This window comes from Alnus glutinosa, chromosome 4 (assembly GCF_958979055.1).
Source record: "Alnus glutinosa chromosome 4, dhAlnGlut1.1, whole genome shotgun sequence".
Lineage (NCBI taxonomy): Eukaryota > Viridiplantae > Streptophyta > Magnoliopsida > Fagales > Betulaceae > Alnus > Alnus glutinosa.
Genome location: NC_084889.1, coordinates 5098253 through 5157436, shown reverse-complemented (window position 1 = coordinate 5157436; position 59184 = coordinate 5098253). Strand labels below are relative to the sequence as shown.

At 33.0% G+C, this 59184-nt stretch overlaps 3 protein-coding genes and 1 long non-coding RNA gene across 7 annotated transcripts; 1 reads left to right on the top strand and 3 right to left on the bottom strand.

Moving 5' to 3' along the window:
• Positions 1-2115: 2115 nt before the first annotated feature.
• LOC133865332 (bidirectional sugar transporter SWEET1-like) lies at positions 2116-5643 on the bottom strand. 4 transcript variants are annotated; one of them, XM_062301721.1, is made up of 6 exons: positions 5408-5643; positions 5253-5289; positions 4287-4382; positions 3009-3237; positions 2611-2730; positions 2116-2496 (listed from the first exon to the last, which is right to left on the bottom strand). In XM_062301721.1, the coding sequence occupies exons 1-6, from the start codon at positions 5442-5444 to the stop codon at positions 2317-2319; spliced, it is 699 nt and encodes a 232-aa protein (XP_062157705.1). In that variant the 5' UTR covers positions 5445-5643; the 3' UTR covers positions 2116-2316. The 4 variants fall into 4 exon arrangements, with proteins under 4 accessions (XP_062157705.1, XP_062157704.1, XP_062157706.1 ...); XM_062301720.1 differs by having other exon boundaries at positions 3009-3288; positions 5408-5607; XM_062301722.1 differs by lacking the exon at positions 4287-4382 and having other exon boundaries at positions 3009-3288; positions 5408-5641.
• Positions 5644-19184: 13541 nt separating this feature from the next.
• LOC133866054 (bidirectional sugar transporter SWEET1-like) lies at positions 19185-19967 on the bottom strand. Its single transcript, XM_062302620.1, is given in 4 exon segments — positions 19185-19435; positions 19438-19476; positions 19590-19709; positions 19857-19967. Coding segments are annotated over 4 exon segments (414 nt in total). The 3' UTR covers positions 19185-19291.
• A 355-nt stretch (positions 19968-20322) lies between these two features.
• LOC133867248 (uncharacterized) lies at positions 20323-22400 on the bottom strand. Its single transcript, XR_009900012.1, has 3 exons — positions 22380-22400; positions 21423-21518; positions 20323-20451 (listed from the first exon to the last, which is right to left on the bottom strand). It is a non-coding gene; the product is annotated as an uncharacterized LOC133867248 (long non-coding RNA).
• A 15232-nt stretch (positions 22401-37632) lies between these two features.
• LOC133866495 (bidirectional sugar transporter SWEET1) lies at positions 37633-40043 on the top strand. Its single transcript, XM_062303035.1, has 6 exons — positions 37633-37849; positions 37935-37971; positions 38310-38405; positions 38970-39249; positions 39353-39472; positions 39576-40043. The coding sequence occupies exons 1-6, from the start codon at positions 37816-37818 to the stop codon at positions 39759-39761; spliced, it is 753 nt and encodes a 250-aa protein (XP_062159019.1). The 5' UTR covers positions 37633-37815; the 3' UTR covers positions 39762-40043.
• The last annotated feature ends 19141 nt before the right edge of the window (positions 40044-59184 follow it).

The following is a 59184-nucleotide window of genomic DNA, read 5'->3' as shown; positions in this document are numbered from 1 at the left end:
GACTCATGCTTTCATATATAAAGAAAATATATATTAAATTTCATTACTCAAAAAGAAATTAACAAAATACAAATAAAATTAACAATATAAACATGATATGATTAAGACATAATGAAAACGTATTAATTGTTGTAGACATATTAATCACCAATCAAAAGATTAGTTTTTCTGTTAGAGTCTACAAATAAATTAGAAATATCAAGATGAGTGATACCTTTTCACGTTTCCTCATACAAATGAAAGAATAAAAACAACAACTATCATATGAGTAATGCTACATGCATATCATCCTCTTGTCCTCCTTTTATCCTCCCAAAATTGATCTGGCTCTTAAAATTACCATTAAATTTATAATAGATCATTATTAGATTTTAATCATTATTAGGAAAGCATTGGATGTGGCTCTTAAAATTACTATTAGATCAAAATCTAATAATGATCTATCATAAATTCAATGGTGATTTTAAAGAGCCATATCAATTTTGGGAGGATAAAAGGAGGACAAGAGGATGATATGTAGCATTACTCATTGCAAAGATAAAAGAAATGGAAGGGAACTCTGAAGCGAAGGTATTAATAAATTATAATTATTTAATGCATTTATAAAATATCATGAATACAAAATTCAACATGCCAAGGTAAACAACAAATGATATTTAATTCACACACATATATGTTTAAATATATAGAAACATCTCTTCCTAACAATTTTGGAATGAAAGCAGGTATATGATACAAATTGAAGTATAAGATACAACAGATTCAACAAGATTCATTATCTTCGACAAAGACGTTGAACAACTTATAGGCAAAACTGCAAATGAACTTGCAGATTTGCAAGATGAGGTAACAAATCTTGAATTTTTTAGAGTACCGTAACGAAATAAAGTCAACAATTCAATAAAAAAAAATATATATCATGTTCTAACCTTTTTTTAACAATATGCTATATTTATATAGAATTTGAAAGACAAAATCGTGCCAAAAGAAATCACAGCAATCATTTCCAGAGAATATGTCTTACAATTGAAACTTAATGAATATAATTTGAAAAAATGTTGGAAAAATTATACTGTTTATAGAATCTTTGAAGCGCAAGTTGCAGAAGAAGCTAACATTCAAATTATAAGGTAACAATGCATTATATGTTGAATCCTTAAAATCTACACCATATTTGCCTACATAATTATATGCAACTTCTAATGAAACTCGATCTCTTATTACAGGAAACTCCTACTGTAAAGCTTAGGGGTCTGGCTCCAAACAAAAAAAGGAATACGACGTTGTTAGCCAAACAATAGAAAACGAACAAATGTTCAGTCAAGATTCTTCCTTGCATTCTTCCCTACCTACAGAAGACACAGAGTCAAATGATGATGAAATACCTCTCAAGGTTCTTTACAAACGATTCAAAGCTACTAAAAAGAATGCATTGAAGAATACAAAGCCTCACAAACAAATTATCATTGATTGATTTGGTCCAACATTAATGTTTTAAAATGAACTCTTATTTATCTTTTTATTTGTAATTTGTAATCTACAATATTTATAATATTTGACAATATAATATTTGGCAATATAATATTTGGCCTAATATTTTGTAGTTTATAAATTGTTAATTATTCATTATTTGATAACGGTGAGTTTGCGATTTTCAGACTTTCATTCTTATTCCTATATTTTTGTTAATTGTGAACACTATTTTGTTCTTTGTTTTTGTGAATTCTTATATTATGTGTAAAAGGTCTTTTGAATTATCATCTATAAAAATTGAATAATGTGATTACTTATTAAAAAAATTAAAAAATTGAATACATGTGATTTATTTTGATTCCTTACGTAATTTCAATCTTATTCCTAAATTTTAATTTTATTTCTTAAATTAAATGTAACATCCTAATTTATTATGCAATTTTAATTAGTAACAATCCGCGCATCACGCGGGTTATAAGCTAGTTTTTAAATAATATAACATCATATACACGGTTAGATACATCAATTTTAAAATCTTTAAATGAAGAGGATCGTGATCCTTGTCCAACTTTGGGCGCCTCCCGCATTTTAAAATAGTAAACTTGAAATTCATACCGTGCTTGGAGCATTTAAGCATGCATCTTCCGCTAGAATAGAATCAATAAGATTCACTGAAATATCCCACTTTTTGTTCGTAATCAATCTACCATCTTATATGGCGTTGTCATCACAGGAGCAAAGCTACAACTTACAGAAGGGGAATTGGATACGAATGGTTCACGAATTACAGGATTATTAATTGAAAATGATGCGGGGGTGGTCCAATGATACAAACAGGAGATTTTAGTCGTGCCCTTGCAGAGCTGACCCATTTGCGGTGGATTTCTTCTCTTGGTGATGAGGTATAGGAAGGCCCATCTCCACAGATTCTTCAGGAGTTGGTTTCTTGTTGTCACGGACCCGGTAGATGAAGTACAACATCAGTTGCATGGCCCCCAGACCGCAGCCGAAGCCATTGGACACCTGCAACAGCACAACACAAATACATTCCCATCAAATTAATTAGGAAACCAGCCACTTGCGCGCTTTGGAACAGATATTGGAACTTTAGTCATCAATTTCATCTCATACACTTACAGAAACAAAAGGGTCACGACCGAGTAGACCATAGATAAACCATGAAGTGCCGCACAAGAACACAGACAGCGACAGGAAAAATGGCATGAATTCCACACTCTTAGTTCTAATCACGATCATCTGCATGTACATTAATTTGGAACCCAATTAGATATATCATTTATCATCTCAATAAAGGCAAAGCCAATTTCTCAATTAAATACCCTGCTTAGATATATAATCGTGATATAGAAAATGGCCCTTATAAAAGCAATGGCCCAAAAGCATCAAACTTGCCTTGGCTTACGTAAATTAAATATGTTGTGTCCAATTGAATGTACTTTGACCTTATGCTTACGTAAAATATTTTAGGCTTATCAAAGAATTAACAAGTAAACTAAAAGCATGAAATAACTTACCATAATTGACAGAGGGGAGGCAAACATGATGACGGAGAATATGGTAGCAAGAAAGCCACAGAAGAGTTTCCTGGTGTTGCCACGCAGGGCAAAGAGGGACACTAAGGCCACGGCTGATGACATAGTGAGCACAATCGTCAGGATCCCCAAAATCTTAGCCTTCTCTTTCTTGGGGGCATATAGGATGAAGATCACCACGTATATGAACTCGATTGCGGCACCGGTGAGACTGATTGTTGATAATAAAAAATTGTGAGGGGATACAAATGGAAGGCCATACCTGTTATTGTAACATTTTTTTCAAGTGAAAATTCAGTGATTAGACAACAAAAATTAATTACTACAGTTTGAACTAAACTATAAATGTTATGAAGTTCCAAAAGGGGAAAAAAAATAAAATTAGTGGGATATTTTCACTTCTTCTTTTGGGTATAAATTTTAGTACTGTTTTAATTTGTTCTAGTCGGGTCTATTATTGGAGAGTCCACCCCTTTTTCTTTTATAAGATCAGAAACTTTTTCTTTCTTTTGGGATCAGGAGGAGTGGTAAGGATCTCCATATAACCTTTTCCTTAAATTAATTAAAAAAAAAAAAAAAAGGGCTGTTAGGGCACTTTTTGGTTGTGGCCATATGAACTTATTAGATGGTTGAAACATGATGGTTTTACATCTTTTTTAAAATCAAACATTTGATCTGTAAGATCCACAAGTAGGTTCAATGACTAATTTAAAAAAGAGATGCAAAAAGATCATTAGGGGGAGTACTGAAGCTTGAAAATCTCAACTTTTGTGATTTTTGGCTACTAGGGCACTGTACGCATGCCTACATAATACTAAAACCCAAGATCCTACAAAGAAACGAAGGGCAATATGAACACAATCGACAATAAGCATGATATAAATTTCAGCAGTAACAACAATCCCAACGTCAAACAGAAAGATAATCATATAAAATGAATAAAGGAGCGAGTGATTAAGAGAGAGAGGATGTGACTGTGTTGTATTGCAAGAGTGATTGGCATAACCATAAGTCAGCAATGGTTGGCCCTTAAGAAATGTTAGGTTTGGGTATGGTCGAGAAAATAACGTGTTGTTTGTGGGTGGACGAGCTTCTAGCCGAGTTTAATTAATTTGGTTAAAATGTTTGTTTTCCAGATATTCCCTTTAGTTTGGAAAATTATGAAAATTATTTGTGTTCTTAGCCGATCGAGCCTTTTGAATTAGCAACATCAAACATTATTCTTCTTCTTGTTTAATATTGAAGAAAGGAGAAGGTTACCATCCGAAAAGGAGGCAACTGAGAAAGGACATCAGGTATGTAATGCCAGAAAACCCTTCTGTCGACTTGTGCCTTATGATCCTCTTAAAAGTAATCCTACGATGAGTACCACAATTTTTTCACAATTCGTTTAATAACAATAATAATAATAATAATAATAATAATATAACAATTTATTGTTCTAAATTGTATGTCAGAATGAGCAGATTTTTTTTTTTTTTTTGGGAACAAAGATTGTGCAGATAATTAAAAATATAGTGTCAAGTTAGTATTGTGAAATAGATATAAGATAAAAATATGTTTTTTAACATTGGTTAATTAATAATAGAGTAATATTATTTATAAGAGCATCTAATTTTAGCTACTCAAAATACATATATATATATATATTTTTTCAATTTTAGCTGCTAAATTTTCAATACAAATTCTAACTGATTATATGTTACACTCATTACTTTCTTTAAATATTATTTTTCAATGTATTTTTTCTTATGAAAGTTGAGGAAGAGGAAGAGGGAGAGAGAGCTATAGAGAGAGAGAGAGAGGAGAAAAAAGATTAAAAAAATGACTAAAGTGTGCTACAATGAACTTTCACGGTAACAAAATGGATAAAAATACTCTATTTATATGCTGAAAGAGTAAAATGGTTTATAATAGCTCAATGTAATTATTATGAGCCATTTGAAAGGCTTGCTAGAGATTTTTTAAGTAGATTAATTGTTATACGATTGTTATACAATTTAAATGAAATAATTTAACAATGTAAATCAACCCTTGATTATTCTTTCGTACAAATCTTTATTAATGAAAAGGTTAATTTTCATTATTACCTCATCCAACTAAATGACAATTTGCATAGCAATATACTAAATATAATAACTTGGAGGCTCCTGTGATATGGACATATCAATGCCCTTTTGGGGGAGAAATGATAGACGGTCAAAAGTCGAAAATATTGATACATACGTTGGGGCCAAGAAGAGGAGCATAGCAGCAACGTTTCCTTGTAGCCAAAGATAAAGAAACAGATGAACCATTAGTCCAAAAGCCAAGAGAAAGAACTTCAACAGATAAAATGAAGGCAAAAGAAGAAACCATTTTGGAAGAAACTGAAAACCCACCAAAGATTCCGAAGAAGAAATGCGTGTTAATATCCATTGTACGTCTTCAGTCTATTTTCTACAAAATGTTGAAACAAGACAGAGATATAGTACAGCGGCCGCGGGATCGGATATATATATGTCTTCCTTAGTTTTGGGTAGACGTTTGTGGGCAAAGAGATAGAGAGAGCAGAAGCAGATATGAAGGCGGCGCAAGTTTCTTTGCAAATGGCAATGGGATGTGCAAAGTACAGAAGCGAGTGGGTTTATACAGAGAAAGAAACACTAGAAGCTAGCAGATGCTGTCGCCGGTATCAAAATAATAAGGTTAGTGCGCACGTTTGCCTTCTGTGATTTGTCTCTTGCTGTAATGGTCGAATTTCCTTGTGTAATGCGCACATTTGCCTCTTTTTCTAATCAGTAGGATTTGTTTAATTTTTTTTTCTGTCCTTTTGACTCAGCATCCTGAGATGCTTCTATACCATGAGACACTGATATTAAGGTACGTAGTAGCAGTTGATCAGGGAGACTGTTAATTTGGGTTTATTTAATAAGGATTATGATTATTTTAAGATTAGTTTTTATGAATTAGAATTAGTACTAATTTTATGATCACCATGACAACGTCCCACGGTGATCACTGAGTACAGTACTCTGCTAAGGTTTTCTTCTACACTTTTCACTAGGAAAAAAGCATTTTACGTTCAGACAGTGCTTAGAGCATTAAAGCGTTAAAATCACCAAGAAAACCATAAAAGATTCACGGAAATATCCTACTTTTTGTTCGTGTACAATCTACCATCTTACAGCAACAAAAGGGTCACGACCGAGTAGACCAAAGATAAGCCAGGAAGTGCCGCACAAGAACATGTACCCAAACAGCGACAGGAAGAATAATGGCATGAACTCGACGCTCTTAGTTCTAATCACGGTCCTCTGCAATATTCTGCATGCACATTTTTAATAATTGAACGCATTATTTGATCCTCATAAATAGGATTGATAATGTTTGACACAATCCGCAAACTCAATACGAACTTAACATGAAGTTAAAGAGTTTGACCCGTTTAATTAAATGATTCGGTTTAGAATTGACTTATATAGTCTTATACATTATATATACTTCAACATGGGACATAATGGCAGGTAATTTTGACATTATACGTGAATTTAACACGAGCCCAATACAAAATTAAAGAATTAAAGTCGAGGGGTTTGAACCAATATTTAATTATATGTGTCGAGTTATGATTAACCTATATAATTTTATACACATATCTTGACCCGACCTAATTAACTCAACACACTAACCCGTACAAATTATTGTCACCCCTACCCATATAACCCCCTCATCACAACCATATACGGAACACATCCTTTTACAAACAATTTTTCTATAAAGATTTTCTTTAATCCCCATAAATAACCCCTCGTCTCAACCATACACGTCCTTATTTTCCCTCATAATAATGGGTTAATATCATACTCCACACCAACAGGTGAAATAAAGGAGAATTATTCTATAGTATAAATAAAGTTTTATAGCATTTAACTGTATATACAATGTCACATTATTTATAAAATTTAAATGATGTAACAGTATATTCACGTATATATTGTTAAATGATGTGATATTCTATCTGGACAATGAAATGATTTATTTCAATTTCAAATGAAATAGAAATAATCATATTATATGCTACACATGGGGCGAAGGGAGGGGTTAGTGAGGCCATGAGTTTTCAAAAATATGAAGAATCCTCTATTTTTCCTTTTAAAATTTAAAAATACCACTTATGACATTTTTAAAAAAGAATAATACTAAAAACTACATTTTTATCTTATAACTATCATATAATGCTGATGTGTCAGTCCCGACCAACCCTTGGATCAGTCATTGTAACAAAAATTCAATGATTAGTTAGGACTGTTACATTGAAATACTTATGAAATTAAAATGTGGTATATTTACTCTTTCAATTAAAATACTAAAAATATACTTTCGGCTTCCCAATATTTTGAAAGAAAAAAAATACCATGATCCTCAAAAAAAAATTGAAAAACCCTTGGATACTCCAAATATATATATATCACAACTATACCATAATGTTGACATTGCAATCCAACGAATCCTTAAATTTTTTTTTTAACAATGATTTATCCAAAGGTTGGTTGCGATTATCATTTCAACAGTATGAAATAGTTATAAAATAAAAATGTGGTATATATATAAGATTACTTTTTTCTAAAACATAAAAATTTGACCTCTTCAAGTTTAAAAAAATGTATATAGGCATAGCATTATCAGTGTTTCCGTTAAATAACACTGCTATATATTATCATTGTCTCATGGTTGTAAGAAACGTCTTGAGCGTTCAACTTATTTTGTTAGCAGCGAACATCTACTTCAAGTAGGGCGGGGATTTATAAACCATAACTATCCACGTAAGCGGATGCGAATACGAATATAGAAGCGGTTAGCAAAACCATTAACTGTACATGCAAATGTAGATAACAGTTTTAAGATAAGTGACGTGGTTAATAACTGTATTTGCATACCCTTGTATATAATATATATAAACCAATTCACCAAAACGACAATGCCTAGCTATCCTAGGATGTTTGTATTTTTTTTGTTATTTTTAAGCTAATTGTTATCAGGTTTTTGAGGGGTTTTCCTCATCTGGATTCTGTCTTATTTCAAGATTTGGTGGAAAATAGACTGAAGACAATGGATATTAACGCGCATTTATTGTTTGCAATCTTTGGTGGGTTTTCCATTTCTCCGAAAATGGTTTCTTCCTCTCTTCTTCTTCTTCTTCTTCTTTTGACTTTATTTTATCTGGTTGAGTTCTTTCTCTTGGCTTTTGGACTAATGGTTCCTCTATTTCTTTTATCTTTGGCTACAAGGAAACGCTATATATTGCTATGTTCCACTTCTTTGCCCTAATGTATGGATAACTGAGAATCACCTCTCTCTCTCTCTCATGGAATTCCTGTAAGTCTTATAAATTTTCCTTAAAGGGTAACGTTTAAAATCAAATTTTTATCTCACAACAATATTATAATATAACGTGTCAATCCCAGCCAATCTTTAAATCAGAATTTAAAAAAATGAAAAAGTTGTTGGGACTGACGCATGCATCGTAGGATAACAAAAAAAAAGGCAAATTCTTACCCCAATACAATCAACAAAATTATGCAGCAAAATATGTAGAGTAAAATTAGTCAATCAACCACAAAGAATACTCATCACACATCAATACAAAGATTTGTTGACCAAGCGGAAATTAATAACATATCAAAGCTAAACCACTCTAAGACAAGTCAAATCAATTAAGAAACCAATTCACTAAGAAAGATTCGTAGTAGAGGCAAAGTGCACTTACAATCTTTGTAATGACTTAGATATCTATGTGCAGAGAAGTACCCCCACTTGCCTCATGTTGTAGCTACTCCAATCCTCACTAGGCAATCCTTCTTCTTGGTCTTCTTACCGACCTACCGGTAGACTTCAATTGGTTGATGACGATGAGAGTGTGTTTAAATGACAAACTCCAAGAGAATATGACATCGGACGCTCTCAACAAAAGTTCTCTTGGCACACAACGAAAAATAGTTAAGCACTCTCTCTTATGGCTTGAGCAACGTGAGCAATCTTCTAATCGTGCTTAATTAGCTAGACATCCTTAAAAAGAGAAAGGATGAAAAACCCTAACACTGCATGTGAAAAACCTTCAAAATCATGTAGGTCTTCGAATGGCGTCAGGGCGTGTAAGTGGTCCCGTCAGGATGCCTATAGGGTTTTAAGTGTCTTGGCATCAAATTTTTAAAGTCAAAACGTTTAGCTAACAGTTTTGTTGACGGTACTCTCAATGGGTTTTTTAGAACTTATCACGTCAGGACATGTTGACAACACATTGTAAGTCTTCTTACTGGAGTTACGTGGTTCTCTCAGTGGTTTCTTTGGGCCACTCACGTCAGAACGGCTAGCTGACGATGCTGTCGGTGGCTCATCTAGACCAATCTCGTTTGGACGGGTTTACTGACGCCAGTATAAAACTCATGACAAAAATAACTCCAAAGTATCCACCATAGTATCTAAATGTTTAATGACTAACAAAACTTGTTATTATCACCGAATCCGCTAGTAATAAAAATCTTACAAACTCTCCATTTGGATAATGGGTTAAAAAACCATAAACCAAAACAAAATTACAACTAAACCAAAAATACTGTTACAATCCCAACCCAAGCCTATCAAATCACTGACTAGACTTAAATTGAAATGAAAACTTGTATCTTTTGCCTGTCTTCCAAATCACAAACAAACACATCAACCACACGTACGTGGAACTGGAATTTTCGAATAAATGTCAAAGATACCACATTGTCTTTTTCTTTTCCTGAAGTTTTGTCATGGACTCGTGGCTTTATGAGTTCTTTAGGGTTTAATCAATCAATCAATCAATCAAACCCAAAGCACATATATTTGAGAGAGCAATGGATATTGTGAGAACACATTGAGAGGCATCACTTTATGGAGTATCCAAACTACTATAGACAAAGTGCCTCAGAAATTAATATGCGTAAGATAAACTCTAATATATAAAGACAGCTACTTGTATACGACTCTTCAGATTACTTGTATCTGATGCTCATTATTTTGATGCCAAGAAATTAAGCAATACGTTTCACCAAATCCAGTTACGGAATTTATTGGAGATATGAGTTGGGAAAGGATCAAATGTCGACATCGATCTCCCTGAAATGCAAATATTCCATTCCACAATTGTTTGCACCTTCCACTCTTTTCTCTGTATGTTATGGTCATCATTTTCATATATATGCAAGAGGTGAGATAGTAGGACTATAGAAGGGTCTAAGAATGGGAACTTTCTAGCTTTGAAAAGGGGGAAAAATTACTATTTGAGAGACTTGGGCCTACCTACAAAACTTACTTTCGGTGATCGATCTCTCAGTTGCCATCAACAAGGATTGCAATCTTGTCGGTGTTTCTAAACTTGAAAACTAATTAACCAATTAACCTACTCTTTGGAGTAGTTGAGATCTTTCTAGGCTCTTCAAGTTGATATGAGGCAAATCTAGTCTCCCACTTCTTCTTTAATTTTCTTCTTCTTCTTCTTCTTCACATTGGTTTTAGAGTACGTAATGTGGGCCTTCATATATATATATGAACGATCCAGGTTGGGGTGGTTGAAGCATCCCTTTGACCACGGGATAGTTCGATCATCCCTCATGACAACTTTTGTGGCTTGCATGCCTCTACTCTCTTCGATCTACGTACATGCTGTCATGATTTGAGTCTGTTCATTTTAAATGAATGGTTCAAATTATAGATATTGCATATATCATATATACCTCAATCGGACAATCGACGATATATAAGGGTCCCAGATGGATGATTTACAGGGGAAGGGAGGGTAGGGTTACCCACTCTGTATTGCCCAACGGTTGGACCAAAGAAAGAATGATATTGATTTCATCCAAAAAAAAAAAAGAATGATATTGATTGACATATAATTTAGGATTCAATCTTGCTCCCACCAGAGATAGAGGTTAAAGGGGAAAAAAGGTGTACACCTATTTTGTAACCCAACCATTGAAAAAAAAAAAAAAATACTGGTATGTCCGTAAGCTTATAGGAAGAGGTGATTTGGCTTGGGTGTCAACAAAATCACAAAGATGTATGTAAAGCTTCTCTTACTGTAAATTAACTTTCTTTTTTTAAAAAAAAAAAAAAAAAAAATCAAATCGGAAACACATGGGTAGAATTGTCATGAGAAATCGAGTCTAACTTTAAGCAATCTTAAAATACTTGTAGGCCACTTTAAAATTAAAGGAAAATAGTTTGTGCTTTTCTCCATTTTGTCTTTTAAACCTCAGTTTTCAATTTGGTCTATTTAATATTTGATTTTATGTAAATCTCTTCCTATATTTGTGTACTAAATATGGGTACCGGGGGATGGAATCAGTCGAAATTAAAAAATAAATTAATTAAATGAGTTAACTCTAATGTCATCGTTTAAAATTTCCTTTTTACATTTATGTGATCTATTGTTATTATTATTATTATTATTATTTAAATTTATATATGTGATCTATTATTAGCATAGTAGAAGCTAGCTAGATGAGCTCTTTTTTTTAAAATATATATATATATATTTTATAAAAATTTCCATTCATGTAAAAGGACTTAATGGCCAACCCCCCACCCCCCCCCCCCCCCCCCCCCCCCCAAAAAAAAAAAAAAAAAAGAAAAAGAAAAAGAAAAAAAGATAGGAATATTATTTTTAATTTTTTTTTCTATTCAATATGGGAAAAGAGAGGAGTTTCAATGGGAAAAATTTGGGGGGGGGGGGGGGGGGGGACATAAAATTAGGAAGAAATTAACCAGGAAAAAAAAAAGAAGAAGAAGACAAAAAGAAAGAAAGAAAACCTGCTTTTGAAATCACATATTGACCCATCTCATCCATTTTGCAGGCCTCTGGATTCAAAGCAAAGTGACAACTATAAGCTCATCAGTTGCCATCAACTTGGTGACCTTTTGCAAACATAAATATATATGTAAGAACATCATTTTCCCTCAAATGTTCTTGCCAAAAAAAAAAATAATAATAATAAAAAGAAGAAGGATAAGAAGAGAGGAAGAAATAATAAATAAATTTTGACTACCTTCGTTTCAATCTTGAATGCATGCAGAGAGTTACCTTGGTCATAGGACACTTGAAAATGGACCAAATTAAAAGAATCAAGGACAAATAGAGCCTCATTTATGAATGTACAAATTGGTTTTCGCCGTCGTCCCTATCCCATACTGAATTATAAATGCTCGGCATTCTATATGTGGCCTAACCTTTGCCTGCATATGCATAGCACAAAATGGTGCACTTTCAGCCAGTAGCATCTCACCAAGAGTCCTCCCCTCGAGGGCAACGTTGCCTTGAAAACCTTTAATTATAGCACCACCGGCCCTCAATTATTCTTTGATTTTGATGTCTTTCTAATGTAACTCGATCGATCTTGATCGATGTTATGTAGAATGGTCCACATGAAAAAATATTAAATACACTTGCCCTTCAATTCTACCACCTTTTACATTTTTTTTCTTAAGGAAATAATAATTAATTAAATCATTTGCCATTAATTCATCTACATTTACTTGGAGACAAATGAGTCAACACGATCGATCACGAAGCCTAGAGATGGCTGGAGTACGTGCTAATGATTAGCAATTCAAATCATCTTTAATTTGGTGCAAACATCATGGATGGGAAATTAAGAAGATCACCGGCCCGCTAGTGGGAAATTATTCATGTTTTCCAACATTTGAAAAAAGAAAAAGAAAAAAAGAGGCGTGTCAAAATGAGAATGAGAATAACAAAGCGAGAATGATTTAGTAAGTCATTAATCCTAAAGGATCTGGTATAACCCCACTCTTTTGTTTAATTTGGACTAATTATGCTGGAAGATCGATGCATCTAGGCATGGGTCCCAACAGTAACCCTACATGCAAGATGATTCAGCTGCTTCATGGCCTTGCAAAATTATCAAGTGGCATATTGTTAGGTAAAAAATTAAGGGATGCGATTTCAATTCGAAAAGTCGATTAAGCAAGCATTCTAGAAAGAAAACATGATTTTCATTCAAGTGATTATACGCTACGACACTTACTTTCGGTAGCTTCGATCCGTGATCTTCAAGTTATGAGATTCATTGAACTAAACAAATTAATTAATTAAGGTAATTAATAGACAAATTAAAGTTCAAAAGTAATTTGGCAAATCTCCTTGGATTAATCTTTTGAAGATCAGTCCTACCAATTATTCCAGATCGAATATCACTCCACGTGTTATATATCCTCTCATGCATTCTCGATCTCGATCTCGATCTCTCAACTCAATTATAGTGATCTCTACAATCGACAGTGACTTTCACTTTTAGTTTTGGAGCCATATATATTCATGTTTTGATCTAATTAACTCTTGTCCTATGTACGTGCATGTGTACAAATCTCTCTCTCTCTCTCTCTCTCCCCTCAGAGCTAGTTAGTTCCTACGTGCATGGGGTTTTCCTGTCCTATGGAGAGGATATGTGAAAATGTAGCCAAATCGTACCTAAAGTGACTAAATGTTTAATTAATTAGCAATAAGTTTTGATATAATATTAATTTGCAGGCCGGCCAGCCAACAAAGTGATGTTTCCCCCTCGATTGTCACCCACGTAGACTTTCAACTGAATCTTTTTCTTCTAAAATAATCTTACAAAATTAATTAAGTTTACATACGGAATAATATAATGCAGCGCTGTACGTACACCATGATCAAAAACACACAACAAAAATCAAGAAGTAGAGGAAGGGCTTGAACCATGACACGTCAGCCACATGCAGATCTAAAACCAATTAAGTAAATTAATGTTTCGATCATTAATTACCTTAGAAAATAAAATGTAAAAATATTTTTGTCAAACCATCTTCCTTAAACCAAGAAATACAAGTCTCACTTACATTTTTAATCGGATTAAAGGTCAACCTTCGATCTTATCTTTCGGGAAAGATGTCATCATCATATGATTTATTTTGTTTCTAATTAAAAAAAAAAAAAAAAAAAAAGATCTCATTTTCCTTTGTATGTCTAAATTGTCAAACAAATTGTTTCCTCAGCAAATTTTTCAAAGTTAATGACATTGTCAATCAAATCTAAGCCAAGTTGCCCCCATCCTTAATGTCTGTGTTTAAATTAATGTCAATATATATGGATATTTTCTAAAAAGCGAAACAAACATAAGTATAAACCCTAATCGTGTTCAAACGGAGTACTCTTTTAGGATTTATGAAAATTCTAAAAATATAAACCATGTTTAATTGGTTACACTTATGTAAAAGAAATCCAAATACTTGTGAGTATTTGAATTAATTCTCTCTCGACTGTCTTTTGTTGGAAATGGAAATATATAAATTCCCTAATCCATGCTTTTCTATTAAAAAGGCACGTTAAACATCTCAATTTTCAAATCTTACAAAACTGTTTCCCTAGCTTGAACTGACTTAAAAACTCCCTCTCAAAATGCATGGGAAATTACTTACAACAGTTACACATAAGTCAGTTTTTTCACATTCCTAATAATTCTCAAACGTGAGTTAAGTCACATTCTCAAAAATTCAGATTTTTAGACATCACATTTATAAGAATGTAAATACCAAAAAAAATGTTAGATTTTCCGAACCACATATAACCTTCCCCGCCAAACATAAACCCTGATTAGCTCACATTTGTCGTCCACCTTGTCCCTATGAACCATTTCTAGAAGTGTTCCATGTGAGTAGGTGTACGTGATAAGTCCAATTCTTGCTTGCGAAGCATGCATGCATGTAAAGCTTGTGGATCAAGGGATGTCATTCAAACTTACATGATGAGATGGGACAACTTTTTTTAGGTTTGGGATAATTAACTTTTGATCTCTAATTACGAGAAAGATGAGACGACTCTCCCCCACCACCCTACTTTTGAGCTCTAGAAGCATAGGTGGATGACCAAATTAATTATCAGAATCTTATTTATTTATTTATTATTTTTAGGAATTTTACTTTGAATTTTCCATGTTCATGATGATCATGGGATTAACAATATATTCTTATTCCTTGGCCAAGTTTACTCATATGATTGGAAACTCCCTTTTCCACAGAATTATTTAGGCTTGATACTAATTTTAATTTCATGTTTACCCATATCAAGTGCATGCGAATTAATTCTATTTCTTTCTTTTCGGGCGATATTCCATTTTAATTTGCTTTTTCTTTTCTTTTGTTTGATTCATTGTGTACGTATCTCTTCTTTATGAAATTCCCAAACTGTTAAGATCAGTGAGATCGATCACCTCTATCGTGGCTTATGAAAATTGAATAGATGGATCCGTTTTCACGTACATGAGATTTGAGTGTACGAATCTATCAATTTGAATGTAGCAATCGAAAATTGCGGAAACAACGATTGAAATTAATTAATGTAAAGAATTAATTAATTTTTTATTAATTAATTAACGATTGAAAACGCTAATGATCCGTTTTCAAGTTCTTGTTGCAAATTGTGTATGGATTAATGTAATTTTATTAGATGACTATATTTTCAAAGAAAATTCTTTGCTCGATAAAACTAGACTCTTCAAGTTTTCCAAGACACCAAATATATCTTCTTCTTCTTTTTTTTAATCCTTTTTCTTTTCAGTTTTACCAGAGTTGATAAGTTCCAAAAACCTCTATATATATATTGGTAACATTCTTTTCTAAATAAAAAAAGAAAAAACATGCTTGTTTAGTACGGAAGTGTGCCAGTAGCATGTTTCTTTCACATTCCAAGGTCCCCTATATTCCAGTTCTCATGAGCAGTAGCATGTGTCTTTCACATTCCAAGGTCCCCTATATTCCAGTTCTCATGAGCGGTAGCATGTGTCTTTCACATTCTAGGTTTCCCTGAATTCAGTATCTCAAAAAGAAAAAAAAAAAATAGGTTCCCTGAATTCCAGCTCTCGTGACTTAATTAAGGTCCCACTAGCTACCTTTTAATGTAAATAATCTGATCACATTTTAACCTAATTTTTCGGGGATTTGGCTAGCTTCATGGAATGGCCAACAAGCTCCTTAATAGAACTCATTAACCATTATTAAGGAAAACGGATCATCTCCAGTTCAAGAGAACTGAAGAGTATTCAATCTCTTATAATGCAGGGGTATTTTTATCCTAAAATGGATACTCTCGAATTCCCTTGAACGGGAGAGGATCCTAATACATTATTGAGGAGCAAATTAAGAACACCATGTCTTTGCTCTAAATGTAACTGGCAGAACTCAACAAATTAACACTTAACCACAGTACGATGTAGTTTGCTTCGAAGTGAAATAAGATGGAAGCTGTGCCCTTTTTCCTTGTCATTCAAATTCGAGTTTTATCATTTTTAAAGTTTTAGATTATTCTCAATATAACTTTATTGGCTAATTACCATTGAAGGTCACAAGAATTGCATGCGACATCTTTTGAAGAAAATTTTTGCACGGCTGGATCAGATGGGGTTCCTACAAAACGAGGAACCCCCGCATCATTTCAATAATCCTGTAATGCGTGCAGAATTCGTATCAAATTTCCCTTCTGTAAGTTGTAGCTTTGCTCCTGTGATGACAACGCCATGTGAGATGGTAGATTGTATACGAACCAACAGTACGATATTTCAGTGTATTAGTCTCATGCTTAAATGAAGATTGAACAGCCACCAATAATACCAATGTTAATTTTTTAAAGTGTATTTTCTAGAATCTACAGTTATTAATTTTCTTGTTTTAAGTGATGTAGTGAGGAACTAATGTAATTTTAAATGTGGAGGGATTCACTTGCACATGATGGATGACACATGTCATTCTCTCCTTCTTAGTCTTTCCACCCTACCATCATCTACCTTGGTCATCTAACCATCACTACCCTTATTCAACCCACTTCATCTTTCAATACAACCTTATACCTTCTCAAAAAACATTATTATCATTTCAAGCACAAATTCGTTGTTCTTCCTTGGTCACATGAAAAGTCATGCTTATCTTCTTAGTTAAATGTAAGAATACTCTAGAACCCTTCCCTAACCCTTATATATACCCTAGGCATGCTTCCAAGTCTCTCATTCCATCATATCCCACCAAAACCTTCTTCTATCTTGTGCAAGTGTTGTCCAACCCAAGTTTTTTCTATTGTTGTATTATTTTATAAATAAGAAGTACATTTTCCATTTAGTTTTAATCTTTCTTCTATTTTTGGTTGTAAGTCCTTAGGCTAGTGTAACTTTGTTGAACTACTTGAGAATCGGTTGTTCCTAATATTTGGACACCGTATTTCTCTACAGATAGAGAACTTGCCTTACACAATAGGAAGACAATTGCATAGATAAAAAAAAATGGAAGGGAACTCTGAACCGAAGGTATTAATAAATTACAATTATTTAATGTATTTATAAAATATCATGAATACAATATCAATTGTTTAATTTTTTATTAAAAAAAATTGCAGGAAATATTCTACACATGTTTATGCAAAGTTGAAAGAATAGACAACAAGTATGGCTGGTATTATATTGGTTGTATAACATGCAAGACGAAGGTTAAGTTTAAAGAAGGAAATTTTTGGTGTGAACGTTGTCAAGATAAACCGAAATTCAGTGTACCAAGGTAAACAACAAATGATATTTAATTCACACACATATATGTTTAAATATATAGAAATATCTCTTCCTAACAATTTTGGAAATGAAAGCAGGTATAGGATACAAATTGAAGTATCAGATACAACAGATTCAACAAAAGTCGATCATTATCTTCGACAAAGACGTTGAACAACTTATAGGCAAAACTGCAAAGGACCTTGCAGATTTGCAAGATGAGGTAACAAATCTTGAATTTTTTAGAGTACCATAACAAAATAAAGTCAACAATTCAATAAAAAAAAATATATCATGTTCTAATCTTTTTTAACAATATGTTATATTTATACAGAATTTGAAAGACAAAATTGTGCCAAGAGAAATCACAGCAATCATTTCCAGAGAATATGTCTTCCAATTGAAACTTAATGAATATAATTTGAAAAAAGGTTAGGAAAATTATACTGTTTATAGAATCTTTGAAACGCAAGTTGCAGAAGAAGCTAACATTTAAATTAAAAGGTAACAATGCATTATATGTTGAATCCTTAAAATCTACACAATATTTACCTACATAATTATATGCAACTTCTAATGAAACTCGATATCTTATTACAGGAAACCAACTGTAAAGCTTAGGGGGTCTAGCTCCAAAGAAGTAAAGGAATACGACAATAGAAAACGAACAAATGTTTAGTCAAGATTCTTCCTTGCATTCTTCTATACCTACAGAAGACACAGAGTCGGATGATGATGAAATTCCTCTCAAGGTTCTTTACAAACGATTCAAAGCTACTAAAAAGAAAACATTGAAGAATACAAAGCCTCACAAACAAATTATCATTGATTGATTTGGTCCAACATTAATGTTTTAAAATGAACTCTTGGTTATCTTTTCATTTGTAATTTGTAATCTACAATATTTATAATATTAACAATATAATATGTGGCTTAATGTTTAGTAGTTTGTAAATTGTTAATTATTCATTATTTGATAATGGTGAGTTTGCGATTTTCAGACTTTCATTCTTATTTCTATATTTTTGTTAATTGTGAACACTATTTTGTTCTTTGTTTTTGTAAATTCTTATATTATGTGTAAAAGGTCTATTGAATTAACATCTATAAAAATTGAATAATGTGATTACATATAAAAAAAAATAAAAAATTTGAATACATGTGATTTATTTTGATTCCTTACAAAATAATTTACAATATACATTTACGTATTTTCAATCTTATTCCTAAATTTTAATTTTATTTCTTAAATTAAATGTAACATTCTAATTTGCTATGCAATTTTAATTAGTAACAATCCGCGCATGACACGGGTTATATGCTAGTTTTTAAATAATATGGCATCATATACACAGTTAGATACATCAATTTTGAAATCCTGAAATGAAGAGGATCGTGATCCTTGTCCAACTTTGGGCGTCTCCCGCATTTTAAAATAGTAAACTTGAAATTCATACCGTGCTTGGAGCATTTAAGCATGCATCTTCCGCTAGAATAGAATCAACAAGATTCACTGAAATATCCCACTTTTTGTTCGTAATCAATCTACCATCTTATTCTTCTACACGGTTAATTATGTGGCATCTTGTTACAACTTACAGAAGGGGAATTTGATACGAATGGTTCACGAATTACAGGATTATTGAAAATGATGCGGGGGTGGTCCAATGATATGAACAGGAGATTTTAGTCGTGCCCTTGCAGAGCTGATCCATTTGCAGTGGATTTCTTCTCTTGGTGATGAGGTTTAGGAAGGCCCATCTCCACAGATTCTTCAGGAGTTGGTTTCTTGTTGTCACGGACACGGTAGATGAAGTACAACATCAGTTACGTTGCATGGCCCCCAGACCGCTGCCGAAGCCATTGGACACCTGCAACAGCACAACACAACACATTCTCATCAAATTAGGACATGCACCAGCCACTTGCGCGCTTTGGAACAGATATTGGAACTTTAGCCATCAATTTCATCTCATACACTTACAGAAACAAAAGGGTCACGACCGAGTAGACCATAGATAAACCATGAAGTGCCGCACAAGAACACAGACAGCGACAGGAAAAATGGCATGAATTCCACACTCTTAGTTCTAATCACGATCCTCTGCATGTACATTAATTTGGAACCCAATTAGATATATCATTTATCATCTCAATAGAGGCACAGCCAATTTTTCTCAATTAAATATATACCCTGCTTAGAAAATGGCCCTTATAAAAAGCGACGGTCCAAAAGCATGAAATAACTTACCATAATTGACAGATGGGAGGCAAACATGATGACGGAGAATGTGGTAGCAAGAAGGCCACAGAAGAGTTTCCTGGTGTTGCCACGCAGGGCAAAGAGGGACATGCCCCACATTACTAAGAGATTATTGTCTTGTAGACTTTATAAGTCACGTACACTCATTCTCTCTCAAGGCGTCTTTTGAGAGTGAGTAAAGTCCATAGACTTTTACATGGTATTAGAGCAGGTTCATTTGACAATGATAGGCCTTTCCCTCCCGTTGTTGAACACGTGTTTGGCTAAAGATGCCACACGTGAGGGGACGTGTTAAATTGTCCCACATTGCTAAGAGATTATTGTCTTGTAGACTTTATAAGTCATGGACATTCATTCACTCTCAAGGCGTCTTTTGAGAGTGAGTAAGGCCCATAAACTTTTACACTAAGTCCACGGCTGATAACATAGTGAGCACAATTGTCTGGATCCCCAAATCTTAGCCTTCTCGTTCTTGGGGGCATATAGGATGAAGATCACCACGTATATGAACTCGATTGCTGCACCGGCGAGACTGATTGTTGATAATAAAAAATTGTGAGGGGATACAAATGGAAGGCCATACCTGTTATTGTAACATTTTTTTCTAGTGAAAATTCAGTGATTAGACAACGAAAATTAATCACTACAGTTTGAACTAAACTATAAATGTTATGGAGTTCCAAAAGGGGAAAAAAAATTAGTGGGATATTTTCACAACTTCTTTTGAGTATAAATTTTAGTACTGTTTTGATTTGTTTTGGCGGAGTCTATCGTTGAGGAGCCCATCCATTTTTCTTTTATAGGATCAATCACTTTTTCTTCCTTTTAGGATCAGGAGAAGTGGTAAGGATCCCCATGTAACATTTTCCTTAGATTAAACTAGAAAAAATTAAAAAATAAAAAAAGGCTGTTAGGGCATTTTTTGGTTGCGACCGGCCATATGAAACTATTAGATGGTCGAAACTTGATGGTTCTACATCTTTTGTACATCTTTTTTAAAATCAACCATTTGATCTGTAAGATCTACACGTAGGTTCAATGATCGATTTAAAAAAGAGATGCAAAAAGATCATTAGAGGGAGTGAAGCTTGAAAATCTCAACTTTTAGTGATTTTTGGCTACTAGGGCACTGTATGCCTACATAATACTAAAACCCAAGATCCCACAAAGAAACAAAGGGCAATATGAACACAATCGACAATAAGCATAATATTAATTTCAGCAGTAACAACAATGACAACGTCAGACAGAAAGATAATCATATAAAATGAATAAAGGAGCGAGTGATTAAGAGTGACCGGCATAACCATAAGTCAGCAGTGGTTGGCCCTTAAGAAATGTTAGGTTCGGGTATGGTGGAGAAAATAAGGTGTTGTTTGCGGGTGGACGAGCTTCTAGCCGAGTTTAATTTGGTTAAAATGTTTGTTTTCCAGATATTCCCTTCAGTTTGGAAAATTATGAAAATTAATTGTGTTCTCAGCCGATTGAGCCTTTTGAATTAGCAACATCAAACATTATTCTTCTTCTTGTTTATTGAAGAAAGGAGAAGGTTACCATCCGAAAAGGAGGCAACTGAGCAAGGACATCAGGTATGGAATGCCAGAAAACTCTTCTGTCGACTTGTGCCTTATGATCCTCTTAAAAGTAATCCTACGATAAGTACCACAATTTTTTCACAATTCGTTTAATAACAATAATAATAATAATAATATAACGATTTATCGTTCTAAATTGTATGTCAGAATGAGCAGATTTTTTTTTTTTTTTTTTGAACAAAGATTGAGCAGATCTTTGAAAATATAGTGTCAAGTCAGTATTGTGAAATAGATATAAGATAAAAATATGATTGTTAGCTTTAGTTAAATAATAGAGTAATATTATTTGTAAGAGCATCTAATTTTAGCTACTCAAAATACATATTTTTTTTAAAAAAAAATAAATAAATAAATTTAGCTACTAATTTTTCAATACAAATTCTAACAAATTATCTATCATACTCTTTACTTTCTTTAAATATTGTTTTTCAATGTATTTTTTCTTATGAAAGTTGAGGGAGAGGGAGAGGGAGAGAGAGGAGAAAAAAGAATAAAAAAATGACAAAAGTGTGCTACAATGAACTTTCACGGTAACAAAATGGATAAAAATACTTTATTTTAAAGTATATGCCGGAGGAGTAAAGTGATTTATAATAGCTCAATATAATTATTATGAGCCATTTGAAAGGCTTGCTAGAGATTCTTTTAAGTAGACTAATTGTTATACGACTGTCATTCTTTCAATTCAACTTAAATGGAATGATGTGACAACGTAAATCAACCCTTAATTTTTCTTTCGTATAAATCTTTATTAATCGAAAGGTTAATTCTCATTGTTAGATCGTCCAACTAAATAACAATCACATAACAACATACTAAATATAATAACTTGGAGGCTCATGTGATATGTACATATCAATACCTTTTGGGGGAGAAATGATATAGACAGTCAAAAGTGGAAAATATCGATACGTACATTGGGGCCAAGAAGAGGAGCTAGCGTAGCAGTAACGTTTCCTTGTAGCCAAAGAAAAAGAAACAGACGAACCATTAGTCCAAAAGCCAAGAGAAAGAACTTCAACAGATAAAATGAAGGCAAAAGAAGAAACCATTTTGGAAGAAACTGAAAACCCACCAAAGATTCCAAAGAAGAAATGCGCATTAATATCCATTGTCTTCAGTCTATTTTCTACAAAATGGTGAAACAAGACAGATCGAGATATAGTAGGGCGGGATAAGTCTTCCTTACTTTTGGTAGACATACGTTTGTGGGCAAAGAGATAGATAGAGAGTAGAAGCAGATATGAAGGCCGCGCAAGTTTCTTTGCAAATGGCAATGGGATGAGCGGTGCAGCACCAGAAGCGAGTGGGTTTATACAGAGAAAGAAACACTTGAAGCAGATGCCGTGGCCGGTTACAAAACAATAAGGTTAGTGCGCACGTTTGCCTTTTGTGATTTGTCTCTTGCTGCTGTAATGGTCGAATTTCCTTGTGTAATGCGCACATTTGCCTTTTTTTTCTAATCAGTAGGATTTGTTTAATTTCTTTTTCTGTGGGTTTGATTTCCTTTTGACTCAGCACCCTGAGATGCTTCTATACCATGAGACACTGATATTAAGGTACGTATACGTAGCAGTTGATCAGGGAGCTAGACTGTTAATTTGGGTTTTATCTAATAAGGATTAGGATTATTTTAAGATTAGTTTTTATGAATTAGAATTAGTACTAATTTTATGATCACCATATATGACACTATGACAGCGTCCCACGGCGATCATCCACTACGTACTCCACACCAACCGGTGAAATAAAGTAGAATTATTCTATGGTACAAATAAAGTTTTATAGCATTTTATCGTGTATAAGATGTCACGTTATTTATAAAATTTAAATGATGTAACAACATATTTACATATATATTGTTAAATGATGTGATATTCTATCTGGATAATGAAATGATTCATTTCAATTTCAAGTGAAATAGAAAGGATCATATTATCTGCTACACATAGGTGAAGGGAGGGGGTTAGTTAGGCCATGAGTTTTCAAAAATTTGAAGAATCCTCTATTTTTCCTTTTAAAAATTAAAAATACTACTCATGACATTTTTAAAAAAGAGTAATGTTAGAAATTATATTTGTATCTCATAACTATTACATAATGTTGACGTGTCAGTCACGACCAACCCTTGGATCAAATATTGTAATAAAAATTCAATGGTTAGTTAGAACTGTTACATCAGCATTGTAAAATAATTATGGGATTAAAATGTGGTATATTTACTCTTTCAAAAAACTGAAAAAAATACTTTCAGCTTCCCAAATTTTGAAAAAAAAAATACCATGATCCTCAAAAAAATTGAAAAACCTTTGGATACTCCAAATATATATATATAAAACATAATATCTTGATTTTTTTTTTATAAAGAGTAATGTTATATACAATATTTTTATCTCACAACTATACCACGATCGATGTTGACATTGCAATCCAACATTCCAACGAACCCTTTTTTTTTTTTTTAACAATGATTGATATAAAGGTTGGTTGAGATTATCATTTCAACAATTTGAGATAATTAATTATAAAATAAAAATGTGGTGTATATATATATAAGATTACTCTTTTCTAAAACATAAAAATTTGACCTCCAAGATCTAAAAAAAATGCATATAGGCATATATAGCATTATCAGTGTTTCCGTTAAATAAAACTGCTATATATTATCAATGTCTCATGCATGGTTGCAAGAAACGTCTTGACTCTTGAGCATTCAACTTATTTTGTTAGCATGCAGCTAGTGAACATCTGCTTCAAGTAGGGCGGGGGTTTATAAACCATATATAACTATCTGCATAAGCGAATGCGGACATAGTTAATAATGACATCTGCATATGTACCGTTGTATATATATAATATATATATAAACCAATTCACCAAAACGACAATACCTATCATAGGATGTTTGCATTGAATTTTCTTTGTTATTTTTAAGCTAATTGTTATCAGGTTTTTGAGGGGCTTTCCTCATCTAGGTTCTGTCTTATTTAATTTCAAGATTTGGTGGAAAATAGACTGATCGAAGATAATGGATATTAACGCGCATTTCTTGTTCGCAATCTTTGGTGGGTTTTCCATTTCTCCGAAATGGTTTCTTCTTCTTCTTCTTCTTTTGACTTTATTTTATCTGTAATTGAGTTCTTTCTATTGGCTTTTGGACTAATGGTTCCTTTATTTCTTTTCTCGATCTTTGGCTACAAGGAAACGCTATATATTGCTATGTTCCTCTTCTTTGCCCTAATGTATGTATAACTGAGAATCACCTCCCTCTCTCTCTCTCTTGGAATTCCTTTTAAGTCTTATAAATTTTCCTTTAAGAGTAACGTTAATTAAAAATCAATTTTTTATCTCACAACAATATTACAATGTTTACGTGTCAATCTTAACCAACTTTTGAATCAGTCATTATTCAAAAATAAAAGTTTGTTGGGATTGACACATGTATTGTAGGATAATAAAAAACGCAAGTTCTGACTCCAATACAATCAACAAAATTATGCAGCAATTTATAGTAAAATTAGTTAATCAATCACAAAGAATACTCATCACACATCAACACAGATTTGTTGACGAAATGAAAAACCTGGCCTTTTAATAACAAATCAAAGCTAAAGCCTAAACCACTCTAGGACAGTCAAATCAAAAAACCAATTCACTAATTAAGAAGGATTCATAGTACAGGCAAAGTGCACTTACAATCTTTGTAATGACTTAGATATCTATATGCAGATCGACAAGTACCCCCATTTGCTTCATGTTGTAGCTACTCCAACTCCTCACTAGGCAATCATTCTTCTTGGTCTCCTTACCGACTTACCGGTAGACTTCAATTGGTTGATGACGATGAAAGTGTTGTTTAAATGACAAATTCCAAGAGAATATGACATCAGACGCTCTCAACAAAAGTTCTCTTGGCACACAAAGAAAAATAGTTAAGCGCTCTCTCTTATGGCTTGAGCAACGTGAGCAATCTTCTAATCATGCTTAGACATCCTTAAAAAGAGAAAAGGATGAAAAACCATAACACTGCATGTGAAAAACCTTCGAAATTATGCAGGTCTTCAAGTGGCGTCAGGGCGTGTAAGTTAGTCCCATCAGGATGTCTCTAGGGTTTTAAGTGTCTTAGCATTAAATATTTTAAGTCGTCAGAACGTCTAGCTAATAGTTTTGCAGACGATACTCTCCATGGGTTTTTTAGAACTTATCACGTCAGGACATGTTGACAACACATTGTAAGACTTCTTACTCGAGCTACGTCAAGACATGTTGCTAATGGTTCTCAAAGTGGCTTCTTTGAACCACTCGCATCAGGACGGCTTGCTGACTATGCTCTTGGTGGCTCATCTAGACCAATCTCGTCTGGACCAGTTTACTGACGCCAGTATAAAACTCACAAAAATAACTCTAAAGAATCCACCATAACACCTAAATGTTTAATGACTTACTTAAACCTTACTTTTATCATTGAATACGCCAGCAATAAAAACCTAACAAACTCTCCATTATTCATATTGGCCCGGCAACAAAATACAAAACCATAAGCCAAAACAAAATTACAACTAAACCAAAAATACTGTTACAATCCCAACCCAACCCTATCAAATCACTGATTAGACTTAAATTGAAATTAAAACTTGTATCTTTTGCCTGTCTTCCAAACCACAAACAAACACATCAACCACACGTACGTGGAACTGGAATTTTCGAATAGATGTCAAAGATACCACATTGTCCTTTTCGTTTCCTGAAGTTTTGTCATGGCTTTAGTTCTCTAGGGTTTAATCAATCAATCAATCAATCAAACCCAAAGCACATATATTTGAGAGAGTAAAGGATATTGTGAGAACACATTGAGAGGCATGACTTTATGGAGTATCCAAACTAATATAGACAAAGTGCCTCAGAAATTAATATGCTTATGATAAACTCTAATATATAAAGACGTACAGTTATTTGTATACGACTCTTCAGATTACTTGTATCTGATGCTCATTATTTTGATGCCAATAAATTAAGCAATATGTTTGACCAAATCCAGTTACGGAATTTATTGGAGACATCAGTTGGGAAAGGATCAAATGTCGACATCGATCTCCCTGAAGTGCAAATATTCCATTCTACAATTGTTTGCACCTTCCACTCTTTTCTCTTTATGTTATGGTCATCATTTTCATATATATGCAAGAGGTGAGATAGTAGGACTGTAGAAGCGTCTAAGAATGGGAACTTTCTAGCTTTGAAAAGGGGAAAAAATTACCATTTGAGAGACTTGGGCCTACCTACAAAACTTACTTTCGGTGATCAATATTCTCTCAGTTGCCATCAACAAGGTTTGCAATCTTGTCAGTGTTTCTAAACTTGAAAACTATTTAACCAATTAACCTACTCTTTGGAGTAGTTGAGATCTTTCTAGGCTCTTCAATTTGATACGAGGCAAATCTAGTCTCCCACTTCTTCTTTTCTTCTTCTTCTTCTTCTTCTTCTACTTCTTCACATTGGTTTTAGAGTACGTAATGTGGGCCTTCATATATGAACGATCCAGGTTGGGGTGGTTGAAGCATCCCTTTGAGTCTTTGACCCCGGGATAGTTCGACCATCCCTCATGACAACTTTTGTGGCTTGCATGCCTCTCCTCTCTTCGATCACATGCTGTCATGATTTGAGTCTGCTCATTTTAAATGAATGGTTCAAATAATAGATATTGCATCATATCTCAATCGGACAATCGACGATATATAAGGGTCCCAGATGGATGATTTACAGGGGAAGGGAGGGTAGGGTTACCCACACTGTATTGCCCAACGGTTGGACCAAAGAAAGAATGATATTGATTGACATAAAATTTAGTATCCAATCTTGCTCGCACCAGAGATAGAGGTTTCAAGGGGAAAAAAGGTGTACAGTACCTATTTTGTAACCCAACCATTGAAAGAAAAAATTAATTAATTAATTAAAAATAAATAAATAAATAAATAATACTGGTATGTACGTAAGCTCATAGGAAGAGGTGATTTGCATGTCAAAAAAAAAGGAAGAGGTGATTTGGCTTGGGTGTTAACAAAATCACAAATATGTATGTAAAGCTTCTCTTACTGCAAATTAACTTTCTTTTTTAAAAAAAAAAAAAAATCAAATCGGAAACACATGGGTAGAATTGTCATGAGAAATCTAGTCTAACTTTAAGCAATCTTAAAATACTTGTGGGCCATTTTAAAATTAAAGGAAAATTTTTTGTGCTTTTCTCCATTTTGTCTTTTAAACCTCAGTTTTCAATTTGGTCTATTTAATATTTGATTTTATGTAAATCTGAAACTTTCTTCCATTTTTTCTCAAATAATATGAAAATACAATTATGTTATTTCTATCAAAAATTAAAGAAATTAAAAAATAAAAGAAAAAAAAACATGGCCTACCCAGGTAGAGGGGTGGGTCGCAGCCACCTCGCTTTGTTTAATTTTTTTTTTTTCTTTGTTTCTTGTTTATAATTTTTTAAATTTTAAATAGAACAGACATAGTTGTATTTTTGTTATTTACTCCAGGAAAAAATAGACAACAGTCTTAAATTTAAAATCTTTGTAAACTCGAGTTTGAAAGATAAAAATAAAATGAAAAAGAAAAAAGAAAAAGAAAGATGAAATGTTTTTCTTTAAATTAATAGGTTTCTAATTTAATGTATATATATTAAGGTTGCTTTACGTACTGGATGGGCAATAACTAGTACTACGACCTTTTCTAGCTCTCATAAATTCATGCATAAGGAGATTAGGAGATACGTACGTATTTGCATTGAAATTATAAATATGGAAATGTTTTTGGGTGGATTTTAAAATTATTATTGAATTAAAATTTTATAATGATTAACTCAATTAATTCAATAATAATTTTAAAAATTACATGACATTTGGAAGGATCGATACAAAGAGGACTCTAATCCTCTTTCTAGCATTACTCAAATTCAACCTAATTTCTCCAATTCGCATTTAGTTCTAATCAAGTTTTAATCACTACTTTAAGCAAAAAAATTTAATCTCTTCCTATATTTGTGTACCGAAGGATGGAATCAGTAGAAAAAATAAACTAATTAAATTAGTTAACTCTAATGCCGTCGTTTAAAATTTCCACTATTGTTATTATTATTTTTCTTTTTGAATTTATATATGTGATCTATTATTAACATAGTAAAAGAGGAGTTTTTTTTAAAGAATATATACTTTTTATAAATATAAATTTCCATTCATGTAAAAGGACCTACCCCCCCCCCCCCCCCCCCCCCCAAAAAAAAAAAAAAAAGAGGAATATTTATTTTATTTTTTCGATTCAATATGGGTTAAATGGGGGGGGGGGGGGGGGGGGGAAAAAAAATTAGGAAGAAATTAGCCAGAAAAAAAAAAAAAGAAGAAAGAAAGAAAACATGCTTTTGAAATCACATAGTGACACATATCATCCATTTTGCAGGCCTCTGGATTCAAAGCAAAGTGACAACTATAAGCTGATCATCAGTTGCCATCAACTTTGCTGACCTTTTGCAAACATAAATATGTAAGAACATCATTTTCCCTCAAATGTTCTTGCCAAAAAAAAAATAAAAAAAAAAAAAAAAGAAGAAGGATAAGAAGAAGAAATAATAAATAAATTTTAATTTGACTAGCTTGTTTCAATCTTGAATGCAGAGAGTTACCTTGGTCATAGGACACTCTTGAAAATGGACCAAATTAAAAGAATCAAGGACAAATAGAGCCTCATTTATGAATGTACAAATTGGTTTTCGATCGCCGTCGTCCCTATCCCATACTGAATTATAAATGCTCGGTGTTCTATATGTGGCCTAACCTTTGCCTGCATGTGCATAGCACAAAATGGTGCACTTTCAGCCAGTAGCATCTCACCAAGAGTCCTCCCCTCGAGGGCAACGTTGCCTTGAAAACCTTTAATTATAGCACCACCAGCCCTCAATTATATATTCTTTGATTTTGATGTGTCTTTATAATGTAACTCGATCTTGATCGATGTTATGGAAAATGGTTCACATGAAAAAATATTAAATATACTTGCCCTTCAATTCTAATACCTTTTACCTTTTTTTTTCTTAAGGATATAATAATTAATTAAATCATTTGCCATTAATTCATCTCCATTTGCTTGGAGACAAATGAGTCAGTCAACTCGATCGATCGCGAAGCCTAGAGATGGCTGGAGTACGTGCTAATGATTAGCAATCCAAATCATCTTTTGGTGCAAACATCATAGAAAGATAACATGATTTTCATTCAAGTGATTACACACTACGACACTTACTTTTGGTATATATCTTCGATCCATGATCTTCAAGTTATGAGATTCATTGAACTAAACAAATTAATTAATTAAAGTAATTAATAGACAAATTAAAGTTCAAAAGTAATTTGGCAAATCTCCTTGGATTAATCTTTTGAAGATCAGTCCTTACAATTATTCCAGATCGAATATCACTCCACGTGTTATATATCCTCTCATGCATTCTCGATCTCGATCTCGATCTCTCAACTCAATTATAGTGATCTCTACAATCAACAGTAACTTTCACTTTTAGTTTTAGAGCCATATATATTCATGTTTTGATCTAATTAACTCTTGTCCTATGTACGTGCATGTGTACAAATCTCTCTCTCTCTCTCTCTCTCCCTCTCCCCTCAGAGCTAGTTAGTTCCTACGTGCATGAGGTTTTCCTGTCCTATGGAGAGGATATGTGAAAATGTAGCCAAATCGTACCTAAAGTGACTAAATGTTTAATTAATTAGCAATAGTTTTGATATAATACTAATTTGCAGGCCGGCCGGCCCAAAAAGTGATGTTTCCCCCTCGATTGTCACCCACGTAGACTTTCAACTGATCGAATCTTTTTCTTCTAAAATAATCTTACAAAATTAATTAAGTTTACATACGTACGAAATAATATAATACAGCTAGCGCTGTACGTACACCATGATCAAAACACACAAAACAAAAATCAAGAAGTATTGGAAGGGCTTGAACCATGACACGTCAGCCACATGCAGATCTAAAACCAATTAAGTAAATTAATGTTTCGATCATTAATTACCTTAGAAAATAAAATGTAAAAATATTTTTGTCAAACCATGCATCTTCCTTAAACCAAGAAATACAAGTCTCACTTACATTTTTAATCGGATTAAAGGTCAACCTTCGATCTTATCTTTCGGGAAAATTGTCATCATCATATGATTTATTTTGTTTCTAATTAAAAAAAAAAAAAGATCTCATTTTCCTTTGTATGTCTTAATTGTCAAACAAATTGTTTCCTCAGCAAATTTTTCAAAGTTAATGACATTGTCAATCAAATCTAAGCCAAGTTGCCCCCATCCTTAATGTCTGTGTTTAATTAAATTAATGTCAATATATATGGATATTTTCTAAAAAGCAATACAAACATAAGCATAAACCCTAATCGCGTTCAAACGGAGTACTCTTTTAGGATTTATGAGAATTCTAAAAATATAAACCATGTTCAATTGGTTACACTTATGTAAAAGAAATCCAAATACTTGTGAGTATTTGAATTAATTCTCTCTCGACTGTCTTTTGTTGGAAATGGAAATATATGAATTCCCTAATCCATGCTTTTCTATTAAAAAGGCACGTTAAACATCTCAATTTTCAAATCTTACAAAACTGTTTCCCTAGCTTGAACTGACTTAAAAACTCCCTCTCAAAATGCATGGGAAATTACTTACAACAGTTACACATAAGTCAGTTTATTCACATTCAATTCCTAATAATTCTCAAACGTGAGTTAAGTCACATTCTCAGAAATTCAGATTTTTAGACATCACATTTATAAGAATGTAAATACTAAAAAAAAATATTAGATTTTCCGACCGACATATATATATAACCTTCACCAGTTCACCCCCAAACATAAACCCCGATTAGCTCACATTTGTCGTCCACCTTGTCCCTGTGAACCATTTCTAGAAGTGTTCCATGTGAGTAGGTGTGATAAAGTCCAATTCTTGCATTCGAAGCATGCATGTAAAGCTTGTGGACCAAGGGATGTCATTCAAACTTACATGATGAGATGGGACAACTTTTTTTAGGTTTGGGATAATTAACTTTTGATCTCTAATTACGAGAAAGATGAGACGACTCTCCCCCACCCTACTTTTGAGCTCTAGAAGCATAGGTGGATGAGCAAATTAATTATCAGAATCTTATTTATTTTTTTTATTATTTTTAGGAATTTTACTTTGAATTTTCCATGTTCATGATGATCATGGGATTAACAACATATTCTTATTCCTTGGCCAAGTTTACTCATATGATTGGATTAATGTTTCAAGTTCTAGTTGCAAATTGTGTATGGATTAATGTAATTTTATTAGATGACTATATTTTCAAAGAAAATTCTTTGCTCGATAAAACTAGACTCTTCAAGTTTTCCGAGACACCAAATATATCTTAATTTATTTTTTTCTAATCCTTTTTTTTTTCAGTTTTACCAGAGTTGATAAGTTCCAAAAACCTCTATATATATATATATTGTTAACATTCTTTTCTAAATAAATAAAAAAAGAAAAAACATGCTTGTTTAGTACGGAAGTGTGCCAGTAGCATGTTTCTTTCACATTCCAAGGTCCCCTGTATTCCAGTTCTCATGAGCAGTAGCATGTGTCTTCCACATTCTAGGTTCCCCTGAATTCAGTATCTAAAAAAATAAAAATAAAAAATAGGTTCCCTGAATTCCAGCTCTCGTGACTTAATTAAGGTCCCACTAGCTACCTTTTAATGTAAATAATCTGATTACATTTTAACCTAATTTTTTGGGGATTTGGCTTCATGGAATTGCCAACAAGCTCCTTACTCAATAGAACTCATTAACCATTGTTAACGAAAACAGATCATCGATCTCCAGTTTAAGGAACTGAAAAGTATTCGATCCCTTATAATGCAGGGGCATTTTTGTCCCAAAATGGATACTCTCGAGTTCCCTTGAACGGGAGAAGATCCTAATACATTATTAAGGAGCAAATTAAGAACACCATATCTTTGCTCTAAATATTACTGGCAGAACTCAACAAATTAATCACACTTATCCACAGTACGATGTAGTTTGCTTCGAAGTGAAATAAGATGGAAGCTGCATGTGCCCTTTTTCCTTGTCATTCAAATTCGAGTTTTATCATTTTTAAAGTTTTAGATTATTCTCAATATAACTTTATTGGCTAATTACCATTGACGGTCACAGGTATTGCATTCGACATCTTTTGAAGAAAATTTTTGCACGGCTGGATTAAATGGGGTTCCTACAAAATGAGGAAAAGGTCATTAGAATGATACCGGCTCCTAGCAAACTGAGGAGCCTCTGATGCTTAAATTAATAAAGGATTACACCAAGGGGCGGAGCTAGGATTTAGGATTTGGGAGACCAAATTAAAATAAATATATATATATATATATATATATATATATTGTGGGAGTCAAAACTAAAAAAAATAAAAATTAGGGGTAAAAAATTAATATATATATATATATATATATTTTAGATTTTTTTTTTTTAGGGGGAGACCTCAGCCCCCCCAAGGCCTAGGGTAGCTCCGCCCCAGATTACGCCGGTGGGCAGCCAACCCTTTGTTTTAATTTTTTTTATTATTATTTTTAAAAAAAAAAATTTTTTTTTTTTATATATATATATATATTTTTTTTATTGTAATGAACACGTGTCGGCTTCCTATTGGATGTGACGTAACTAACTAACGGAATCTGTTAACTTGATTGGTGGAAAATTGGTCCAGGGAGGCCTTCATAATTATTGTTTACCACGAAGACCTCCCATGAACTTTTTGAACCACAATGAGTAAAAAATAATTATAGCGAACCCTAGGGACCAACAGTGCAATTACCCCTGTTTTAATTAAACATATGAATCTTATGATCTATGTGAAATTAATATGAACTAAAATATTATCATTATAATGCTATGAATATTGATGTTATAAATCTTGGAAATACTATTAATAAAGAAAATCAAGCATCCCAGCAGAATCAATCGCGCTAAAGTAATGATTTTTCTTCGTCATCATCTGCGTGATGAATTAAAAAAAAAAAAATGAATACCTTGACTTTGTGAAATAGTTTAAGGGAGAGATACGAGCACTAGAAAACAGTTATCCTCCCAAAAGCTTATTATGGTTGGATGTACCTGAATTGCACTATTTAAAATCAACTCACAATTAAAGATGTGTGATGAAAAAGTCATTTATGATAATATATACCATATTTCATGTCTCGAATGTGCTCTTGCAACAGCAATAATATCGAGAGCGTGATTTCACAAGATATTCTGAATTAATATATTATCTTCTAGTGGTTGAGCAAACAGGAGTTATTAATGAAAAATCACAAATCTCGTCTAACAGGTTTTATACCATTTTTTGAAGCAAATGAAACCTCATTTCCTGGTAATAAAGGAAACCGTGGTCGTGATAGAAAAAATTACAGAAGTCAATGGGAACATACTCATAATTCTTACAAAAGAAATGTTTCATACCACCAAAAGTGAAACCACACTAAGGTGAAATAACATGAAAACAAAGGTTTACAAAATAAACCTACATAGAACTATGAAGTATGATATGAAATGATATTGGTCGCCTATCTATCGTACACCTAAACATTTGGTAGACCAGCCTATATAAAGCCTCCATAAAAAATTAAAAAAAAAATAAAAAAAAATATATTTGAAATGAATTTTGCTAATCACAGCAATCCTGTAGATCATTCGATTTTTCTTGATATTCTAAATGGAGAGGGTATTACTCATCTTGATATTTCTAATTTATTTGTAGACTCTAACAGAAAAACTGATCTTTTGATTGGTGATTAATATGTTTTCATCATGTCTTAATCATATCATGTATACATTGTTAACTTTATTTGTATTTTGTTCATTTCTTTTTGAGTAATAAAATTTAATATATATTTTGTTTATATATGGAGGCATGAGTCACACTAATTGAATGATTCAAGAGAAGAAAAATTTTCAATATTTAATATTAAACAAAACTAGTGTCAATACAATATCAAATTCATCAAACCTAATTGAAGGCTCTAGAAGAGTGAATATCATATATATTGTCAAAAGAAAAAAAAAAATTATTAACGATGCTTCGTATTCTTCTAAATCTAGAAGAAATTTAATTAGTTTTTAAGGATATTCGTCTAAGTGGTTATCATGTTGAAACTACTAATAAAGGCATTGACGAATATCTTTATATTATTACTTAAATATTTTCAGGCTAGAAGCTCACATTGAAAAAACTACATGCTTTTTCTTCCGGGATGTATTATACAATAATAAGAACAATTGAATCACATATTGTGATGCACCAGAAGTGTTATAATCCAAAGATGTTTATGCTTTGGCATGATCGTCTTGGACATTGGGAACAATTATGATGAATCGAATAATTAAGAACTCTCATGGACATCCTTTCAAAAATCAGAAGATTCTTTTACCAAATAATTATCCTTGTGCTACATGTTTTCAAGGTAAACTTATTATCAAATCATCCCCTTCTAAGGTATTTGTTGAATCTTCATCATTTTTACAAAGAATTTAAGGGGTTATATGTGGGCCGATTCACCCTCCATGTGGGCCATTCAGATATTTTATGGTTTTAATAGATATATCAACTAGATGATCACATGTTTACATGCTTTTTTATTCGTAGTGTTGCATTTTCTAGACTTCTTGTCCAAATAATTAGATTACAGGCACAATTTCCTGATTATCCAATTCAATCTATTCGGATGAATAATGCAAGTGAATTTTTATTTCAATCATTTTTATGACTATTGCATGTCAATTGGAATTAATGTTGAACATCATGTTGCTCATACTCATAATGGTTTAGCTTAATTGTTTATTAAACGACTTCTGTTAATTGTTCTACATTTATTTATGGAAACAGAATTTCTTGTTTTTGGTTGGAGACATGCAATATTACATGCATGATGCATCATTAGTTGAGATCAACCACCAAATATTTTTCATTTTCGTATTTTTTGTTATGCTATGTATATTCCAATTGCTCCACCTTAATACACTAAGATGGGACCTCAACGTAGACTTTCGGTTATGTTGGATTTGATTCTCCCTTTAATATTAGATATATTGAGCCCTTATCTGGTGATCTTTTTAAAACATGTTTTGAAGATTGGCATTTTGACTAAGAGCAGTTTTCTTCATGTGGCATGTGTCATGTGCATGTGGCATGCACCTGATCGACCTCATTTTATTAAGATGCTGCATGCATATTAAATTTGAGTTAATTCAGTCCCTGGAGTTATATATAGACGACTTACCATATATACTTTAACATATTAATATTGAACTTATGTCAACCCAATCAAAATCCTACTCGTAAATAATGGTTTAATTTGGTGACTGGGTTGGTATTATAGAAATTAATTACTATATTACCGCTTTAAACTTTATCCTCTTAGATAAGTTTGGATGACGACTTACCCTAGATGAGTTTTTCCAGGTACATGGGCAATCTAAAATCTGTCACCACAAGCCTGCATTATGTTTTATTGCCTTCTATTTTAAAAAGGTCATTTTTTTTCAGAAAATCTAAAAGATCTTAATCTACTTGTAAAAGATTTGCTCATCATTAAGTAATAACCCAAACATATAAAAATGCTTACAAAGGACTTTGTTAGTGCTGCATCTTCCTTTCAAAGTACAATAAGTTGTTGAAACTAAAGTTTTATTACGTACAAACAGTTTAAAGAGTTTTTTTTTAATCATTAAATGCATTGATTTTGAAGAAAATTTCTGACTTCATTGGCTTTAAAAAACTGAGTACAAAGACTCTATGAATTCAGACTGCTAGACTCTAACAATACAATACTTTGGATATTCTTAGGGACAGGGACCCCCTCCCCCCCCCCCCCCCCCCCCCCCCCACCCCAACAATTTCTTAGAAAAAAAAAATTATAAGATTGAAAAAGTAAAAATTTAAAAAAATATAAGGTAAAAAATAAAAATTTAATCTGGCTCCGTCCCTACTTAAGAATACAATCTACCCAAACTCAGTTCACACATTGTTTGACTGCTACCTTTGCAAGCCCATGTGCTGCATTGTTGGCCTCCTTTTTTGTGTGACAGACTTTCCAACTGCTTCAATTGGTAAGTACCCCTTTTATATCCTCGACTATTTGTCCATAATGTTGCAGCTGGGTTTAAAACTGTTTAAAAGCCTGTATCATCTGCAAAGAATCTCCCTCTAGAATGATACGTTGTAAGCTCCACTCTTGACCGAGATATGTTAGCTGCTTAATAATTTTGCACAACTATACTAATGTGTCCAGCATTTTTAATATTTTTTTTTAAAAAAAAAAAAAACAAGCTAACTCATCAGCATTGTTACGTAAAAATTGTGCAAATAACATATTTCATATCATACTCCCTACACACGTACGGGTAGAGGGAGGGGTGCTAGAGTACTGCTAGTGGGGGCCATGGCTCCCCAAAAATCTGAAAATTCCTCCATTTTTCCTTCAAAAAATGAAAAATACCATTCATGGCCCTTTAAAAAAAATAAAAATAAAAAATTGGCCTCCCTAAAATTCAGAAGAAAAAGAAAATTGCTATCCTCTAAAAAATCTGAAAAAACGTCGGGTGCTCTAAAAATATATATATGTACATATAAGGATATACCATAATATCTGTATTTTTTTTTTTAAAATATAGAAGTTTTCTTCAAGTGTGTGATACTTTTCAAAAATTCCCCCAACCTCACGCTTGTTTTTTTTTTTTTTTAAAAAAAAAAATTTACACAAAGCCCTCAAGCAATTGAATTACAGCATAACAATAAAACCATTTTTCACCTTCGTAATTATCTCTTAATCCAAAAATCCCTCTCATTTAACGCTCACAGTACGTGTCACCCAATACGTACCCACGTTCATGTCAGGAGGCAGTTAGCACACCGCACACGGTTCAGAGAAAGAGACAGAGAGCGAGAGAGCTAGAGGGGGTAAGAAGCTGACAGATTTCTTTACTCAAGCTTACGTATGGATAAGACCAAATTCAAGAATCAAGATTTACAGCCAAAAGGCTAAGTAGTTACTTTGTGATTCTTTTCCTATATAAACCCACTTGCTTCTCTGGTGTTGCACCGCTCATCCCCATTGCCATTTGCAAAGAAACTTGCGCCTTCATATCTGCTTCTACTCTATCTCTTTATCCACACACGTCTACCCAAAAGTAAGGAAGACTTAACCAGCTCTTTGAGTCTTGAGACGCTTTCCTCATCTGGGTTCTGTGTCTTTTCTCAAGATTCAAGACAATGGATATTGCGCATTTCTTGTTCGGAATCTTCGGTGGGTTTTCATTTTTATCTGTCGAAGTTCTTTCTCTTGGATTTTGGACTGATGGTTCCTCTGTTTCTTTATCTTTGGCTACCAGGAAATGCTACTGCTCTGTTCCTCTTCTTGGCCCCAATGTATGCATCATTGAGAACCACCTCTCTCTCTCTCTCTCTGATCTCTTATGGAATTTTCTTTAAGTCTAATAAATTTTCCATTTTTGTCTGTTTTATATCATTTCTCCCCAACAGGGTATTGATATGTACAGACCCATTCGGAGTCTGCATGTTATTCTTTTTGATTCTCAGACATGTTGTACAATTTTTTCCACTCTCTTTCCTTGTAACCAGTTGGCACTATATTTTTAATTATCTGCTCAATCTGAAATACAATTCCAAACAATATAATAGTTTTTTTTTTTTTTTTTTCTTTCATTTGTACGAGGAAACGTGAAAAATTTTGGTTCTTGTGGTAGGATTACTTTTAAGAGGATCATATGGCACAAGTCCACAGAGGATTTCTCAGGCATTCCATACGTGATGACCTTGCTCAATTGCCTCCTTTCCGCTTGGTAACCTTCTCCTTTCTTCAACTGCTTCTTTTTACTGTTCCCTTTATTCTATCGCCACCTTTTCACCCTTTACCTTCCTTGTTTACGTCTTGGATTAATTATCTGTGCTTTTGCTGTTAGTTCACGTCAATTTACATGTAATCCGGGGCTCCCCGTGATTCATCTTTGGAGGGTAGCAATTACACCGAAAGACGTTTTTAGCCCCCCCACCTCTTTTGCTTTAGAAAAAAAAATAAATAAATAAAATTGTGTGCTGGTTAATTAATACTTTTATTTTATATGAACTTTTACTGGTATTTTAGATCCCTCTAATTTTTTCCTCTCAAATTGTTCGCAAGGCAAAACAATCTAATTAATATGAATTTTTTTTAATTTTCTTTTGATTTTTAAGTAGTAGAGAGATATAATAATTTCTCCTAATTTATACCCAAAACAAAGCTGTGAAAATATCCCACTAAATTTTCATCTTTTTTTTTTCTTTTTCTTTTTTGCCCTTTTGAACTTTCCTAACATCAAGTCTAATTACTGAATTTTCACTTGAAAAAAATGTTACAATATTAACAGGTATGGCCTTCCCTTTGTATCCCCTAACAACATGTTAGTATCAACAATCAACGGCACCGGTGCAGCAATCGAGTTCATATACGTGGTGATCTACATCATATATGCGCCCAAGAAAGAGAAGGCTAAGATTTCGGGGCTCCTGATGTTTGTGCTCACCGTGTTCTCGACAGTGGCCTTGGTCTCCATCTTTGCCCTGCATGGCAAGAGCAGGAAGCTCTTCTGTGGCTTTGCTGCTACCATTTTCTCCATCATCATGTATGCCTCACCTCTATCAATTATGGTAAGTTATTTCTCATACTTTTTGGATATATGTATATATATATATATGGTTTTTTGAGGCATGAATTTAATATCTATTTGGGTTCCAAATTATGTACATGCAGAGGACTGTGATTAGAACTAAGAGTGTCGAATTCATGCCATTTTTCCTGTCGCTGTTTGTGTTCTTGTGCGGCACTTCCTGGTTTGTCTTTGGTCTACTCGGTCATGACCCTTTTGTTTCTGTAAGTCTGAGATGAATTTGATGGCTAAAGTTCCAATATCTGTACCAAAGCAAGTGCCTAGTGTCCTAATTTGATGGAAAAGGTGTTGTTCTGACTGTGGCAGGTGCCCAATGGCTTCGGGTGCGGTCTGGGGGCCGTGCAACTGATATTGTACTTCATCTTCCGTGACAACAAGGGCGGGCCAAAGAAACCAACTACTGTAGAATCTGTGGAGGTGGGCCTTCCTAAAATTCATCCCCAAGAGCAGAAATCCACCGCAAATGGATCAGCTCTGCAAGGGCACGACTAAAATCTCCTGTTTCATATCATTGGACAACCCCCGCATCATTTTCAATAATCCTGTAATTCGTGACTAAAATCTCCTGTTTCATATCATTGGATCATCCCGCATCATTTCCAATAATCCTGTAATGCGTGCAGCATTCGTATCAAATTTCCCTTCTGTAAGTTGTAGCTTTGCTTCTGTGATGACAACGCCATGTGAGATGGAAGATTGTATACGAACCAACTGTACGATATTTCAGTGTAATAATTTCATGCTTAAATGCTCCAAGCACTGTTCGAATTACAAGTGGAATCCGGCTTCCATGCGGTAGTTTAAGGTGCTGTAGTACCGTTTTCTACAAAAAAGTATTGTTTTCCACCTAAAAAAATTTGCAAAACTTAAACTTAATAATAAAAAATTTATTAAAACTTAAAAATTATAAAAATAATAATAATTAAAAACCAAAAATATAAAAACTTAAAAAAACAAAAAGAGTGGCCATTATTGGCCAAGGTGGAGCCACCCCCTCTGCCGATCTGGGGTGGACGAACCACCCCAGTCGGCTTTGGGGGTGGTCCGGCCACCCCCAAAGGCCTTGGCCACCCCTATATCAGCTGTATGGGGTGGTCGAAACCACTCCCAAAAGGCCAAAAAACAAAAAAAAGTTTGAGTTTTGGAGGTGGCCGGACCATCCCTAAAGGCCTAAGGGTGGTTTCGACCACCCCATACAGCCGATCTAGGGGTGGTCGAGCCACCCCCAAGGCCTTTGGGGGTGGTCTGGCCACCCCCCAAAACCCTAACCTTTTTTTGTTTTTTTGTATTTTAGCTTTTTGGGGTTGGCCGGCTACCCCTTTTTATTTTTTTAGGTTTTCATGTTTTTGGTTTTTAATTATTATTATTTTTATAATTTTTAAGTTTTAATAAATTTTTTATTATTAAGTTTAAGTTTTACAAATTTTTTGAAGTGAAAAATAGTACCGTTTTCCACTACAGCACCCATGCGGTAGTTTAAACTACCGCATGGTAGCCAAATCCTTACAAGTGTACTTTTCTGAAATGCGTCATTTCCTAGTGAAGAATGTAGAAACCCAAAAGGGGACAAAATGTCGAGAAATGTTAAAATTACAACAAGTGCACGTGGACCCTACCTCAAATGTGCCACTTATAGCGCATGTATCACTGCCCCAAAATGCCGGTTGCGCATCACTGCCCCAAAATGCCGGCCTCATCAATTGTATTGGCTGATTCAGCTTAGACCTTGGTGTAGCCTTTCAAGTATTTGATAAAGACGAAAGCCATGCCATTAATGCATTCTGGAAAACGTCCATTCCCATGAAAGAGTTGTGGCCTAAAATTCGCCTGAATTAGAGGCTAATATAATCAGAGCTTATATCATTGGTGATAATATATATGAGCTCTGACAAAGTCTTCTTGGGTGTGGATGCTAAAAGATTTGTTTTAAACCACAAGTGATAACAATCACGTAATAATGATCATTAACAAAGTTGCCAACTTTAAAGAAACATCACATATATCAATACCAAAATCAAAGCAAAACCAGTGTGGGGGCTAGCTGCCAGCCAACCCCAAATGCATCAACTTTAGAATATTACTTGTGTTACATATTGGTCTTACGATAATATGTAGTTTTTGTCTGATTAGATTCAATTCCAAGTCAATTGATATTTTTTACATTATACATTTTGAGAGTTTGTTGTTCGATTCTAATTATTGGAGATTGAATGTTTTATCTCTAAATTGATCACCTCAGAAACTTCTATTTAAGCACAATGTCTACCACTACTGGAATTGATAGTTAATTTGCAATTTGCAGGTATTGTATCTCAGTAAATTTGTATTATTTTATGTAGCCCAAGTCAAGTCAACTCAACATGACCCGTTTGACAAACGGGTCAAACAGGTCGTGACTCGTGGTAGGGTTGAAAGGTCTAATCCATTTAACTAAACGTGTCATGCCACGCACGGTTGATTTTTAACAAGTTGGTGAGTCAAGTGAATCGACCCGAACCTAACATATCAATCCGGATTACCAGCCCTACCAAGCCCCTAACTTGAATCCTCCATTTGCTCGCCACCTCAAGCGTTAAATTAAGATCTCACCTTTGGCTAATTACATGCTACATGAATTGTGGGCTATCCATGAATGGCCTTAAAAAAAAATAAATATATATTTATATATATAGAGCCATCATCTTAGCCCTAGCAAAGGCAACATCAACATATATTTGTTTCAATAAACTCTATGTGCTACATAAGCGCGCACTAAGGGACACAATGTCTTATCTCTACTCCCTACTTAACCACCAGAGGTGGTTGCTCATGGGATTGAGCCAACTTGAACCGGTCGACATACCTTTTCACCATGACATGCACTAAGTAAATGGTGAATATGTGTGTGCTTTTCGGATGCTCATAGTCATGCCACAATGATTATAGAACACATCGAACAAGATCATGTGCACAACGAGTAACATTATCATCTAGGAGATAAATCATATCATGAAGAGTAACACTCAAACCAAAAATCGCAAGTAGTGTTTTAGGACCATTTTTCTCTATGCACTCTATACACGTAGTACTGACACCTAAAAAATAAAGCACCTACTATAATAAATCAAGAGGTTCAAACTTCATCCATAAAATGCCTTTATATATGAGTTATTGCGAAAAAAGATTCTACCATGGGTCCCATTAAATATGCCCCTAAATGAAAAATAATCAAGTCATGAAATTAAAGAAAAGTAAATGAGGATCATCTCCTCATGGAAACAATCTTGAATTGGGTTCAGACAGATTTTATAAAAGGGTATTAGGAAAATCCAGAAAAGCAATAGCAAATCTAACCAAAGAAAATGAAAGCGAGTGAAGTAAAGGTCTAACTAATTAATGCCTTTTCTTGTTTAGTTCGAAGCCGATCAAATATTGTTTTTAGTTTGAATAATGTTATATATCACAGTTCCAATCAACTCTTTAATTTTTATTTTTTTATTATTATTATTATTAACAATGACTTATCCCAAGATTGTTGAAACTGCCGCCTCAACATTATAAAATATTTGTGAAATAAAAACATAATTTATAGCTTTACTCTTTGAGCTTACAAGCTCAAAATCATAAAAAGGTGTTTTTCCTTGCTACTGTTTACAACACCATATGTTGTTAGCTAAAGCAAATACTTTTTTTTCTTTTCTTTTCTTTTTTTTATTCAAGCAAAAGCTTGTTAATATTAAAAGGGATCTCTGCTTTCAGGATTAATGGATTATAGACCTTGAACTTGCTTTCAGGATTTATTGAGGTGGCTAAAACTATTATAGAAATCCATGATTCATTCTCCTGGGTCCTAAATTTCAATAGATGGTTACATTGGGCCGAAAATTGAGAAATCCATAAATAAAAAATTTATGCCCCCACCTACAAAATAAAATTAAAAATTAAAAATTTAAAAAAAAAAAAAAATTTAAAAAAAAAAAGCCCATGAGTAGGAGTAAATGGCAAGCCCAATGTCTTACTTAAGTGTGAAGCCCATCCAATACTAAGAGTTGTATGAAGAGCAGATAGGTTACAATTTGACGGCTAGAATCAACTCTAGTCCAACACTGGGCCTGGAACAAATGGTCAATAATAACACTATTGTTGGATGTAATACTAACGAAATTAGAACAAGATCTTTGAAAAAACAACAAAATAATGTACTAATTTGGGTTGTCTTTTGGTCACCATTCATGGGAATCTAGGGCCAGTTTGCTAACGTTGTAAGTTTGTAACCTTGTAAAAGCTGTTGTGAAGGAATTGGCATGCAGAAGCTATTGTAGCTCTCCTGTTTAAAAAAGTGCTTTTGGTAAATCTTTTGAAGTAGTTGCATACAGTTGTTAGGAAATCAATATTTTCTTTTCTTTTCTTTTCTTTTTTTTTTTAATTTATTTCTTGATTTTATTATGACTCTTTCTATATATGACCCTTTCTATTTAAACTTTGTCGATGTTGTATGGCCAATTTATAGAAAAAAGAAAATTAAAAAAATTGTTTATGATATTTTGAGGTTTATTTTTTTTTTTTTTTTATGATATTTTGAGGTTTATCTCACTAAAGTAACCATTTGCAGGCTCAATCTCCTAGAACCATGGATTTATCTATTTATTTCCTTTTCTTTTTCTTTTTCTTTTTTTCAAGCGACAAAAACTCTCATAGTCTCATGTTCCTATCAACCACTGAAAGCGTGCGGCAGATATTTTTTACATCTGAACCGACCAAATCGTGAAAAAATAAATATATAAATTTGATGTTTATCAAAATAATTTTGAAACTAGGGCTTGTTATCCACGTGGTTTTCTTTGGAAAGCAATCCGACGGCCCAAAGTTTACCATGTACAAACTCGTTCGCTTTACAAATTAATTGTTAGAAGGGATATGTGTTATTTACATGTGAAAAGCATATATTTTTTTAATAGTACGTGCTTTTTATATTTTTTTAATAGCTTCAAAGACTTATATCGCTTTATAAGTTGGTTTATATGAGTTTCTTACAAACCAGTTTGTAAGAAATTTCTGTTCGAATAGCAATTGCTTACTATGAAACATTATGTAACTTTTAAAATTATTATTAAATTTAATATAATCATTGTTAAATTTTGATCCAATTATGATTTTAAAAGCTCTGTGACATTTGGAAGAGCGCAAATAAGAGTCATCAGTCTAGCATTACTCTTTGCGGTCCCTATTGTATCTCTCTGATATTTACACTTCTTGTGCACAACAACTACACTTACACAAGACACATTGGGGTGAGACCCACATACTGGGCCCCACCTCAACGTGTCTTGTGTTAGTGTAGTTGTTGTGAGAATGATGTGTAAGTATCATTTCCCTTATTTCAGTAGTTAATTGACATATGACATGGAAGCATTATGCCAACACAAAAATCAGTTGAGTAACCCTCAAAGAGTGTTAACATTAGTTTGAAGTATGTCAATAAATCTTATAAACAAGAATGGAGATGCTGCTTTTCCCTTGTTAAAAAAAAAAAAAAAAAAAAAAAAAAAAAGAAGAAGAAAGGGAGAAGCTGCTTTATTAGTCATATTTGTTAAAATAATTGAAGAATATTAAAATATATAGAAAATAGCGTAAGCAAGAGAGAAAATAACACAAAGACTTACGAGTGGTTCGGTGTTAGACACTTACGTCTATCGCTACGAACTAATCTAAAAACTTACCTTCTGCTCATTTGTCTATATTGTTAGAATATATTTTTTTATATATATTCTATCAATATTCAAACTTGATTTGGAAAAAATACACTCACCTCCTTAAATTATTGGCTCTGTCCCTAGATATAAATCCCTTAAAATTCAAGTAGGATATTCCAAAAAACCTAAGTTCTTTAGAAGGAATCTTGGCATAGTAGGATTCTGTTCATACTGTGTTTCTTCTTCTTCTTCTTTTTATTATTATTATTTTTTTGGAGCAAAGTGAAAATATTAAATGTAATAAAGAGAGAGATACAAACAGTAGAATGAAGGAGAAGTGTAAGCAGTAGCACAATCCCAGCAACAACAAGAGACTGAGTTCAGAGGCCGGAATGAATAGTTGAGTTGTAGCAGGAAACAAACAGCTCAAGTCAATGGTCAGTAAGGATGCATCAGAGGTCAGATTCTCCAGTTTCACGAGGGATCGTCTAAGTCTAACTACAGCCTGAACAGGATGAAATCTTTTATAGATTGACCAAAAAAAAAAAAAAAAAGTTAAATCTATTATTTTCATATTGCATTTAATTATTATTACCATATCTTCGTTATCTTGGTACATTTTAGTTTATACCCTTTTTTCCACTTTTATTTTACCATATGGAGGAAGAATTATACTTTCATGATTATTTACCCATAACAAGTTAAATTCAAATTAACTTATTTGAATTCATTTTTACTGAAAATTATAGGATTTGAATTCAAGACATATATCTTGTTTTATTATACCCTATCATCATTTCAAAATGAGTAATGCTATATATAAGATTTGTATTCCCCTCTTATCCTCTTAAAGGCGGTGCGGTTTTTAAAATTACCATCGGATCAAAGTCTAATAATGATTAATTCAAAATTCAATAGTGATTTTGAAAACCACATCGCATTTAAGATAATAAGAAGAAGATAAGAATCTTGTATTCAAAGAGAAACTACATTTATTCCCCTTTAACTACCGTCGTTTCTACAATATTTTCCAATATTTTAATTTTGTAACGACCTAAAAAAAATATTAGTCATATCTGCGACTGCGCTATCACCTCAAAATGACTAGTCAATTTGAAACTTCCTTATAATTTTTTATAAAGCTCAATTTCACCAAGTAACTAGGCTGTGTGAGACTTAACACTTATGAATATCTTTATAAATCTCGCATTCTACGTAGATTACTCTTTTTCTCTTTTCTATGAAACCGAGCGTTACATTCCTTTTCACGACTCAAACTAACATGCTAACAATATGACTCATAAGAGAAAACTCATGATATATTATAAGAAAATTTCTTGATAGTATTTTTCTTTAATTGAATGTATTGGGTCAAAGTCATATGGTTTTAACGGGGTAAGTGGTTGGTTTCCCTCTCTTTTCTTTTTTTCTTTTTTTCTGTTTTAAATCAATGTGTACAAACTATTAGGACAAGATTTACAGAGCACCACCTTTTTTTGACGGTATTAAAGAGCACTAACTGCATTTTTTACTTCAAGGGATCTTCAATACAAAAAAAGAAAAATCACGTGATAAATGGTGTTCTCCTGATAGATTAGAATCATTGTATTAGTAGGATGTTCGGTCGACGGGCATGTTTGGCTTGTATTTTATTTTTGATTATTTTTAAAAATTATGTTTGGGTAGGTTTTTTAAATTCAAATTCTACTAAAGTATTATCCAACTTTATCCAATTCTGTTTCCGTTTTTTAAACCATCCAAACTTAATTTCAAAAAACAAATTTTTGTCTGTATTCACAATTCTGAATATAATAAAGAATAGTATAATATAATAAAAAAATCGCACATCTAAACGATATTGTGTATACAGTTAAACATAATATATGAAAAATATACACATTTTAGTTCAGCCCCCTCAAAAAATAAATTAACGGCTCCATTGTTGACATGTGTCCAAAATGTTCACATGCATTTTTAAAACTTTGTGTACTTGTCCTTTGAAGGACCAACCTCGGACTTGTACAAGGTGCTCCCATACATATTTGGGTAAGACTCAGCTTCACCGCGAGCATAGCCCCTAAAAATTGTTTGCACCCCAAAAAAAAAATTTGAACCTTAAACAACCATTTAGGGATGAAAAATCACATATTCTTTTCAAAGTATATATAAAATTCGTATTTATTTTGAACACATGAATTTAATATATCAGAAAGAAAACTACGTTCTTAGATCACCTACACGTAACACATTTCAATACGGCAGCCCCCTTTCTACCTCAACAGCTCACCCTATTGAAAACCAAAAAAAAAAGAAAAAAAGAAAAAGAAAAGGAAATAAAACAAGAACTGGGATAAAGTCGTTAATTAAAGACCTTATGATACAGTGGAGTGCTCTTACCGTAGGCTTCTCTTTCCAGGCACACAGGAACGACCAGACAATCCACGTATCACCATCCAATGGTTCAGAAACAGAGGATACCACTTAATATGGTTGCGTGGAACGCACAGAACCGGACCTCAAAAATAATTTATAGAAATGTTTCATATTAGAGTGAGAAAGAGAATCTTCTTTTGAAGCACTTAAGGTCAGGGTCCAACTGTCAGCTAATAAGTTGATAGTATTAGCTTTAAACGGCCGTTATGCCTTTTCTCTCTCTCTCTTCAACATAACGGTGCCTTTCCGTCCATCCACGTAACACGTGAGCCTATCCCACGCATGCCATGCATTCATGCGCACATTACTTATGCACCCCATGGGATGAATCATGTATGTATGTATGTATGACTTTGACAAAAGACTGGACGTTTATGTTTCCTTCTAGGTCTAGGGTTTCTTGTAGTCCAGCTCTATCCGTCGTCACTTGCGTCAAATTTAGAAAATTCTTTAAAATTACGTTTGTCGCCTCACTTTGCCCCGTAATACCCATTCTATTTAAAATAAATAAATAAATCAAGGCCGTAGGATGGTACGTGGTCTCATTCGTTATACATCTTATTTTTAAATTTACCTTTAGATTTATGAGATCTATATTTGGATTCATAAATTCAATAGTAAATTTAAAACTTGATTGTATATAGATGTACAAGCGCTGTATAAGATATTAAGTATTTTACAAAGAAATTATTTTTTAATATATCTTTTTCTAAGTTAACTATTGGATCTGTAAAACGAGATATGATATATTGTCCATTCAAGACACAACTTCTGACCACATTTGTCCACGTGACAACTTTTACTTTTATTTTTTTAAAAAAAAAAAAAAAACTATAAAGGTAGCTAACTAGGGGACCACCCTGTCACATCGACAAGGTAGTTAAAAGTTATGTCTTGAGATAACAAAAGATCATATCTCCTATAAAATTCATAAGAACTCACATGTAAATTTTACATATTTAATGTTGATTTATAAAAGAGATGTATGACAATTCTCAAAAATCAATAATTATTAGACGTTAATCAGCATATCATCATCTTGAAAAAAAAATTTAAAATACGTTTGACAAACAATTTTTATAAGAGAAATAATTAAAACACTCACACTACACAACACCAAGGCACAATGGAATGAGGTTAATGTTGTGTCATTATTGTGTAGTGTGAATGTAAGGATCACTCTTCTTTTTATAATTATTATGATAACACTTGGCACTCTGAGAGCCATCCAGATCATTTTATTTATTTCACGTCAATCAATGCATTTTACAATTCTCCACTAGAATTCGTTACCAACCATACCCGTAATTTGTAGACTTACTCATTCGCAACAAATTCAACAATAGCCCACGCTACAAATGGAAGGAAATTGGATCCTTTAAGAGCATTGAATCTTGTCTACGTAGGGTGGGTAGGCATTAGAGAAGGCTATACGGATCTGTTTGGTAAGGAATTCTTTTATTTTTCATTTATTCCTTTTTTCTAAACAAAATTACAATGGTATAAGAAGAAGAAATATCGAAGGAATGGAAGAGGCAAGAGGCACCCCAACAAAGATTCTATTAACCAAAAAAAAAATGTAGGAATAGGCCAATTAAACCAATGGTTTCTTGACATGCAAGCCAAAAAATAGGCCACAAGAAATTATAGTTTTTTAGGTAGTTTATTAGATAAGGCTGCATATAAAAACTCCTATTGCAATGAATCCAATGAGTAAAGGTGTACATCGGATAGTTATTTTTTATTTTCATTTTTAATAGATACAAGACAAACCAATTACATCATAAAATAAAAAATACAAACACAGTAGGGTTCGGGCAACCCAAAAATTAAACTACGAATAAAAGTATACAGGGGCAATGCTTTCAAAGATATGGGCCCTTTGACTCAAGGTACGGATGTCACAAAGTCGGGGTCACTAATAAAGGTGATTTGACAAGTGTATTGAGTCACAATGACCCAACCACAAAAACAGGGGTGAACAGTGGGAGAGGGGTACAACAAAAAAAAACCCAAAAATACAATAAAAAAAATCACAAATAGCAGTAACTAAATGGGTTGGGGTGTGAAGTTGGGTGGGAGCCGTTCCTGGAGGCTCGTGAGAAACACGAGCCGCCCAAGGGCGGCCTCTCAGAAACAGGGAGAAACGGAATCCTTTGGAGCCACCAAGGCCTGAAACGGAAGGTGAAGAAGGACGCAGGCGTGAGCTCCACACGCCGGTTGAAAGGAAGAGCAATCGGGCGCGTGGAAAGCACGCGCCGACATCCAAGCGACGATGGAGATAGATGAGACCACCGACGGACTCCTGAGACTTCAGAGAATCCGTTGCCGAGGAGCATATCTGTGACGTCCTACATCGCTTGGGAATGAAGATGTGCTTATATGTATAAATGCACCATTTATGACACAACGCGTTTTAAAGCCGTGATAGTTATGAACCTATCAGAACTCCGCAGTTAAGCGTACTTGTACGAGAACAATCTTAGGATGGGTGACCTCCTGGGAAGTCTGGTTTGGGGAGCCAAAAGCGGACAATATTATATCATTGGAGGTGGGTCGTTACAAATGGTATCAGAGCAATTGCTCAGCCTGAGATGGTGGGAGCGTGCACAAGCCCAATGAGGGACGCCAGCGGGGACGCTGGGTCCAAAGAGGGGGTGATTGTGACATCCCACATCGCCTGGGAATGAGGATGTGCTTATATGTATAAATGCACCCTTTATGACACAACGCGTTTTAAAGCCGTGATGGTTATGAACCTATCAGAACTCCGCAGTTAAGCGTGCTTTTGCGATAGCAATCCCAGGATGGGTGACCTCCTGGGAAGTTTGGTTTGGGGAACCAAAAGCGGACAATATTGTGTCATTGGGGATGGATCGTTACAATATCTTGAGAGAGATGACGGAGGTGAGATGATCTAAGTCCAAAAAACCAAAACCAAACACCAAATGTTAAAATCCTCAAAACATGGTGGGTGATGGGGGATAGGCCGAAAAGACGCTGTTGGTTAGAGGAAAGTAAGTAAACAACTGGAAAATGGAAGATAAAATCGATGCAAAGCCGGCTCGGGGATGGAACATCCGATGCAAAGCCGACTTTGGATTCTGAGAGAAAACTCTCAGATTTATTGGTTGATGGGGAAGAAAGGCGGGTGGGTGGGTGGATGGGGAGAGGGAGATGAGGGTGAAGGGACAAAGGGGAGGGAAGCACTCTCATGGAGGAAACAACAGCAAAAGGGGGAAGTCGATCGTGCTAAAATCGCCTTGCTTCTCTCTCTATGGGTTAGGTGTTCATTACATCGGACAATTATTAAACCACCTAATAAACATAGGACAATTATTAAATCACCTAATAACCATTAATTTTATAATCAATTTTGTAAACGGTTGGAAAAAAATCACTAAATGCCTACTTTTATATATATATATAAAACGACTTCGTTTTGGTGCATTTGATATGTAATTTTTCTTTTGAGTATAATTAAATTTATCTTTATTCATAAAAACAATAATAATCTTGAACTTTGTTACATTTTGAATTCTTATAATTATTTAAGAAAAAATGGTTAAAACCCACATAGGCCATAAAAAAAAAAAAAAAAAAAAAGGCAAGAGGAAGGTCCAAAACACCAAAATAAACCGAAAATGCTTATTTTTTTTAAAAAAATAATTATGCGGTGCGGTTATGAGTTTTAATAACAACTAAGCGATAGTTATTTTAAAACCACTAACCACATCAAGTGGAACGATTGCAGCTATGAAAATTCAATAACCGCCTAAGACAGTTACGATTAACAATTAGAGGTAATAACTTATAACTGCAACCGTTTGTACACTCCTACTAATAATATATAAGAGAACTTAGTAACTACAATAAGGAAGATAGTGTTCATAACAACTGGACCAAAGTCGCATAAGAGGATTTCCATTACAATGTCCAGTGAGAAAGGTGTCTTGCAATTGACACTTAGGGGACATTGGACCTGAATATCCCCGTCTTCATAAGCAAGCAAAAATTGAGCACAAGCTATACAAAGGCAAATATGGCAAAATAATGTATAAGAAAGCTAATGAATGGTTAAATAAAACCAAAATGAGTGGCAGCACATGAGGTGCACGTGACGGTGGGTAGTGTAGAGGTAGATAAAGGTGAGGGAGTTGAGGAAGGAGGATGACACCAGCCGATGGGGGGAGGTCTCTTGCTATGAATGGAAAAGTTTCATGCAAGGAGAAGAGAGGGGTTCTCTCTATAAAAATTAGAGAGAGAATCCAACTCTATCTAAAGAGCACTTGATAATAAAGATGGTTAGCTTTATTAAATAAATAAACTTATACTTCCCGACTTCCCATGTAACACTCCGATCCATATTAAGAAGAGATGAATAATTTATATAGAGTGAGTGATTTATAAAAATATTCATTAAATGATTTTTTTTTTTAATAAACCGTGGTTCTATTAAAAAGAATAAAAAATAGTCCAACTTTACCCTGAAAATATCTTAAAACCTTGGAATAGTCATCTTTGAATACAGGTTGGGAGTTGTAAAAGAAAATATCTAAATCTTTGTAACAATGCATGTAGTCGATCTATCATCTGCGATATCTTTCTTAAGAATTAAATGCTAAAATTAGTTCAATATTTGAAGCTGAAATATCAAATTTATATTTGAAATTTCAAAATTCAAGACTCCAGTCATATATATAGATTTCAGGCACTAATCCTTCCCCTCCTGCAGAAGTACTATGCTGGCCTTCTCAAAGGTAAAAGAATAAACATTTTCAGGAATAGGTTATATATAGCGATAGTTGCTCCAGATATTCATTAATATAAAGCACTTTTATAAGTTCACCCCAGGATACCTCTGCTATATTATTTATATATCAAGTTTTTTTGTCAACCGGTATTTTTCCATGTAGATTATTTATTTATTTATTTTTTTTTTATGAGAGGCTCGAAGGCAAGTACAGTGAATAAAGGCACATCAACACTCTATACACTAAGCCAGAAAAATCTAGCTTGGTTGCTGCCTACAAATAAACAAATATTACAAAAACAAATGTTTGAGCCGCTCTTTAACAATAAAGCACCCCCAACAAAGAAAATATGGCTGATCTAGCTAACAAACTATAAAAAGTCCAGTAAAATCTACAAATTTAACAGACAGACTTTCAAAAACTACTCTAAAAAAAAACAACAACTACAGAAAGCACCCAACACAAGCTGATGTCGAAAGAAAAACTACGTGTATCTTGTAGAAACTGATGGAAAAACATTGATCTAGCCTTAAAAGTACATGTAGAATAAAAAAGCTCAGCTAAACTTTCGCCAGCGATGCGGACGGAGAAGCCGCTTCCCTACGAGACGTATTGTGTTAACCTTTCTACCTGAAGAAACAAAAAACAAGAAAAAACACAAAGTTCCATAACCCTATAATGACTAGGAGACCCAAAGCTTCATAGCCATAAAATGACTAAGAGGACAAAATCTCCACTGAATCTAAGTCAGAGGGAAAACAAAAAACCTTCATAGTCCTAAAAGAACTAAGAGATAAACACCATTGAGGGGAGGAAGGCGTGGAGCCTCCCTATTTCCATTTAGATTTTAAATGCAACTTCAAATCCATCTGGTTACACTGCATCAAACTTTGACTTTAAATTTGTACAAATTACAATCCATGCAATTAAATGAGTAGAAAAAAATAAAAATAAAAATGGATATAGAAGAAAAGGGGAAGAGGAGATTTAGTGACCTTCATTTCATTTCACGAGGTGTTGATCCCGATCAATTATAGCTTCATTATGGTTTTTAAAAAAGTTGATGTTTTTCTTTGATATCTTCCAAATGATATTACTTGTTAGGTTTTTTTTTTTTTTTTTTTAAAAAAAAAATATTAAAGGAATCGAGCTAATCTTATTAAAAAATAAACAACTTCAGCACAACACTGTACACATATAATATTAGAAATACATGGAGGGATTTCTTCAAGAAGACCAATTTCCACACTAAGATATAACGCTTTATTAACGAGACGGTGAGCCGTACCATTATGATCTCACTTGACATAATTAACCTCCTAATTATGCAAACAGGTCAATACCCCCACTAGTTTCCTCTATTAGATGTCCGTAACGACTCAGTGCCTGCACAATTTGTAAAGCATCACCTTTTAAGACCATCCTATTAAATTAAACCTCACCTCAAGACTAAATTTCACAAATCGCAACGCTGCTGTAGCTCCTACAATATCATGTGTAATTATATATCTTTTGGTGCGGACAAAGTTATCAACACCTCTCCATGCTAGCTCAAAACCGATCTCTAGAGCATGGGTTAGGTCTTAATAACAAAACCTCTCCATAATAGTGATTCATATCATTAGTTTTTGTAATCAACTAGCATTTCTTTAATTTTTAAGGTATATACAATCCAATTGTTTACAATTTATTAGAAACGTGCTTGAAATTTTAGGGAAAACTATCCATGTTGTCACATAAAAAAAAAATAGTTTAACATTTAAATAATTATAATTTTTTTTTTGAAAATGCTGTTTAAATATGAATCATATTCGAGATTTCTCTGATTAAAGGAGAGAGAGAGAGAGAGAGAGAAATAAATGTAAATTAGTACCCTGAGTTTGAGGATGTTTTCAAAAAGCTCCATGAGTTTCAAATTTTGGTAATGGTAGTCTTGGGGTATAGTTTTTCAATCATGTTCTTTATTCCCATTTTCTATCAAATTTTTAACAAAAAACCATATAAAATATCAACTATACTCACAAGGGCTTTTAAAAATAAAAACATTAAAAATTAGGGGTTGTCGAACTATCCCCTTAGGGTTTGAAGAGTTGTCAATCCAAGCTCAAAAGCTCTTGAGGGGTGGTCCAAAGCTCTTTTTAAAAATAATATATATATATATATATATAATCTTATCGGATATACTTAGATATTTCGTTTGATTTTTGTTAGAAAATTGACAGAAATACATGGAATGATCTGAATGAAAAACGACTACAACTCAAGACTATCATTCAAAATTTGAACTCAAAGGAATTTTTTGAAAATAGCTTAAAGCTCAAGGTGCTAATTTTGATTGACTTAAACCATTATATTTCCCTTTCTTTTCCTTTCGTTGATGTTTCAAATTCAAAACCAATACGACTCTGGTAATTACTGAGAAATTTGATTTGACTCAACCCAAAGCATTACAATCCATATATTTAAGGGAAAAATGCCCCTCAAGCTCATTAAGATATAGCTTTGAGTAACACTATTGGCTATATTTTTATCTTATAATTATTTAACAATGTTGACATGACAATTACAACCAACTTGTTAATAAATTTTTTTGTTAAAAATACAAAATAAAATTCAATAGTTAGTTGAGACTGTCACGTCAACATTATGAGATACTTGTATGTGGTATATAGAATTGTTATCAAATCGATTTCTAATGTTTAAATTGAGTAATGCGACGGACTACACAAACATCTCACAAATATCCCACAAAGTTGACATAGAAAGGTTTTTAATAGCCCTTCAATCAACCTTTGTTAAAATATATATATCTAATGGCTAATAGACCACCTTGTCACATTAGCTTTATGTGATATTTGTGAGATGCGTATATAGTATGTAACGTTACTCCAATAAATTTTGTCAATTTCCTTCTTAAGGTTTTAATCTTTCTCGAATGAGATATGATAAGTTAACAACTTTTGTACAACTCCAACAATTTTTATTTATTTTTTTTTTTTTAAATCAACCATTTAATATGTAGGACCCATATGTAGAAAAACAGATACAATGATTTGTTTGAAAAAAAAAGTTGTTGAAGTTGTACAAGAGTTATGTCAAGAGTTGTACAACAATCATTTCTATATCTCTTATGAAATGAGAATATATATATATTTTTTTTACATCTTCGATACATATTTTTTTTAAATTAACTATTGGATATATAAGATTCACAAGGACCCACGTGTGGGTTGATTCAATGATTGATTTAGAAAATAGACGGACAAGAGATATATAAAAAATGTACATGAATAGATGTTTCGGTTCCATATAAAAAAAATTATATGTAAACTAATAAAATTTTAAACATAAAAATAAAAAATAAAAAAAAATAATAATAATTTCATAAAAAATAATACCTGAGGAAGCTTTGAAGTATTTTTCATATTTTTAATTGAGTGGCCATCTATTTGTATAGATGAGCTGGTATACGGTGGGATAGCCCTGCGCGTGACCTGTACTTCTCAAGGAACTTTTACAATTTTTATTTTATCAATTGTTTTGCCTGTCTGTTCCATAGGGGCATTGTTGTCAACCTCGAAAGGTCAGCTAAGATATTGTTGATGTGTGGGCTACATTCATCATTGGAAATGATTAAGCTGAGAGCTAAGCACTATGGGAGCATCCCCATAACGAAAGTACCCATCTCTTTGTCAGCGAAATGGCATTTTCGTCATTTAGCTGACATTCTTCGCTAAGCATTAGCCAATAGCCACAGAGATCTTCCGCCACGGGCGGTGCCATTAGCATTGCCCCCTCCCTCCCCCCACCTTTCGACGATTCACTACCAATTTTAATTGCTGTTATTTAAAATAATATTTGTGCACATACATCTTGAACAAACTTTTTATACATATTTATAATGGATGTAAAATTTATGTACGTTGTAGTCGTTCCATATGCATGTGACACCCATTTCATATGGGTCTCACATGCATAGATTCCACACATATTATGAATGTGTATATAATATATGTACAAAATAAGTGTGCAAATAACACAACTCTATTTAGTGAGATATTTTTTTTTGTATATATGTGCTTTTATTTTTTAAACTCATTTATCATACGGAATTGAGTTATTATTATTATTATTATTTTTTATTATCTTTTCAAGGTTCAGATATCTTTTGATGCTATTCCATTGCCATGGTATGTTCCTTATCTTTTTAATGAACAAATTGAAATAAAGAGAATGTCATCAAAATTCAAATTATATTTTACAATATTTAATGATATTATACGTTTTTTTATAAGATTATCATGTTATTTTAAATTTTTAAATGATAAACTTCAATTAATAATTATTCAAGTGTGAACCATTACTTAGGTAAAGTCATCAAGAGCTAATAAACTCTTGAAGAACTTAAGATGGTTGAATTCGATATTTTTTTTTAGCCTTTACCTATAAAGAAATTCTATATATTAGACAAGTATCTGCATTCCAACTATGTAAAATCTAATTTGAATCATTAAATGAAATAACGATATATATGTTGATTACATTATCATGTTATTTTAAATTTTTAAATGATAAACTTTAATTAGTAATTATCCAAGTGGGAACCATTACTTAGGTAAAATCATCAACAACTAATAAACTCTTTTTTTTTTTCTTTTTCTTTTTTTAATTAATGATCTGAGTATTTTATTGATCAAATATTACGAGTATAAAGCTCTTACATCACAAAGTATAAAGTTCTGTAAAATTATAACTACATGCTGTGAGGTTATAAAGTCATTTCTTACAATAGAGTGCTATCTATGACTTTCATTTTTCGTTAATCCATATACAAAAATAATTAAAGAATAAATTTACTCCGAGCAGACTAGATCTAAGACAATGGTAAATCAATATCTTTTGTTTAACCTTTATCTAGAGAGAAATTCATTCTATCTATGTAAAATCTAATTTGAATTATGAAATGATCACATTCTCTTTATTTCAATTTGTTCGTTAAAAGGATAAGGAACATATCAGGTCAATGGATTAACATCAAATTATAGATAAAGTAAGTTCATTATTCTTGGATATCCCAATAAGTAAGGTCATTGTTGAGTATTTCTATTATTGTTTTTGGGATATTTTATGTTAAAAAGTTTGAAGTATCTTACACAATATAGTACTTTTTGAAATTTCAAAATTATCGTTGAAAGTTAGTGATATGTCTATGACCAAGTCGTCCCCAAGAGGTAGATTGATCGGCTAGAGACCACGTCTCATGAAGCAGAGGTCACTAGTTCGAATCCTCCTCCCCTCTTATGTGGACACGTAAAAAAAAAAAAAAGAAAAAAATGTCTATGAGCAAGTCAATGGGTTATAGTAGTTATAGTAATGTTTATACATTTGCTTTTATAAGTTGCCTGATGTTGTGACGTTTTGTGTGCATGAAAAAGGTGGGAAAAAGAAAGAGTAGACAAATAAAAAAGAGGAAAATATAAATCATCTTATGACTGATTTTCATCATGATAATAATTTGGGTAGCCCTATTTTCATGCTAATTTTTACTTTTAACTGATGTTATTTTTTTATTATCTTCACGATGATAACCATTTGGATAACCTTATTTTCACACTAACTTTTATTTCTTTTATATCGAATTCTCTTACAGAATTTGACAATAATTTTCACTTTCGGAGAGGTAAAAAAAAAAAAAAATAGTATATAAATATTATGACCCTCGCAATTTTGATCAAACAGCCTTTACATAATAAAATTTTGATTGATTAGCATGTGTTTTTTCATCAAGAAGGGTAAAAAGTGAGTCGGCCTAGGACCCTTCAACGGCCATGATGGAGACCCACAAACGAACAAAAGATTGTCGTAGCACACAGTTCAATTTAAGGTGCTTTAGATTAAGATTATCTAACCAATGTTTGACTTTTAGTGTAATTAAAAAAATATAAAAAATTATCTTTTAATGATTAATTTCTTTAACGATGAATTTGCACTTCTTTTATACATAGATGGACAAAAAATAAAATAATAAAATAATAAAATGAAGCAATTCTTTTATTTATTTTCTCGAACTTTTTATTATCATATATATATATATATATGCTACGTTAAACATGTAAAACAGAGACTATCACATAACTTATACAGTGACTTTGCACATTGAATTTGAGTGCTATTTGCAACCATTGTAACCACTTATGTGATAAGGCCACTAGTCCGGGGAGGAGCTAGTTTTTAGACTTTAAGGTGTCAAATTGACAAGAAAAAAATAAATAAAAAATTAAGGGGACCAAAATTTTTATTTTTAAAAAATATGAGTAAAACTTATTTATTTTTTTGGAAAAGCTTGAGGCATGGACCCCCCAAGCCTTTACCTAGCTACGCCCACTAGTTGAATGGATCACCCAAGGTTAGACCCTGCTGATCAACTAAGGGATAACTCGCTATGTGCATTATACATTGGCCGTGAAGTTGTACCAAAAGTCCTACTGGACGCGCAAACCTAATTGTAAGAGAGTTAAGGGTACAAATAAGCCATATGATAAGGGTTATGACTTATGAATATTTTCTTATATTTTATAATGATTGTGATTTATTTAAGGATAGTACCCCGAGAATCAGAGTAAAGATTTACTCATGATAAATTACTCAATCAATCATCATTTTATTTACAGACGTTTCTGAAATAACATATTTTTAGAACTTATATTTAGGGTGCGTTTGGTATCATGATTTCATAGACAAAAAATGTGATTTTAAACCATATTGCATAGCATGAATCGTTTGAGAATACGTTTTTTTTTTTTTAAAAAAAAAAAAATAAAATTACAATTTGAAAATGCATAAAATCCGCGTTTTCAAATCGCATGAAAGTGGGTAATTTTATGAAAAAGAACAATTTTAAATGCTCAAAGTGCGTTTTTAAAAAATGGAGTTTTCAAATCGTACATTTTAAAATCGTTATTCTTAAATCGTATTTTTTGGATCATGTTGACGTAAGGACACTAACTTTGTGAAAATAATAGCTTTGTTTATCTTCTTTTGTGTCCCTTCAAATCT

What these genes read in the sequence shown, in the direction of transcription:
- LOC133866495 (XM_062303035.1), top strand. Translation starts at nt 37,816, where the DNA reads ATGGATATTGCGCATTTCTTGTTCGGAATCTTCG. An exon ending in TTCCTCTTCTTGGCCCCAAT is followed by an intron (nt 37,972 to 38,309) that starts GTATGCATCATT and finishes TTCTTGTGGTAG; the next exon opens with GATTACTTTTAAGAGGATCA. An exon ending in GTCATGACCCTTTTGTTTCT is followed by an intron (nt 39,473 to 39,575) that starts GTAAGTCTGAGA and finishes TGACTGTGGCAG; the next exon opens with GTGCCCAATGGCTTCGGGTG.
- LOC133865332 (XM_062301720.1), bottom strand. Translation starts at nt 5,444, where the DNA reads ATGGATATTAACACGCATTTCTTCTTCGGAATCTTTG. An exon ending in TTTCTTCTTCGGAATCTTTG is followed by an intron (nt 5,290 to 5,407) that starts GTGGGTTTTCAG and finishes TTTGGCTACAAG; the next exon opens with GAAACGTTGCTGCTATGCTC. An exon ending in GTCGTGACCCTTTTGTTTCT is followed by an intron (nt 2,497 to 2,610) that starts GTAAGTGTATGA and finishes GTGCTGTTGCAG; the next exon opens with GTGTCCAATGGCTTCGGCTG.